Source organism: Wolffia australiana, chromosome 9 (assembly GCF_029677425.1).
Source record: "Wolffia australiana isolate 7733 chromosome 9, ASM2967742v1".
NCBI lineage: Eukaryota > Viridiplantae > Streptophyta > Magnoliopsida > Alismatales > Araceae > Wolffia > Wolffia australiana.
In genome coordinates, this window is record NC_135843.1 from 16661435 (window position 1) to 16730504 (window position 69070).

The 69070-nt window shown below is 40.2% G+C and overlaps 1 protein-coding gene, 1 non-coding gene and 2 pseudogenes across 3 annotated transcripts; all 4 read right to left on the reverse strand.

Moving 5' to 3' along the window:
- Nucleotides 1–7720: 7720 nt before the first annotated feature.
- LOC144707563 (homeobox-leucine zipper protein ROC2-like) lies at nt 7721–16666 on the reverse strand. 2 transcript variants are annotated; one of them, XM_078580739.1, is made up of 13 exons: nt 16420–16666; nt 15689–15768; nt 15430–15626; nt 14753–14870; nt 14253–14441; nt 12873–13277; nt 12299–12400; nt 11304–11504; nt 11065–11239; nt 10179–10450; nt 9485–9580; nt 8844–9214; nt 7721–8373 (listed from the first exon to the last, which is right to left on the reverse strand). In XM_078580739.1, the coding sequence occupies exons 2-12, from the start codon at nt 15755–15757 to the stop codon at nt 8864–8866; spliced, it is 2175 nt and encodes a 724-aa protein (XP_078436865.1). In that variant the 5' UTR covers nt 15758–15768; nt 16420–16666; the 3' UTR covers nt 7721–8373; nt 8844–8863. The 2 variants fall into 2 exon arrangements, with proteins under 2 accessions (XP_078436865.1, XP_078436866.1); XM_078580740.1 differs by having other exon boundaries at nt 15430–15605; nt 16420–16665.
- An 18908-nt stretch (nt 16667–35574) lies between these two features.
- Nucleotides 35575–37280, reverse strand: LOC144707834 (uncharacterized; annotated as a pseudogene).
- Nucleotides 37281–51984: 14704 nt separating this feature from the next.
- Nucleotides 51985–52071, reverse strand: TRNAS-UGA (transfer RNA serine (anticodon UGA)). The gene has a single exon. It is a non-coding gene; the product is annotated as a tRNA-Ser (tRNA).
- An 11551-nt stretch (nt 52072–63622) lies between these two features.
- On the reverse strand, nt 63623–66549 carry LOC144707424 (NADH dehydrogenase [ubiquinone] iron-sulfur protein 2-like; annotated as a pseudogene).
- Nucleotides 66550–69070: the final 2521 nt, after the last annotated feature.

Consider the following 69070-nt stretch of genomic DNA (forward strand, 5'->3'; position numbering starts at 1 on the left):
ATCGCTGGCCAGGGTAGTGAGGATATTGGAAAAAGGCGTTCTCCAATGATCCCCATTACGCATCAGTACTAATCAAATGATGGATTAGGGTTTGATGATAAACCATGTTCTAAGTCATTCGAGAGTCTCGCGCGGATGCTGGATTATACATAAACGGTAACCGATGACAGTAAAGGTTCCATGAGAGAGTTCGAGACTACTCGGTATCTTCTAGAGCACGAGGTGTAGCTTGGCACCCCACGGGCTGGAAACTTAACCTGTCGAATGGGTTAAATTGATCCTTATTTAATTAATCTATATGTTGATATAGTTAATTTATAAGGTTGGTCAATAAATGTTATTGGGCCATTAAAGTTATAAACTAGAATGATACATGGGCCTAGAGGGTCACACGCACAAGGTCATAAGGGCATTGGTGGATATATTTTTCTTTGGAGGGTTTTTGAGAAAAACCTTAAGTGAAATATAAAGAGGGAAAGGGGTCCCATTTTAAGCACCAATGCAAGCCTCATTTGAGCCCCCCCCCCCCCCCTCTACTCTCTTCTACACTCATCCAAGGAAGAGTATCTTCATGGTGAGGAGATCTTCTAGATTCTCAAGAAGAAGTGAAGAAGACGTGGAGATCCAAGCACTGAGTGATCACGTGGACACTTCTAGAGGCCGGACGCGTGAACGGCTTCAGAACGATCTCGGAGCGGCAAAGTCAAGGGTGGAACGAGTTCCCCAAAAGGTACTGCAAATGTTTTGTTTTATAGATCGATTGAGAATCGATCGACCACGCTTCGGCATCCATCGAACGTATTTTTCCATAGATGAACCAAATCACAGAACCCAACACTTGATTGGGTCCATCACACATGATCATCATATCATCCAATCATTTTACATTTTTAAAATAATATTAACAATAAATACATTCTTTGAATAAACATAAAAAACATGCCTAAAACTTGAGGAATAAATATTTAAATAAATTATAATTATTTATGGATTTTTCAGTCCAAAATAATTTTCTTTTGAATTATTGCACTCAAAAATACATAAAAGTATATTTCATATCTTCAAATAATTTTAAGATCGATTTTTTGTGTCAATAAAATTCTTTATACTTTTCTCCAAGTTTTGAAATTCAATATGATTTGATTCATAATTAATTATTTTATTTATAATTTTTATAACTAAATAAATTAATTGTGTAAGTATTTAACACTTTGTGCATGTGGTTGGGCATCCGACTCAATTGATTGTTGGGCCGCTACGGACTGGCCCTACGTGATCATGTGCCACCCCACTCATCATTGACCTTTACTTTGTGACTTCACCTGGGATAGGGATCACAAAGAACTCCTTGAGTTGGGAGACTGGCACCTGTGCTCCTGGCACATACGCTGGCGATGACTGCCACTAGAGCTATAAACTTCCCCTAGTTAGCATCCAAGCCCATTCATTAATCTAGTAATAATTTGAATGCCTCAAAACATTTCTTGGCCAGCCATGTTGATTAACTATATTAACATACAAATTAATTCATCAACTATCAGTTTAGCCAAATTTCTATGTTATTTTTCTATGTCTTAGGGTGTCAAGCTGCACCGGCAATATACACAGTAGTATTAGAAAGCCCTCATGGAATCCTTACAGTCCTCAGTTATGATATATGAAAAACCCTTCGTAGTCCCAAATGACTTTGGGAATTCTTAGTTGTCAAACTCTAATCCATCTTTTAGTTACTACATATATGCTTAAATGGAATCATTTTAGAACACCTTATGTAATGTTCTCATCAATAATCCAAATATTAAAGTTCAATAAAATGTAAATATCATCATATTTTTGGATTCTTAGCTTGTCAGATGATATTTATGTGCAGGGCGTAGGGTGTAAACCGGTCAATCCATAGAAACTGGGAAACGTAAAATCTGGAATTCGCTTTATGATCTTGATAGGAATTGGCCCAAAGAGGTTATGAAAGGGTGTGATATGATATAGGGAAGTTCATTGACTGAATCAAAAGAAGAAAAATCTGAAAATTGGGCCTGAAGATATCTAGGACTGAAAACACATGAATCTCAACTATGTAATTGCTCTTTTCAGTCTCCTACATCCATCACCACCACATTTGGGGGTTTGTGCATGGAATTTGCTTGAAACGTTGCACTCTGATTTGTGAAAAAAACATTGCATTATTTGGTCTAATCCATGCAAATCCTTGATTACTTGTATCTCCAGTGAATTAAAAAGAAATGCAAAAAGTTTATGGCATTTAAAAGAATATTCTTGATCCACATCTATGACATCACAATGTGTGCCAGTCTTCATCAGCCACTGGATAGCATTTAATTCAAAAATGTATAAAATATTTATTTTACACAACCATGTCCTTGGATTTTTCATTACCTTTATTCCATAAAAAAAGAAGTCGTCATTTCCATTAGGCCACCAAGGACACTGTAATTTTTAAATTTAAAGAAAGCCATGTTATCTCAATGTCTCTCTGCCATGTCTCCTTAAGAGGCATAAAAAATAAACAGCTCAAATATTATTATTTTGACCTCTCAAATCACAAGATCAAAAATGATGTGTCATTCAATCATTGAATGTCCTCATCATTTTCTTCAAGGCTACCATTACATATGGTGTAATGACTAGTAATTACATCTTTCACCATAAATAAATACTATGTGATAAAAAATTCATTTAAAATATATATTATTTAAAAATTAACTTTCTTTATCAATATTGTGTCAAAAACTTTAGAAAAAATGGAAAATCTTGAAAATTTACTAACAGCCTTTTTAATGTAGAATAGATTTTTTTAATATAAAAATTTCTAAAACATAAATAATTATGGAAATTTCATAAAATCAAGTAAAAGGGTATTTTAACCAATTTAAAATATGGTAACTTCAATATTAAATAATTTTGATGCAGAAATTTAAGTAAAATGCTTAAAGTATGTTTGGTATTTTACATGATATCATGCCCTTAAAATTAAATCAGTGCAAGTCCCTTAGCCATCTACCATCTATTCTCTTGAGGTGATCCTTTCATCCATGAGATATTACTATGTTTGGCTGAAGAGCTATTAAGGCTCTTTTAGGATGATGGTGCATACAAGATCCTTTCATCCTGGAGAATAATATAAATTGTTTGGTCAAATATCCTATGTTTCAAGACCAAGTCAAATATCCTATGTTCAAATATCCTATGTTTACAGAACCATCATCCTGGTGTTCTGTAAATGTTCGGTCAAAGGTACCAAGAAAATAGAGAAGTTTACTCCGCAAACATTTAACCATTCTTAAATGTAGCAAAAAGATCAAACTCGTTTCTATTATTGCAAATTTGATAAAAATAGAGCTTTTCTGAGAGCCACTTAAAAATAAACCTTTTGTTTTTCATTGTTCATAGCTATTTGGATTCCTTTTAAGTAGAATACATTAGTTACATGTCATATGTAACAAGAGGCTTCGGGATTATTGAATGGGCAGAAAAGATGACAATGTCTATAATTAGTGGTTCAAATGGATATGATGGATGATGAGAGGTTCCATTATCCATACAAACAACTGCACCACATCCATCCTAGATGATTTTAGTTACCTTTTAAGCTTCCAATAACTGACAAGAATGAAATATCATCAGATCATGGAGATGCTCCTAAAGTGTCGGTGGCCACTTCTATGGATCTCCTTTCGTAGAGTTTCAGAGTACCATCGAAGAAACATTTGGTGCACAGCCTCACCCTTTGGCCATCGGTCAAGACAATGTGGAACCCTGTTAGAAAACCGATGAGGAAGATGCACCCACAGGCATTCACATCCACATCATTTCAAGCACTCTAAAGCTCAGTGCCCGAACACTAAAGATGTCTTAGCTGAGATGAAGCAAATTCCTTATGCTAGTGTTGTCGGCTCTTTTATGTGTGTTATAGTCTGTACGAGGCAAGACATTGCTCATTCAGTTGGAGCTTGTGAGCAGATTATGAGCAACCCTAGGAAAGAGCATTGGAATGCAGTGAAATAGATTCTCTGATATTTAAAGGGCTTAGTGAGCACGGGGGTTCTCTTTGAGAAGAATTCTCTATCAGCAATGGGTTTTGTTGACTATGATTTTGCAGGTACATGATATGTGTTTACAGTCGCTGGAGGACCTGTGAGCTGGAAGTCAACATTGCAATCTACTGTCTCGTTATCTACAATCGAAGTGGACTATATGGCAGCTAGTGAAGCAGCAAAGGAGGCCTTGTGTTAGAAGGGATTGATGAAGGAGCTAGGGATCCTCAAAGGGGAGGTTCCCTTATTATGTGACGGTTAAAGTGTCATATGCTTGGTGAAGAATCAGGTGTACCATGTGTGTTCAAAACACATTGACGTGTGGTATCACATGATTCGGGAGTTGCTGAATTCGGGAGAGATTTCTCTTCGAAAGATGCACGCAGAGGAGAATGCCACAGACATGTTGACAACGGTGATCACGATGGAGAAATTTCACCAGTGTTTGTGCATACTTCACATTGGAGATACCTCGATGAAAGTGGAGCACCTAGAAGATGATGGTGTGACGTGCATGGGCTGGGGAGTTCGTCAAGGTGGAGATTGTGGAAAATGTCAAACCCATCCTTATGATTCAGGATCTTGGGGGCTGATTTGGTACATCCTACAAAGTAGGATGACTTATTGATAAATGTAATTTTTTCAATATTTAAGCATATATGATGATGAGTTTTTTATGTATTACTATTCAATATATGTTTCTTTTGACTAACCCCACTTGATTCTATGAATCAAGTGGATTAGGTCTCATCTTTGTTTAAATAAGTACAGGTACTTAGTTGGAGATAATGTACATGGATCAAGGAATTCGCCAAGACCAAGTCAAAAAGACCAGTTATGGATCAAGGGGGGCGCCTGGACCAAGTCAAAGATAAGCTATGGATCAGGAGGGGCGCCTGGACAAAGTCAAAAGGGCAGTTATGCATACAAATGAATCAAGTCAAATGGCTATCATAAGTCAAGCTGGACCATTCAAATGATCCAAGCAGTTTAAAGAGAAGAGATCCTATAAATACTCTCTCAAAAACAATGTTTAAGATTGTCTAGAATTTTTATGGAAAGAGTGGAGTTTTGTTTGTTCTGAAAGTTCTGTAGACCTTCTATTGTTGATGAACAATTGAGTTGAGTGAAGAAGCAACGCTGAGAAGACTCGAAGGAGGAGGATCATTTCCTAGCCGATCAAGGGTGTGACACAAGGTAAATGTGATTTCTTAGAGTTCACTAAATTGCTTAATTCATTCTTTTTAAGACAGATTTATTGGGGTTGGAGATTATTCCAACATATCCAATTAAATCTGTTCAAGAATTCTGTTTCAATATAGTTTGTGATAAGCAAATCTAAAACTTTGTCGAAATTTTGACAAAGTATTAGAATCTGTATTGTAGTGCTTAAGCAGCACACATCGACGCCGCCACGCGCGCAGCTCCGGATGCCGCTACGCAGACAGTGAAGTGCCGAGCGCCCCTCACGCGCAGCGCCAGGCGCCGCTCACGCGCAGCGCCACGCGCCGCTCACGCGCAGCGCCACGCGCCGCTCACGCGCAGCACTAAGCGCCGCTCACAAGCAGCGTCGGGCGCCGCTGCGCACCGCGCACGGCCGCTGCTCACACGCAGCGCCAGGCACCTCTCACGCACAGCACTAAGCGCCGCTCACAAGCAGCGCCGGGCGCCGCTGCGCACATCGCACGGCCGCGCACTGCGACACGCGCAGCGCCGGGCGCCGCTACGCGTGGAGCGCACAGCCGCGCGCCGCTACACATAGCGCACGGCGCGCGCCTTAGATAGAACTGGACTTGGACTAAGTCCAGATCTATTTGAGATAATAATTCAACTTTTGAATTATTAAATATTTTCAAGATAATTAGATCTTTGTTCTTACTTTAAAAATTGAAATCTTAAATCTATTAAATCTTAAAATAACTATTGATTGAATTGAAATAAAAATTAAGCTGAAATACCTGCTCCTTGTGGTTCGATCCTTACTTACCCTAGGTTAGTGAGGTAATTTTATTTGTTGAATAATCTCAAACCCTCACACGTTGATAAGATAAGCAAAGTCTAAAATCATTATTAAATACACCAAAATTTGGGATTATCGCTTATCACATCCTTGAGAATAGGATCGTGCCAAATTTCTAGGATCGTGTCTAGTTTTAGGAGGCATTTAGGCCATGGGTTGTGCCTATCAAAGGTTTCCATTTATCTTGTTTTTATTCATCCCATGATTTATTCTCTTTTCTCCCTTTGAGTTAAGTTGAGTTTCTTGAAAGGTCATTTGAACTAGAAGTCTCTCCTTCCCTCGCTCTTTCTCCTGGAGTTGGTGCTCTCTTGATGTTGACGACGCGAGGACGTGAGGAGGCTAACAACTATGCCTCAGTATTTCTCCTTATATCATCTTGGGATCATCCTCGACATCTTCTGCAGTTCTTCACGTCCAAGCATGCTTCCGCAGTTCCTAAATGTGGCCACTTTACCTTGGTCAATAATTCCTAGATTTACAAACCTATATTCAAATATTCAAAATCTCTTTCTCATTTTTTTTAATCCTAAAATATTTTTCTACTGAAATGAATTTACGTATGATGTAAAAATCGAGATATATTAGAAAGATACTGATTCAAAAAAGAGTGAGCATATCAGACGTTTAAATCACATTTCATCCATTACGAGTAGGGATCGCATGTCTCGATACCAATATCGAATTACGGTATCGGGATGGATGCTTTACTGCTACAGTACCGATATCTGATATCGTTATCTGTCTCAATGTGTCATCCGCCTCTGTCTCTCAAGGAGGATGAAGATATCAAATATCAGATGTGGATATCGGATTTCAATATCCAACTTAGAAAGGTTGTTTAAAAATATAATTTAACCATCATTGTGCAGCAGTTAGAAATGAACATGGGTAAGAGGGTAATTGGAGAGCTTTTTTATTTATTAAGTGGCTCATTTAATATATACAGCTGAATCTTTTTTTTTCTTCCGCGTGAGATAACAGGATTCAGATTTTAACATCAAACTCCGAATCCTTTTATCCCATATGGAAGAAAATAAAAATCTTGCCGCTGAATATATTAAAAATATTAAATGAGGTAGTATACATTAAATCATTTTATAATATTTTAATAAATAGGCACTGTATTTTAAGCCCATTATATATGTAATACATTTAATATATTAAAACTTCGTCCAATAAATACAGCTGAAGATTTCTATTTTCTTCCATATGGGATAATAGGATTCTGAGTTTACATTTAACTTCAAATCCTGTTATCCCATGTGGAAGAAAAAAGAAGTCTTGCCCTGTATATATTAACCGGGGTTGAAAATATATCAAAAGCATACAGCACTGACGTACATAAATCATTGAATGTGATTATAAAAAAATTTTTCTGTCAATATTGGATATCGATTACCGGATTACCAGTTCCTATATCCGGATATCAAAAATCCGATAGCCGGCATCCGATACACGCTTTTTCCTTGCCCCTCAGATATCCATCTTCAATATCCATCTAAACCTAAAGACAGATATCGACCAACAGCCGATATCAGACACTGGACACCGTCCCAGTTTTTTTCCTGATATCAAATATCGGTTGTCCGACACAAGATATTGGACGGATATCGGTTGGATAATCCCTCATGAGAAATTACAATCATTCATCACAACAGGGAACCTTTACATACCATGATGCATTCAGATGCTGAGCCAGTAAAAAACTGGGGAAATCACAAGTCCTGCCGTAGAACAAACTGGGGAAAACAGTTAACCATTAAACTGGGGAAAACAATGACAAACTAAACTAACTTCACCTCAAATTCATTTCCACTTCTGGTAGACATGCTATCAGACTCTTGGAAGAAAATAAGATTAAAAGAGAGAGAGAGAGAGGGAGGGAGAGATAGAGAGAGAGAAAGACAGAGAGAGGGAGGGAGAGATAGAGAGAGAGAAAGACAGAGAGAGGGAGGGAGAGATAGAGAGAGAGAAAGACAGAGAGAGGGAGGGAGAGATAGAGAGAGAGGAAGACAGAGAGAGGGAGGGAGAGATAGAGAGAGAGAAAGACAGAGAGAGGGAGGGAGAGATAGAGAGAGAGAAAGACAGAGAGAGGGAGGGAGAGATAGAGAGAGAGAAAGACAGAGAGAGAGAGAGAGAGACTGAGAGAGACAGTCACAGAGACTATCTAGGCTGCGACAGAACCTAATTCAGAGGATAAGTCCATGCGTTAGAAGTCAATGCCCGAACCGACCTCCACCGGTGTTGATTGTAGTCAGGAGAGGAGTTGGTGCGTTCTTGACTTCCTTAGCATCAGGCCTGGAGGCAACACACTAAATAAGAAACGAATAATGGTATCAAATTTGTTATAAAAAAAGAATTTGATTCATGTGTATGGGATATCCTAAGGAAAGAGGAAACGAGCAACCCAACGAATCTCTTATTTAATTCACCTACCTTTCGATCTTTCTCTTATTTTATTTCTCTTTTCTTCCATTCTTCATGAGAGAGATTGAAAGAAAGAAATTATAATATAATCTAGATAAACGGACTCTACATCACATTCTCCTGCCTTGCGATCGTTCTCTCATTCTCTTTCTGCCTTGAGCGGGAGCGAATGAGAGAGAGGATAAAGGATACTATTATCTACTCAATAAAGAGGTAGACTACCTCCGACTGCGATCTCTCTATCCTTTCTTCAAATATTCATCATATGGAGTAAGAGAGCGAGAGAGAGAAAGATGAAGGATATAATATAATATATTTTGAGAGAGAGAGAGAGAGCGTACCTCGTCGACTGCTGATGGATCTACTGAGCGAGGTCGCCCAGAAGATTGCCCTTAATTCTCTCGATCGTGCAAGCGATAAGGCTGTCGACCGTTGCAACAGAGCCGAGTGAGAGCTTCGCGTTAGGCTGCGAGTCCACAAGTATCTGGAACGCCACCGTCAACAGAGACCCACCGCCATTCTCCTCGTTCTGCGGACCTTCTGGCAGAATAGCGAAACCCGACGGAAGAAGTGCCACGTAGTCTGGATCTCCACCGTTCAGCACATCGTTCATGGCAACAAGGTCTACCGGAGCGTAGATGACGTAAGACCCACTCGCGTCGGTGCAACTCTCCTGAAGAATCAACATATTGCTCTGGTTCGAATTCGCACTCTGCAAGACGGATGAGGAATTGGTTAGTCCTGATTGAAACCCCCGATCGAGAACCCAACTGTAAAAATAGCAAGTGTAATCAATCACTTGTAAGATGTACTGCATCGAAAGGTGTGAAAGGGTCCGTAGCAAGTTTCATCCTTTTCTCCAGTAATCCAGAATTTCTCTAATTCTACTGCTCGCTTCTCTACGGATTTTGCATGTCTTGGATAGAATAAATCGTAAAGAGAGGTGAGGAGGTCTTGATGTAGAAGATAATATTCAACTTACATTAACTCGCAGAAGAGAAACACAGTTGCCTTCATCGCGCCCATTGGCGTTGTGGGCCATTTCTTGTACTTCCCCACCGTTAGAGAGAATGTCCCACTGCGCTTGGAGAAGGCAAAGAATGAGCCAAGAAGAAATTATTTTCCACGAGCCCAAGAATTGATAAAAACTTTTGTATACTTAAGAAAGAAAATAAATAGACAAACACAATCCGAAAAGGGCAGAATAGATTTCATATGGGATGATCCAAAAACCGATGATTTAATGAACGGACATCAATTGACTACACTAAATGAAAATTTTCCGACAATATCAACGCCACATGACATTGGAAGCAGGGAATATAAAATCTTTCCCTAACAATCCTTAGACCCGAGAAGCAGAATCTATAAGACTCCTTGGGTTAGAATATAAACGGTATTACTCAGGTCTACGGCATTAAAGAGAAGCAAAGTATCTTTATTTCTAGAATAAAGAGGTGTCTGGTCCTTGAATGCGACCTTACGTAATAAGAAATAGCAAAGCTTTTATTGAATTTCAGCCGAAAATAGAAACTTTTATGTCCCCAAACTTTCTAAAAAACCTGTTCAGGGACAATTTCCAGGTAACTTTGGGTTTTGAGACATTAAGAATTAATTTAATATCCTGGAAAGAGAAAAAACCATGAGCAAGAACCAAAATGTAAGTGAACAAATACCTCACTGCGGGTGTTCTCGTCTCGGAGAAAATCGAACACTTTCTTCGGGGGAACAGGAAGCCAGAGAGAAGTGGCAGCACTTAGAACGATTCCGAGGGGCCTGCCCGGGTCATCCACACTCTTCCTAGTCATAACTCTGACGTCCTCCCCGCATGTCCCCGAGAGCGTTGTCCATTGATGAGCAATGGACGCCCCAACACCTGAGCAGAAGCTTACGACCATTCTCTCCGCCAGCTTCATCATGCTCCTCCTCCCTCGCTGTGTCGTTATGACTGCATGATTCAGGAAGCCACTTATAAAAAAGAACCGAAATAATAATATAATGGGAGTGGCTCGAAAAGACATTCTGAATGAATCGGATAAAGGAAGTTTGTTTTCTATAAAGGAGTTCAGATTGAGCCGATTGAACCCGGTCTAGATTTAATACTATTCTGCCGAACTAGCTAACTGTTTCTGCCCAGTTGAGCTCCTCTATAGTTCCTTAAATAGAATGTTACTAATGAAACCTGAACTTTGTTTCTTTAACCAGAGTTAAAGTGGTTAAAAAAAAAAGAAGAAAACCAATCGTGCACACAATTTGTTGATTCATAAAAATAGAGACCTTCATTAGGGATTCTAGACACTAAAGAAGAACACGGGAAACGAAATGGTTTCCTAAAATCATGAACAATCGGGGGTAAGTATATATCACACACCCGATTCATAATACAATCTTCGATAAAAGTTAGTTAGAATAAACATTTTATGAAAAATTATTTGATAAAATGATGGCAGCTTCACAGCAAGGCTTTAATTTATGCAGTTTAAGATTCACGGAAGCTTCGGCAATTTTTTCATTTTTTGTTTACTTTTCTATTATCTCTTTCTCTCAAGGATCCAGGCTTACCACCGACTCCTCCGGTCGGAAAGCTATTGGTTATGACGCTAGCCAATCTTTGGCATTGTCTTTCCAGAGTATGCAACCAGCGCTTGGCGCCAAACGCAAGCCCAGAGCTCACAAGCGACTTGTATATCCTATGAACTGATCTGTCGTCTGCCTCAACGTGCTCAACCCAAGTCACCTGCCGAAATGAAAATGATTATAATGTAATGAGGAAATATGTACCTATTCCCGATAGGTTTTACCTTAGAATAGCCGTTCGGCATTTCCTCTATCAAACATCCTGATGGCCTTCTACGGCACCGCGAAGGAGAACCTGGCTGTAGGCAATCCACGGCGACGTCCACCACAGCCCATGTTCCATCTACAAGGTGTTTACAGTATCTGACGAATTGGCTGTCTCTTGTAGGTACAAGAGGAGTGGGCACTTGAAACTCGGCCGACATCTGCCAGAAGAGAGTTTTTATCACACAAACTAGAAAAGTATGCCCAAGTTCGAATATTTAGAGTGGTTGGGTAAGTAGATCCAGTCGTCATCACATGTCTCATGGTTTGAATATCACGTTAAGTACCACTTTGGCGGAAAGTACATTGACGACAGGGGAAATGCATGAAACTATGTAGACAGAATACGCACTTTGCCATATTATCCCGGTAAAGACTAAAAGTATAGAAGAATATCAAGCGAAAGAGATCAACGAGATTATAAAGATTTATCTTGGTTGTTAACATATTTAATAGAGTGGTGAAATGAAAATTGAATCGAAATTTTTAAGCTAACTGTTCAATTGAGAATCAAGGTACAATCAATGTTCAAGGCAAGTAGAGTCTGATGGAGTATGCGGTGGGCAAGAAATGGAAGTGAGAGCTTGCATATACAATGCCATCATTGCACTATTGTGACGATGGCAAACATTTATTTCATCTTATATTGTACCTGAATAATTATAGGTTGGGTTATGGTGTTTTGATAATTATTCTGAATTACTGTAATCTCAATAATTTACATGAATTACCGCTTATGATGCCTTTGATAACCCAATAAGGTGACGATGACCTCTCTTGATAACTCAACGTTTCGAGGAATCATGCATGCACAAAGTTTAGCACCAGAGAATAAAAAGACAAACAACACAGGAGGGCGTGCGTTTTAATGCGATATCATAGTTCCGTTAAATAATTTAGACGCAAGATCAGCTTCCTTCTGTTAGGATAGGAAAGTATATGTACACCCGCATACCACTTGCAAGGCGCCGTTGAAGCCCCCAGCTACACCTGTTGACAATACTTCAAGTGTCGTAGCCCTCGATACTATGCTTGAGAAGATCATTGACCATTTATTCTGTTTCAGATAAACATAAGAGATAAAGCATTATTTACATAGAAAAAAAGAAAATCACAATCTGCGGCGGATGAGGATGATTAGAGAGTATAAAAGAACGAGATGAAAACGTAAGAAACACACAAATAACAGAGAGAGAGAGCGAAAAGGGTGGAAAACGAATGAAATGGACAGCTAAATCTATAAATAAAGAAAGACGCAGAAGACAGATAAATGATTAAGAAATAGAGAGAGGGAGGATAAGGGAACAGTGCAGGAGATGTATACGGAAAGGAGGAAGATCGAGTTTGATAGAAGCCAAAAATAAAAGAGAACGATATATTAAGAGAAAGGAGGACACGACAGAGGTATACGTTAAAAAAGGAAAGGCAATGAAAGAAGCATAAAGGAGACAAGAAAGTCAGAAAAACAAGGTAAGAAAAATAGAGAGAAAGATGCATAATAACGAGACAATGAGTGTTCAGTTTCTTACCACGTCCATTAACATCTCGACGAGATTCCCAGAACTCATCATGACAATGCCACTCTCGCGCGAAGCTTCTGTTTTCAAGCCCATCGTAGCAGACGTTACGGCCCTAGAGAATCCTCCAAGGTATTCTTCTTCGTTTATCGACTCCGTGCGCCCATTGGGCGCAGAAATCCACAAAGGTTGTCCTGCTCTTGCCACCCTCATAAGCTCTTCCATTGCACTAACAGCAAGCTGAATCACCATGGGCTTGTCCAAGTTCATCACCCCAGAAGAGATCGCAGCAGGCTGTCTAAGGATATCAACAGGTCCATACAAGTCTAAGGACTCAGCCGTGAGCTGAGGCAGGAATGAACTTGAACCTGGTGGCTTGCCAATATACTTTGCTGCTACGGAGGATATCCTGTCTATCTGTTGAGAGAAACAAAAAATACGAGAAGAGTAAAGACATGTCAGAAGTGCAACATGACGAAGAAAAGCACAAATACGAGAAAGGAACCATCCAAGGACGGCAAACGATTATTTCAAAAAAAGTACGGCAAACGATAATCAACAGCCGCGAAGAAGAAAAAATTGATTTAAACACGTGTATGAAGAGCATCGCGAGGAAAATAGACGACTAAAAGAGAGAGGAAAACCATCCCGTACGGCAAACAAAAACCAACGGCCAAGAAGAGGAAAAACTCGTTTTAAACATGTGTATATGAGCATCATGACGAGGAAAACATACGATAAAAACGAGAGAAAGAAACCATGCAAGGACGGTAAACAAAAAAAACAGCGGAGAAAAGGAAAATATCGATTTAAACACGTGTATGACAAGAATCAATATGAGGATAAACAACTAAAAGAGAGAGAAAGAAAACATGCAAGGACGGCAAAAAAAATCGACAGCCGAGATGAGGAAATAAATTACTTCCAAAAAGAGAAATATGAATAGAGATCATTACCATAAAGCAATCTAAAGGCGTAAATTATTTGAAATGTTAAAGAGTATACCAAAAGACTGAAAATCGTTTGAAACGCGTGGATAATGAGAAGTAAGCAGAGAAACACACAACATTTTACAAAAAAAAAAGAAACCATGCAAGGAACGCAAAAAAAATCATCAGCCGATTAGAGGAAAAAATCGATTTGAACACGTTTTAAGGGGCATCATGACGAGGAGAAACACATTAAAAGAGAGAAAGAAACCATGCAAGGACGGCAAAAAAAAAATTCAATAGCCGAGAAGAAGCAGTAGCTTTTTAGAAGAGAAATGTAAAGGATAACCCTTCCATTAAGCAAAGTGAAGTCGTAGATAGTTAATTGAAAATGGTATAAGGTGTAACTTGATAGATTCGCTTATATCTTCTTAACCGTGAGATTTTCTTAAAAGGGACTAACCTCTTCCCTAAGACGGGAGTTCTCGATCCTTAGTTGCTGCTCGTCATAGGACATTTCACCAGGGGCCGTCTGTCCACCGCAATTTGGACAGGACGTGTTGCCCAATGCCTCCCTGAATCTCATGTTCTCTGCACGTAGCTTGTCGTTTTCATTCCGCAGTTGCTGGTTCTCGTGACGCTCGTGTTGTGTCTGCAATGATACACAACAAACTTTACTGGACTTGATAAATAGCATGAAAAATTATGTCTTATTCTTTCACATCTTTTGTTTGAGTGAGCTACTTCAAATCACAACAAACGACTTCAAGTTCACGTTAGACAAACATCAAAATCAGACTTATATACTCTTAAAAATTTTAAGGATTGTACACGAGAGTACTTTCAAATTCAAGTATAGAAAGTTTCCAGATTTCATCAATGATTTTGAAAACAGATATAGTCATCAGCTTACATGCATTGATTAAACTTAACATTACTCCTCGACATTATTTAGATTTCAACCTTCATCTGGGTACGCTTGTTTTGGAACCAGAACTTGATCTGTAGAGGCTCCAAGCCCAACTCCCGGCTGAGTTCCTTCCTTTGCTTGTCATCTGGATGGGGGCATTCTTTGAAAAAACTGCGTAACAAGAGCCATAGAGTAACACTCAGGTAAAGTAAAAACTAATAACTTAAGGGTTGTATAAATTAAGATTTTCCATATCAATGTATGAGCTATCTTTCTACAAAAAAAAAAAAAAAATCAACATATGTGCGCTGAGAAACCGAGCAGAACTTAAACTACCAAATAGCATTCAAGGAATTCAACTTGGCAGCAACGATCCGACGCAAGAGGCTTGGATCAAGCCTGCTTACTTGATTCAATAGAGAAACAATATAGAAGCTTCCGTCGTTGATCATAACCGTTTACAACAAGATAGAAGCAATATGGCTAACGGAAGATGAAGAGAGACAGAACATTCAGCTACAAGAATATTATAGCTCATTCATCCACGCCAGTTCATGGAGTGGTGATAAATTCCTCACGACTCCAGTACAGCAATATAATAGCTCACTCATCCACGCAAGTTCATGAAGGAGTTGTGACAGATTCCTTACGTCTCCACTACTCCGGAATAAAAATTTTATAGCACATTCATCCACGCCAGTTAATGAAGGAGTAGTGATAGATTCCTTACGACTCCATTACTTGAATCTGATGCGCGGTGTGGCGGTGGTATCTTTTCTTCTTCGGGTGCCGACCGACTTCTTCCTCGTCGCCCGAGTTGCACTCCGCGTTATCACTTCCAGACTTGCACTCCCCATCGTTCTCATTTGCAGTAATCAAGGAAGGAAGATCCATTTCTTGATGAAACTGACGAGAAAGCTCTATCAACTAAGACAAAAAACATGATACAAGATCTTTAGAAAGTTAACGGCAAAGAAAGTATTCTGTACTTGACTATGGTTGAGGGTAGAGCTCCGGCTGCCCTGAGCCCTCGCACGAACTAAGACTCCGGTGGGCATCTCGAAGTTTTCTGCAAGACGGGGAAGAAGAAGAAATGAAGGGTCGGCTTTTCTTCAGTTCATGGCTTATTTAGCAGCAAAAAGACGTTAACAGGGAAAGACGGGAGTCACTGGAGAGCCCAGGTCCTGTGGGATTGGTGTAGGCACCGCTTGGAAAACTCATACCAGGCTGTCACTACGAGTCTTCACAGTCCACTTTTAGTCTCTCTCTCTCTCCTCTCTCTCCCTCTCTCTCTATCTATTTTCTCTCTCCTCTCTCTCTCTTTTCTTTTACTTCTCTCTTTCTCCTCTTCCTCAACTCTCTCTTTCTCTCTCTTCTCCTCTCTCTCTTTCATCTCAAGAAGAATTGAGGAAAGAAGAGAGAGACAAATAGAAAGAGATAAAGATCAAGAGATCTAGGCGAAGGTGATTGCATTATTCCGCAAATGATATTGCCTCAAATATCTCTCTGTTCTCTTGCTCTCTCTTCATCTGCATCTCCCACCCTTTCCAACCCGCTCTTCGTCGTATTTTCCTCGGATCACAGATCAGAAAGAATTCCCATACATAGTGCAAAAATGTCGAGAGAGAAGATACGACGATCGCTTTTCCCTCCACTGGAAAAAAATCAGGTATGGATCTAGAGGTGCAGACTGCGAAGAAGAGAGAAGAAGACATCACACCTTTAGATCAACCTGGCGATCAACGACGAGGAAACCTTGTTTTCCTCTGTCGGTGAAAGCGGTGCTTCAAAGATGCGGGCCTTCGAGCAGATACGGAGAGAGGGAGAGTGAGAGAGATGAGCGGGGAGAGAATTGCAATGGCGGAATGAGATGAGAGGGGATGGGGGCGGAGTGACAAAGGGGGAAGGGAAGCGGGGAGAGGAACAGGTGGAGAAGAGACTGCCAGCCCGGAGTAATTGCTCAACGTACAGAGGAGGTGCAACTGCATTTATTGCCATAGAGCTGTTATCACTTACTCCGCCCAGGCGATAGAGTGAGAGAAAGCTATATAGAGATATAGGTTGCGATAAAGATTGGCAAGAGATAGAGATAGACATAGACATAGACATAGACATTGTTTTAAAGAGGGGCATAGAGTTTGATAGCGATAGATATGGAAGTAGAGATAGAGACACGCAGTGAAATAGAGAGAGGGGTAGAAAGAGAGATAGAGGCAGACACTGAGACAGAGAGGGGAATAGAAATAGAGATAAGCATAAAGAGTGATAGATATAGAGATAGAAAGAGAGATTCAAATAAAGATAAATATAGAGATAGTGATAGCTATAGAGATAGAGAGAGGGTTTGAAAAAATAGAGATAAAAGTGAGATATTGATAGATATAGAGATAGAGGGACAGAAATAAAGATAAACATTGAGATTAGGATATAGAAGTAGAGATTAGGATAGAGCCAGATATAGATATAGAGATAATGATAGATTTAGAGTTGAAATATATAGGCAGAGATTAGGATAGATACAGATAATGATAGATATAGAGTTAGAGATAGTGTTAGAGATAGAAACAGAGATAAAGATAGAGAGAAGGATAGTGATAGATATAGAGTTAGAGATAATGTCAGAGATAGAAATACAGATAGACGTAGAGATAGAGATAGAAGTAGAGATAGAGATAGAGATAGAGATAGAGTTAGCTGTAGAGATAGAGATACAGAGTGGTAGAGATAGAGATAGAGTTAGATGTAGAGATACAGATACATATACAGATAGAGATAGAAATAGAGATAGAGATGGAGATGGAGATGGAGATGGAGATGGAGATGGAGATGGAGATGGAGATGGAGATGGAGATGGAGATAGAGATAGAGATAGAGATGGAGATGGAGATAGAGATAGAGATGGAGATGGAGATGGAGATGGAGATGGAGATGGAGATGGAGATGGAGATGGAGATGGAGATGGAGATGGAGATGGAGATGGAGATGGAGATGGAGATGGAGATGGAGATGGAGATGGAGATGGAGATGGAGATGGAGATGGAGATGGAGATGGAGATAGAGATTGAGATAGAGAAGAGAAAAGAGAGGAAATTTTGTTTTAGAGGAGAGTGAAGGAGACAGTTTAAGAGAGAGTGGAGAGATATGGAGAGTAAAAGAGAAACGGATTGATACTAGGATAGATGACGATACTGCGCGTGACGGGTAGAGGGGTAAATTGGGCGGAGAGATAGTAGAAAGAGAGCAAGCGAACCCGATAGATAGCAAAATAGGCAAGTAGACACCTATGTTGATATGTAACTTCATGGTACCGATTGTTGCCTACCACGTACTCTGTAAATAACTTTTCTTTGCCTTTCATATGTTGGATTATAAATCTTTTATAAGCTACAAAATGTGTCTCATTTGATAAACTAGTCTCGTATACCCCAAAATAGCAGTAAATAGAGTCAACGTTCGCATCAATTTGCAGAGGAAACGGTCAGATGGCTTTTTCACATGCTTTACTGTTTGATGTGACTCTGAGATTTTATGGAGCGCCGGCATGTGCAAAAAAATAGAGAAAGGTGAAAAAACACAACGTAGAAAGTAAGACAAAGATACAAGGGACGAGAGAAATGAAGGTACAGAGGGAGGGAGGAAGATAGAGAAAGGGCAAGGGAGGGAAGAGAGAGAGAGGTGAGAGAGGGAAAGAATGAGAGAGAGAGAGCGAGAGAGGAAAAGAGATGGAGAGAATGAGAGTGAGAGGGAGAGGAAAAGACATGGAGCGAATGAGAGAGGGGGAGAGAGTGTGAGGAAAAGAGGTGGAGAGAATGAGAGAGAGAGGGAAAAAGATGGAGAGAATGAGAGTGAGAGGAAAAGAGATGGTGCGAATGAGAAAGAGAGGGAGAGAGGGAAAGAGAAGGAGAGAATCAAAGAGATAGGGACAGGAAAAGAGATGGTGCGAATGAGAAAGAGAGGGAGAGAGGGAAAGAGATGGAGAGAATGAAAGAGAGAGGGAGAGAGGTAAAGAAGTGGAGAGAATGAGAGTGAGAGGGAGAGGAAAAGAGATGGAGCGAATGAGAGAGAGGGAGAGAGGGAAAGAAGTGGAGAGAATGAGAGAGAGAGAGCGAGAGAGGAAAAGAGATGGGAAAAAAGAGAGACAGAGAGAAAGAGAAGGAGAGAGAGAGAGAGAGAGAGGGAGAGCGAGAGAGAGAGAGAGAGCAAGAGATGGAGAGAGGGCGAGAGAGAGAGAGCGAGGGTGAGGGAGAGACAGGGGAGGCCAGAAACAGAAGAAAAAGAAGCGATAAATCTATACGCGTGGGAATGGTTTATAATTAAAGACAGAAAAAGAGTACTCGAGGGGAGTTTCCAGCGCAGAGTGACTTGTCCACATTAAATCCCCTGAGAAAACACTGGCCTTGCATGTGCCCGCTTCTATCAACTTGATTAGAATTTTCGAGCCTGCCAAAAAGGGTCAACTATTCCGATTCTGGATTGCCCTCCGAAGTTCGGCGAATTACTGTCTCATGCATCTCAGCCAAGTTGATGGCGCATCCCCATTCATCCTTCGCCACTGAGCAGGACAGCCTTGACTCCAGTTCCAGGAGGTGAATGATGAATGGCCATTCCATAAAGTTCAAGTTATCAATTGGACCTGATTACATCGGGAATTATTTTCTCCAACTCTACACCAATGTTCAAGTCTACGCCAATGTCTCAAAGAAATTATTTTCATCAACTCTACTAGCTGATCTTAGCTATGGCCAGTTGGACCATTAGGATATCTCATGAGGGTATCTAGAGAGCTGTCATATTGTCTGTTCATGAGGTTAGGATGGCTGAGACAAGTCCTGGATGAAGCTGAAGGCATGAAGAGGCCACAATTTTCTGCTTAATAATAAATCCACTATAAGCTTATGGTTTTGGAAATTTTATACGCTTACTGTATCACACCGTCAAGTGTCATAACTCATAAGATGATAATTTCAGTTTTAATGGAACGTATAGTTTCTGTAATCCGGTAAAGCTACAATGAATTCACGTTATTGTTCTCTTCTCACGGGAAAAATACTAATAATGCATGAGAAATGTTACAACAAAAATTGCCCTTAACTCATGCTTGCCTTCTATGATGATATATTTGGAACGGTCACAAAGACACCAGACTCGTTTCCAGTCGGCCAGAAATGCAACATGTATAGAGGTTAAAAACAGAGAAGTTGGATAATCTACAGTCCCTGAGTCTCTGCCGTAATGAATAAGAGAATAACACACTTCAGTAAAGTGAGATACCTCATTTGTTTCAGTTATTTTACATGTTTATCATGATGTCGCCTCTCTTTTGCAAATAAGAAAGATACCCGGCGCAAGGCGATGACAAAGTTCACCTTTCCCAAAATTCAGAAGTTCAGTATGACTCTCAGTATCTGCTGATGAGCAAGACTCCAGCTGTCTTAGTTTTTAATACGGTATGTAGACTTTGAGATGGATAAGCCTTTTAGAGGACGACCTTGTCACTCCCTTAAATCAACTTCCGGGCGTTAGAGGACAGAGCCAGCATCTGCCTACCTGCCTACCGTGTTTGAAGCGCAACTGCAAACTCATTAAATTAGGGTCTGGTTTGTCTTTTCCGTCGGCCTGCTGAGCTGACGTCTGTTTATGCAGTGTTTTCGATGTTCGAGATGAGACTGCGGATGTTGCACTCATTGAAGAGGAGATTCACGCACAGATGAGGATAGGTATTGATAAATTTCAATTGTCCGAGAAATATTCTCAAATAAGATAGCATTCTTAAACATAGACACATCGCCGTAAATAATATACAACAAAATTAAGTCTCGTTGGGAGGAATTTTGTTAGGAATGAATGCAGTAAAGTCTTCAATCTACAAAGGTTGGACTTGGATCAATAAAAATATGGCTTCGGCAGAAGAGCTTGGGTCTAAGACTGTTAAAAACTTACTTCAATTCTTCAGTTCATAAATAGAGCACTCAATCATAAACAAATATGACTCGAGGATAAAATTTATCTTTTAAGAGTGATACGAATTAATTCAAGCCTATACAAAGGTTACAATATTGAAAATTCGAGAAAAGTCTTCGTGATGGTCAGTAAAAGACGCATTATAAGAACACATGGATGTATATGTCTCCAGCTTCTCATGTACATAACAATAACGTACATTTTGATATTAATTGTTGAAGAATTCTGATCGGGTATCCAAGGTCAACTGGTCAGCTGAAATTCAAGGGTACGAGTATGACAATCAAACTGAATGGAATGGATACTGAGCATTTTTCTGTCCAACAAAATTTAACAGATTTGTAATGGTGACTTAGAATTGTGAAATTCAAAAAACTCAATAATTCAAAGGTAGACTTAAGGTCAATGCTTAATTAAATTGTACCGTGAATGTGGACCCATTAATATTCAGGTTCAGAAAAATAAAATTATTATAACGTCATTCTTGAGTGAGGTTACACAACTAATAGAGAATGACATAAAAATTTTATTACTATATAAATATGAATTGATATATAGATCAATATTTGTTAATATGAAACTATCAACATGATATTGGTATTTAATTTAGGTTCACAAATACATACTAGTAAAGTTATTTGATTATCGATTTAAGCCCTCAACTGGTTACTCAATTTTATGAAATTTAATTCCTCTGTTATTCGCGACAACATGAAGTGTTCAATACATTGGTAGATAAAGTTTTATATCAATATAATTATAGTCACCTATGCCTGAGACTTATGGATATAGATGCTGACAATTTAAATGAATCTAAGGTATTAAAATGTTTTTCATATATTCATCAGTGAATTATAATTTTTTAATGATTGACTGATTTGAAAATACACAAAGAAAAAATGTTGGCTTAGCAGAGATTATTGCAGAAGTATGGTTGATGATGGTTGATGATGGTTGAGCATAGAGACAACCATTTTGCTGACAAAAATATGTTCATAAAAGTTAGAACGTTTAGAATAAGAGTACAAATTATGAAATAAATGCTTTAAAGAGGCTGTGGAGGTCATATGAAAAAATCCTAGAATCTAATTATTATATGAATAAAAAATTGGATATCCATGGTATCTAGCATCCCTAAGTAAATATTGGATATCATTTGTGATCTAGGATGGCACACAGCCATTACATTAATTGATATATTTGGAGAGGAAACAGTAAAATTATGCTGAGTCTCGCCCTTGTCTGTTTTCAAATTTGCATTGTCTACATGTCCAAACAAGTATAAATATCATATCAAAATTTTCCCAAACGGGCCCAAAATAGTTCCCAAATAAATTCAAAAGTGAATAAAGCATTGTTTGGCTACAGTTGGATCCCAGATCTTTTCAAAGTAAAGTTAATCTAGACAAGGGGAAATATGATGATCTTTGTTTTATAATATAAGTGAAATTAACTAGCTTTGATCAAAATTTGATATGACAGGTTTGAAATATCAGAGAGTGATCTAAAAATTGGTGCATGATTTGAAATCATGCACCAATTTTTACATGACACCTTGGCATCCTGTTTCAGACAAGACTGACATCGGATCTGATTACTTCGTTCATACCTTCGAATAGTATTTTAGCCGTTGGATTGACCAGTTGACCAGTTGTAGTTCTACTTTTTATCAATTATATCACTTCCAATAATAGAACATAGTGAATTTGACATGCATATTTTACCAATATTGTCCAAGGAAAATTGATTAAAAGATGGTGTCCTTAGGATGGCAAAGCTCTGGGATACACTAGAGGTTTGGGAATAGCTTCAGAATCTGAATGAAGACAGAAAATACCTTTAGAGATGAAATTGTATAGATATCAGCTTACTAGATGGCAAGAATCACATGGAATGTTCAAAGAGATAGAAAGAGAGAGAAGGGCGCCCATAGAGAGAGAGAAGGAGAGAGAGAGAGAGATGAGAGTTAGATACCAGCATAAATAAGCCAAATAATATCATTTTCCTTGTATAGAAAACCTTGGCAGTTCCATCCTAGTATTCTTCTCATCCACCTTTGTCTAATGAGCTGTTTTCAGTGTCAATGAAAATATCTCTCCCCAAAATACAGCTTTAGTTATGTATGTTGCGATTTATTCATCTGGCCATCTTTTGGGACATCACATGGATCAGACCTGCTTTGGGGGATAAATATCCCGCAGATAACCAAAAAAACATTTATGGCTGGGTATGTGATGGGCACCAAGCTAGATTTATAGTTGGCAGTGTGGCTTTGGGGCGAGGAGGTTGTACCTAATTTTCTAGACTCAATCGGCGAAGCCTCCTAGGTGTTCTCAATTGGCAAAGCCTCCAAGGTGTTCTCAATCGACAAAGCCTCCAAGGACTGAGCTGAGGAGTTCTCAATCGACGAAGCCTACAAGTACCGAGCTTAGGATTTCTCAATCGACGATGCCTCAACTGATCTTAGGAGTTCTCAATCAACAAAGCCTCACACCCAAAACTTGCTAGCTCATTTTTTATTTTATTTGATTTTATATTTAAAATTTTATTTTAAATTATCTAATTTTCTAATTTTTGTTATTTTTTGTTATTTTTATGTTTTATTTTATTAACTGTAATTTTACGTTTATAAATCGTCTATGTTTCAAACCCTTGTACATAGGCTTGTTTTCTTCTCATAAACCTGTTCCTTACACTCTATGATATGTGGGGGTATATCTTTGATTTGTGAGCTTTTAGGTTCTCATTACTTTTCTAAGGTTATGAAAGAACTGACGAAGTCAAAGAGCCCGACAAGTGAAGTGGCCCGGCCCTTTTGCGACTAAAACAGCCAGTACGCTTTCTTTTACGCTTTATTTATGGCTTCCTTAGACCCAAACAACGGGCAGGGCTTTTTAAATTGCAATGTCGCTAGGTTCTGAGGCACGACGCGCTACTTTAGGCGTGATTTTACAAGCGATTTATTTTTTCATCTATAATTCATTGATATTTTCATCAAACATGATAAATAAATAGAAAAAATACAAAAAATTAGCATTGCTACAATATTGATAAATATACGTATGCTGCTCTATAGGTTAACAGGAATTCAAATCGACTAGTTCAGAAATCAGAAAACATACTATAAAATTATATTTTCATTAACCAATTAATATATTTTTAAGTCTAGAAAATTCATATTTTTTGTTGACAAAACGAGAATACCACTCCCGTAGAGAATCCATTTGGATCTACCAAATGATAAGAATGCCTCTGAGATTCAATCATAAACCCTCCAATTGGTATCAATGGTGATGAGGAGATGGAATATTTTTAATTACATCAACTAACCAAATTCAAGGCCTGATATCTGATAATTCAAATGGCTCAGCAAGCTGAAATTTGGAGGAAGTCTCTGTCCTTTCAACGTCTTTCCATCCATGCCCTCAGATCTATAAATTGAGGCACTCATTTATATAAAAATATTCTCCAAATTACATTCTATATTTGTAAGCTGATCAAAATAGTATTGAGTTTAGAGATCCATCGTGTTCATTGTGGTGTATTGGGTGATTAAGTAGGGGAACAGATAAGTGGATGAGTTTACCTGTAGCCACAAATTGATGTGGTTTTGGCAGAATGTAAGGACCTAAGGTAATTCTTCTGACCTTATAGTGTTCCATCTTTGTAATCATTATTAGAGTAGGATAAGAGTGAAAATGGGTGTTAATTTGTCGTTAATATTAGTTTCACTTCAATCAAATAAAACTTTTGAATTAGTAATCTTACTCAGAAATGTATAGTTGAGAGCAAGGTCATCTGCACAGGGATTTGCTCTTAGAGTCAGGGAGAAGGGATTTTAAAATGATACTACTAATGAGTTTATATGATTATTAATATTTGAATACTAGAAAGGAAAATGTGGATAAATTTTCGGAAGATGATTAAGTAGAATATTAAAAGGTATTTAAGGAGTGAAATAAGCAAGAAGTGATTAAGATCAAGGTTGTAACTAGAGAAGATAACAAACACCACTAGGTGTTTGTAGAAATGATTAATAATCATTTCCCTATAAATACTTATATATTTTTTATAAAGAGAATTCTCCCTAGAGATTTTATCCTGAGATGAGATTATGTGTCGAGATAGTATAAGTAGATTAGAGATTTTAGATGATTTCTGTATAGTTTTTATGAGTCAATTTATGTAGAAAATTTAAAGTCAACTTTCGGAAAAGACTATGAACATGAAGTCTTTGATGAATTGCCTGAATGAAAGAATGAAATTGTATAGTGTTTATAATGAACAAGGATGATGTTTTATGTTTATATATCTAGGGATTAAGTAGAATAAGACACATAGTTCTTAGATTATATTAATGATTTTTATTTGGATTAGAAATAATAAGAAAAATTGTTTAGAATTTGTTTTAAAATGGGCACGTATAAACTGTTCGTGTAAATGCTCACAAGAAAGATTTTGTATTGAAATCAAAAAATGTCGGTTTGTCGGATTGTGTATGAAGATCCTGAATGGATATAAAACTCCTATAAAATTTCAACTATCAATATCTGAAATGTGTTGACTTAACAAGATTTCTCATCCGTTCGAGGTCACTGATGACTTCTGACCCTTCTTGATTTCTCTCCTCTTCTACCACTCTCTCATTGTCTCTCTTCAGGTCATAGGCCTGTCACACCTCTATAGTGCAGGGAGGCGGACGGGACAATTTGTCATCCCAGGATGAAAAAAATGTCCCGTTCAAGGGTTTGGACAAAATTTGGGACAAGAATTCGTCCCGTGAGATGAAAAAACCGTCCGTCATGAGGTCTCGGACGATAGATGGACAAATCTAGATGAAAAACCGCCGGATTTACATCTGACGGTTGAGATGTAGCCACGTGGCCTTGCTATAACAATTTGCATCAAAGTCCCTGTATTTTTACGCACGTGCAAACTGACGCTGCTCAGAAATAATTGTACATATGTCCTTTGCATTCTCTCTCCTCCGTACTTCCCTAAAAAACTTAGAAAAATCTATATTAATATATTAAAAATATAAAAAAGATTGTTTTTTGTTTGGGATGAGGGACAGGATGGTTTTTTCCCTGGACGGGATGAAAATTTGTCCTGGGAGGACTGGACGGGACGGTTTTTGTACCGTTGGATAAAAAATTTGTCACGTCCTTCGTCCCTGCACTGAATTCGAATGTCGGACAGAATGAAATTCGTCACATCCCGTCCATCGTCCACATCAGGGATGATCCAGAATTATACACACCTGTTGATCAAGAATGAAAAGAGAACGAGGATCTCCTCCCTTTTATTATGAGATTTGGGGCGAGCTACAGTATGTTTTATAGGTCAGGAATGGTCCAAATACCTTCCTGACCGATATGGGACAAATCCTCATCCTCTCCGGTGGCAATTTGGCGGAGAACCATCTTCTCATCACCGAAATGAAGTTTCTGGCGATGGAGATGAAAGTGAGAGGAAGAAGGAGACTGAATTTCTTCTCGATCATCCGATTAACCTGTTAGAAGGTTCAACAGCTACGATTAAATCTTAGCCATGGACCCTCTTTACTTTTGGTGGACCCGGCACAGTCAGCTTGCCACATCAGCTCCACTTTCCACTTGTACTCATGTGATTCATCCACGTCAACGCCCGTCGCTGAGTTGTTGCCTATAAATAAAAGAAAACAGTAAAAGAAATAAGAATCGATCTTGACTGTTCAATCTTCTAAAAGAAGATGAACGGTCAAGATTATCACATTAGACTTAAGAAAAAACCATCCCGACTCGGGTTTGGACCTGGTCGTGCGAAGCCCATGTAATTATTTAATATCTGATTTTGTGTACACAGCAGCCCGCGGGCTCATTTTTTCCTAGTATGATCCATGTCATTCTGTCATCTCATCTCGCCTTATCATTTATTTTTTAAAAATAAACAAGTTACATTAAACTTATATAAAAATGATAAAATTATTTGTTATACTTAAAAATAATTTATCAGAAAATTTTTGGATTGTTGAAATAATTGGTAACTGTCTTGAATTTTGGGATTTTTAAGAGATAAAATTATAGAATAAATAAAATGCTTTTTTTGTTCAAATCACTCAGACTCGAGATCTCTAGGTGGCGGTTTCTGGTCCCACGTATAATAAGGGTGACAGTTGTAAAGCTATGGATCTGGACTATCAATCTGGAATGAAACTGGGAAAAATGAGCTGATATCTTTGAAAATTTTGGAAGAGCGCATGAACCACTAGAGATATAGTCGATACAGATTAGTTGGGGCTTCTCGTTCAGATTTCCTTCTCCAGAATTCAGACCAATTGGACATTGACTCCTGATGAATCAAGAAAAAAAGAAATTTTTTTATTCTCGACAACCCATTTCCTTTTTCTACAGCAAAAATCCATTGGTAGACATTTTCCTAATATAGTTATTTTGTGTCTTTTAAAAAAGACTCAATATTACTAACATTCTAATAGATATATAATGAACATTTATCGTGTAGCTTACCTCACTTCATTTTGGTTGAGATCTTAAAATAGAATTTAAGATATGTTTATCAATATAGGAACATTGTAGATTCAATTGATTATCCCAATAATTCAAACGTCTTTACAAATTCAAATTTTTAGCCAAATTAATAGTTTTCCAAAATTATAACCCCATTGTTTTCTATTTCAAATTATTCCTTTATAACAATTTGATAGAATAATATTTTAAATTTGTAGTTACCCAAATCATATAACATACATCAAATAGTAATAAGTAAGAGGATTCAAGTAGTAACTCTATCGAGAATAAAATCAAGGTGCACTTTATTGAAATTTCAACATGACGGAACTATTTTTATTTGTTTCTCTAGTCCATATCAAAATAATAAAGTCCATACCTTATGTATGATTCTACTCTATAATACAATGTATCCCTCGTTCAGCGCAGCAAATTTTATCAAATAGAAAATTAAATGTGTATTTTAATTCGAGTTTCTTTGAATAGCCTCATTGAGGCATTGCATAGAACACATGCCTCATTCAAATTTCAGTCAATTTTTACTAAATTATATTGAAATCATATTATAAAAATACCAAAAATAAAATTTAAGTATATTAATTTATCTAAACCTCATTTATTTAACTAATTTACTCCCTTTAATCTTCTATGAATACATAGAATTAAGTCTCAATCCCCATTATTATCCTTTTAAATTTTTAATTATCTTTTCTCATTATCTCTCTAGATCTTAATATCCTTGAATATATAAGCTACCCTTAAGAGATTGCGAGGGCCGTAGGATTCCATCTGGTGGTCCCATCAACCGTTTGGCCTGAGGAGGATGACATATATGGGTAGAGATTGATGGCTCTGCCCCTAGTTGTTAGATTTCCTTAAGAAATGGCCAATGGCTGTGATTATATTGCAGCTGTTGACTTCTCTCAAGCGGTGATCCCATGCCTAGTTAGTACATCCTCTTCAGTTACCCCTCCTAATCATAACACGGGAGAGATGAAGAAGAAAAGATAGGTTAGATGTAAAATTAGACTGTCTAATCTTCATTAGGAGACTCTTGGCTCCTAATGAATTTTTCTTAAGGAAAGTACACCTATAACACTTCATACACTTCATACCTTACACTTCATACACTTCATACACTTCACACCTTACACTTCACACACTTCACAAACTTCATACACTTCACACTTCACTTCACACTTCACACCTTACACTTCACACACTTCACACCTATTATAATAATACAGTATTGAAAATACACTTCACACCTTACACTTCACACACTTCACACCTTACACCTCACACCTCACACCTTACACTTCACACTTCACACTTCACTTTACTTCACACAATTCACTTCACACTTCACTTAACTTCACTTTACACACTTCACTTCACTTCACACACTTCACTTCACTTCACTTCACACTTCACTTCACTTCACTTCACACTTCACACCTCACACCTTACACCTTACACCTCACACCTCACACCTATAACTCAAACACACCTATTATAATAATACAGTATTGAAAAAAGACACATATTAACTCTTATTTCCTTTTTGGTGGAGTTTGTGACTCCCGTCGAGGGAGATACTATCTCTTGAAATCCAATCATACTTTTAACCTAAACCTTCTTTTGAAGCGAATTTCTTTAGTTCAAGAGTGATTAAGGAAGTGCTGTAAGGCTAGCAGACTGCAGTATGATGAGTTTATCCCTCTCTATAGTCATGTTCTTGTCACGAGCTGGACTCGAACCAGCATTTAGCTTTTCAACCCACCGATCGTGACTTTTGTTAACCCGCTTCGCCTAAATCTTCAACTAAAAAACTAATTAGAGTAGACTACATCCGGGGTGGCATGACCATAGGGATCTCCTTCTATCTTTTATTTTAGTAATGCACGCTGTAATTGTTACTTCTGTTTTCTATAAGTTTATTAAATTGATTCCACTTCACAGCATTATAATGTTCATCAGAATCAATCACTTGGTTACCGCACACAGAATCAACATAGTTCTTGTAACACTTAATAAAGTGTGATACTACCATATTCCATTTCTTTTTATTTTTAGCTGGTGAAATGGTATTAAAGAAATCTTCAAGATAATCAGATGTTAATGGGATAGACTCATTACTTATTTTGTTTCCTTTTTCTGGAAGAATGAGATTTTGATTAATAAAATGATTAATTATTTTAAGTGGATGACCCATATTAATAAAGACCTTGATATATATATCAGGTATTACTTTTACATAAGGTGGAGTTGTGATAAAATTATCGTGTACTGTGTAGATTTCAAGTTGTTGATTCAATAATGATTGTACTACTTTCATGGCTATGTATGCATCCTTTTGATGAATGAAGTTTGCGAATGTTGCTGATAGTGTTTTTCGCTTATCCCGTTTCGTGGTTGGTATACTTAAAGTAGCTTTTCGTCTCCTTTTTGTACTCCGTTCATAAACATTTATACATTCTTTTTTGAAAGCCATATAATCCTGTTTTGTAGTGAAAAAAGGTATACTATAGAAAATAGCTCTATCCTTTGCAGAACAAAACCAACTAACGATGTTGATCAATTTCATTAAATTTACTATGTCTGGATATTTATGATTCCAGAATTCATCGCTAAGTTTAGCGAGGTTATATGTATCTTTTCTACTTAGTAATTGTCCATATGTACTCCTAATATCTTTTTCTATACTAATCAATGTCTTTCCATAGATCAATGGCATAAAAATAAGCTTAATGAGCTTTCTATCTAACTTATATTCAATGATATCCAACTTTACCTTATCATTTATTCGATGATTAATAAATTCTTTTAAATCCTGGAGCAAGTAGGTATATACGTCTTGTATTTTACCATCAGGGTGAGGAATAAGATTCGTTCTCATAGCCATTTCTTCGTTAAGTAATAAGTAACTCATGATTTGATAGGCACTAGCAGAGGCATCTTGCGTTATTGGTATTTTATTATATTCTTGAACTACATCGTAACATAGGACTTTGGATATGAACTGAAATGGATCGCTAGCATCCTTAGCGAAGCTTATTAAACTCTCATCAGAAGCATAGATTAAACTCTGTATTTTCTTATACCATTGAAGAGCATCATCATAAAGATAGAATTTCTTATACTTAAAGGCAGCTGAAGAGGTTACTATGTCCTTTACCGAGTCTTTGCACCCTTCTACTTCTTGAATATTGTTGGCAAAGACTATTAAAGCTCTAGATAGATCACGTTCATGAAAATGCAAGATACCTGATCGGTAAATTCTACCACGGAAGTCCATAAATGCAGGCAGATAAAAGACAAAATCCTCATATGCGGAAGCTAACGTGATTATAAAATCTTCATACCTAGCTTTTTGTACCTTAATAGATAATTCTTTTAAAAGAGCATCAAGGCGATTAGTTACCTTTATAGCCTTATTCTGATAAAAAGATATCCTCAAAAGATCGAAGACTTCTTTAAGATTCACGCGGGCTAGTATTCTAGGCATAAGAATACCTATTTTTTCTAAAGTAGAACGATTCTTCTTAATGAACTCCAATACCTTTTTATTTATCTTAAATCCTTGGTTCTGAAGCCCATTCAATATGGAGCACATTTCCTTATACTTAGAATCATCTAATTCTATATTGAAATTATTTAGGTTATGAGATGATAGAAGATTGTAATGTATATTTAAGGAAGGACAGCTTAAATAACCACCTTTCAGGTCTGATAACACAAAAGGCTTCTTTATTTCTTCATTAAGAAATTTAAATACAATGTAATCATCATCATCAGATGGATGTTGCCAATCTACGGGCTTGCAAACCATTGGAAGATTGAGTTTCAACGGGAGAATACTTAAATCAAAGTTGCATACAACGAATAAATGTTTTTCTATATAAGCCTGTCCATTCTTTTTAACTACAGATTTATTATCATCTGCGGAAATGGATTCAAGAAATATCAATTTTCTTTCAATCATAAACTCAAGCAATCTTCTACCTATTTCAAATTCTTTACCTTTTTTATGACTGATATCACCTTCGCTACTACTATCAACTCGACTATTTTTAATTTTATTCTTATTAATTATATTAGCCTGTGTCATAACAATTCTATCTATTAGTCCCAAAAATGTAGATACCCTCACAACCGAGTTCTCTTGAATACTGTGAAAGGACACACTTAAGGCATATATAAGAATAGCTTCTATCGTATATTCACCAAATTGAACAATAGTGCTATCATAAAGTTCTTTAGTAATGTATTTTTTCAAATAGTATTTAGCGCTAATAAGATTCTTTCCTATCAATCGTTTGATTAAATTAGGAGTTTCAGTAAATATAGTATTTTCATCGAATTTTCTAGTTATATCTTCAATCTGCATTTGTAATTTTCTTAAATCCGACTCATTCCATTTATCATTTATTCCCTTATTCTTGTACTCATTCAATTTCCTATAAACTTGTGTATTAAATATTTCTTTTTCTACAAAATCTGGTAACTTTTCCACCATATCCTTATACAATTGATCCCAAAATTCATTGATGATATTATCACTACTTATATTAGAATACGCCCTTATAAAATTATTTCTATTTTGATTTAATGTCATGCACTTTCTCTGCAATTTCAAGTCAATCAACTCCTTTCTCAGTCCTCTTCCAATGAATGAATATCCTTTACAACACACCGTTCTAAAAATATTATTAATGTTTTCACTCTGACAGTTAAAAACTCCGCATTTCTTAATCGCTCGAAGCAAGCGATAGCCTCCTCTTATTTCAATCGCTCGGAGGTTGATGCGATTCATTGTAAAAAATGATATGTTCATGGTTTTGTTTTTTAATATTTTTTTTACCTCGGCATGTCGGGGTATGAGGATTTTTCCCCTAAAGAGAGCCAAGAGTTATAGGTGTATTTTTTAGGTGTATTTTAAAAATACACTTCATACACTTCATACCTTACACTTCATACACTTCATACACTTCACACCTTACACTTCACACACTTCACACACTTCATACACTTCACACTTCACTTCACACTTCACACCTTACACTTCACACACTTCACACCTATTATAATAATACAGTATTGAAAATACACTTCAAAAGGATGCATACAGAAATTTCCTTCGACCTTCGTTTGAGTCCGACGGCCGGCCTTCCTTCATGAGACCCCGCCCACTAAACCTACGAAAAGCCCTGCCCTGGCACTTTCTAACTAGGAGAGTCAGCAACTTCTATTAGCGCCGGCGAGTCGAATTGATCGTGTCATGTGCAACGTCCTTCAATGATGGTTCATTAATTTCAATTGATTTAGACTCCTTTTCTTTTTTAATAACGTTGTGCTTCGGATAACCTTCGGAACTTTTCAACTCACTCTCGTATTACTTCATACCTGGGCGGGTCTTTATCTCTTGTTCTGTTCCCGCCAAGCACGTTCAGAAAGAAAGCGTGTTCGTTTCATCGTAACCTTGTCTCCGTAGGGAACAGTACGCTCTTTTCCCCTATTGTATTGAATCAATACAAAAAGAGGTCCGTGCTACGGTCTCCTATTGTTTGATCCAACCAGGGACGAGCCCCGACTTCCATAGGTCCTTTATGTAAACATAACCTAATGATAATTTATTATTTACTTCGTTTGTGACTTCTTTATTGACTTACTTCTTAGCATCTGAAGATGAATTGACTTCGTAACATGAATCTGAATCTGACTTCGTAACATGAAGATGAATTTCTTGCTCCTAAGCGCCTAAAGTCTTTCGCTCCCGCTCCTCGCGCCTTGCTTTTCGCGGAGCGGGCCAATTTTTCTTGCTCCGCCTCCGCCGCGCCTTCTGAGGGTCTTTTGCTTTTGCCGATCTATAGAGATACTACGAGTCTTCCGTCCCAGATTCCTCGCCGCCATCTGGTTCACCGGTACTACCAAATCATGTTTACGTTACTGTTACGGATATCCAAGTATTCTCTCGGTTCGGTCGTGCTTCTGGTTTCCATTCCCATCATCATATTGATGGAAACTCCTCGTGCTCTGCCATAAGAACTTGGAGTCCGTATCATGGTGAAGGCGCGGGAGCGGTGAATATTAAGATGAAGACGCGATGGAGCGTGTGATTCTTGCTCAAAAAACTGACCGAACGCGTTCGAGTTATTGGCTCGACCGACCCGGCAGCATTCATGAGTCGATCGTTCAACTGTTCCTCAGAAACACTGTCGAGAAGTGCCATGCAGCCCCCCGTCCTTTCTTTTCTTCGAAACCTTACTTCTGATTTACTTACAGAAATCAATCGCTACGCGCCTCAGGCGCGAAGTTTACGAGCGGGAGCGGAGCGGGCGCGAAGGCGCGAGTGAGCGGGAGCGGTTATGAAAAAAAAATGGAAAAAAAAAGGGGACTTCTGCAACGGGCTATGCCACATATTACTTATGAGGGAAGTCGCATCCGTCCCATCGCAAGCACCTACAATGTCATGATCACTTCTTTTATAACCTTTTTTGGTAGTTCAACGAACGGTCGCCCCTCCAACAATAAAAGGTAGAAATATGGAAACTTCTCTGCCATTTGGATCGGAGAATTTATGGAGGAAATCGGGTTTTAAATTTCCAGAAACCGCACGATTATATAGCCAAAGGGAATACGCCGCGCCTAAAATCATCCCAAGCGCTGCTAATGTGGCTACTAAGCTATTTCTTTGGAAAGCTCCTACTAAGATGGGAAATTCCCCGATAAAGCTGCTAGTACCAGGTGAACTCATATTGGCCAAAGTGGAAGAGAAGAAAATGGTAGAGAAATTCGGCATGGTGCTCACTGAACCTCCATAATATCTAGCAAGTCGAGTCTTATGTCGGTCATATAGAACACCAACACATAGAAAAAGGGCTGAAGGAACCGGTCCATGACTTGACATCGGTAGAATGCTACCTCCAATTCCATGTATGTTCGATAGAGCCAAATATCCCCCCCCCACTGATCGGAGTACGCCGATTACCCCCCGAACCGTACAAGATAGTTACCGCCTATCATACGGCTTTCTAACTCCATTTCTTTTTCTAGTCGTTTCGCTCTGTCGGATCGATGGTAGTATCAGAGTTCTTTTACTTCGTAACGCTCCGTCGCATCTGAATCTTAATATATTCACGCTCCTCGCGCCTGCTTCCATTTTGATTCTCCGTCGAACCTTCGGAAGGTCATACTAAAGTCTCACATCGTAGACCTCCACCCCAACTCTATCTTCCTTATCAGTGAACCGGAACATAGTGCATAGGTACTCTTCGATGCAGCGGGGACGAGACGACGTGACATACTACGATCACGTATAGAACCCTTCGCTCGACAATATAATATGGAACCTCTTTCAGGTAGAACCTTGTTGGGGTCCTATCGGGATAAGTAGGCCCAAGCTTTCCCTCCCCGCCTCAGACATAAAGGCAGTAGTTCCCTAATTACCATTACCTCTGTGACGCGGCCGTTTTATTACGTTCCACCGCTGTTACGCCAGAAATCCAAGGTAAGGTTCCACAAACCGTTCTGCGGCGTGGTGGCAGGACCGCTAGGGGATTGGCTCGGGGTGTAAGTAGGGAACTTGGGGTCATGCAAATACATAGGCCCCTTCCCTTCTGCCGAGTAGTTTAGAAGTTCCGTTCAACGGTCCCTCGGAGCGAACGAAGGGTTAGGCAGGTAGTACGGGCCCTCTGACTTCCAGCTATGTGTTGTGCGGCTCCGAAGCTTAATGAAGGAAGCTCTTCGAGCTTTCTCCGCCAGGCGCGACGGAGCGAAGAAGCGACGGAGCAAGAGTTCTGCAAGAAAAGACTTCGTAACCTCTTTTCTTCTTCATCTTCATTTCTTCGCCGCGTCGAACGTTTCTTTTATTCATGCTTTGTTTCGTAACTGATTAGCATCATTCGTTGGTTCTGAAATAAAACCTTAAGTTCCGAAGGCGCTTGCGCGAACAGCCCCCTTGCAACTATGATAGAGAGCCTTCTTTATCCGCTCCCGCTCGTAAACGCTCCGTCGCGCTTTGGAACTGTTCATTTAGCATCATGATTAGTTTTCTGTTAAAACATAAAAACCTTTATTATTTAAGTAGTCGGTCGGGGTAAGGTTGTCTTTAGATAACGACAGCTCCGCTTCTCTCGCTTGCTTACGCGAAGGCTTAGAGTCCTTTTCGCTAGGTCCAAATTTCGTCAATCAAAACGAAAGATCTGATCGTTCTTCAAGAACGCATATTGAGCGCAGCTGATATATGGCTACTAGCTATGCCATAAAAAGAAAAAAAAAACTTGACTTCGTAAAGTCATGATAGAATAGATATGGATAGACAGACATTCCATTGATTCACGAAATGGCTCGTCGATCCAAACATTCTTTTCATCGTAACCGCTACGCGCCTGCCCCCCACCCCGAAACTGACCCACGGCACAGCGCCCATTCGTTTCGCGCGCGGGAAGGTGATGCTAATCAGTTCAAGAGACCGCTGCGGAGTGGAGCAGCCGTTATCTAAAGACAACCTTACCTTAGCTGGATCTCGCTGGTGCCACCTAAACGGTAGATAGGCGGCGGATGTGTGACGTTTGGAGTTGTCGTTTGTGCACCTGTCCCAATATAAGAATGAGTGATCCGTTCCCCTGCAGATTAGGGCCTTACCACTCGGTCCCCGATGGCCAGCGGGGGATTCGGTCTAGCAGCTCACGTTCGTTTGCGCTGCGCGTTCCCGCTGGACTGGACACATGTTAGCTGTAGGAAGTACGGTTACGAAAGTGACTTCGGTTCGCCGGCTCAACTCCTCGCTTTACGTTAGCGGACCTACAGATCGGGCCGGGGCTCCGCGCTCTTTCTTTCTGTGTGGGATGGGGGAATGCGTCGAGGCGGCGAACAACAACAACACAACTCCTTCATTAGCATCACCTCTATGAAACAGTGCATTGGACCGATGGATAAGAGAACTGAGATGGCTTGGGCGCTCTACGTACGATGTAGACTCCATCAGATGCATATCGATTTTTTTATTATGGATCCAGATAGAAAGATCAAGAAATACTGAACAAAAGCTCTTTCGATCTATCAAAACAAACCATCTATCAATCGATTTAAAACTCTCGCTTTTCGTTAATTTCCGCCGCGCCATAATAAGAAAGAAGCTGGCGAAACAGCTGGATGAGCTAATATCTCAAGCGCCCAACAATTCTTATTCACGGGAAAGTCAAAGATTCGATTCGGATTTCGTAGAGAGCTGCTGCTGCCTGCGCGTAGGGCCGCCCCCCACTCCCGTCCCGGTTTGGGGGTTATGTTTTTGGAACAGACGGCTTGCCTCGAATCGACGCTTTTGTTGCGACATGCTATGTTTTCTCCCCCATTGCTAGTAGGTTGATGGGTCGCACGTTCTTCAGTTCCTTCAGAACCTTTTTGTCCATAACTCAAAATAGGTGACCTAACGGCCGCCGCCCGACTAGACATACCAATAGTCACCAGATTCATATGGGCTACTGGGGAGTAGGCAATGATCTTCTTAAGATCGATCTGTCTTGAAGTGGTCGAGGGAGTATATATTATAGCAATCGCGCTTGGAGTATAAATGAAAGGAGTGGAACGAAGTGTCGCTTCGGGAAACATGGGGATTGAAAATCTTAAAAACCCGTGGGTTCCCAATTTTAAAGGAATTCCTGCCAAGATGACGGATCCAGCCGTAGGTGCCTCTACATGGGCTTCGGGTAACCAAATATGAACTGGTACCATAGGCACTTTGACGGCGAAAGAGGCGAAAGAAGCAATCCATAGAAAGATTTGGCGCCGCTCACTAAATTCTGTGGTTAATAAGATTTGTGAATCGGTGGTTCCTGTTTGGAGAAGAATCAACGGAATAGCTAATAGCATAAAAACGGATCCAAGTGAAGTATATAGGAAAAACTGATATGCTGCCTTGATCTTTCTTTGTCTCGAACCCCATACCCCTATAATAATGGTAGAGTAAGGGGTGGCCCCAAAGCAGAATTGACCTGACCGGTGGTAGTTTTTATAAGCTCCAGTGGGTAGCCACTCCCTTCTCAGGGAACCGTATGTGACACTTCCGCATCATACGGCTCCGTACCGAGTTGTAGTCGTCGGCCCTTGTCATTAGACCACTATCTATGCATGTATTTATCCTAAAGTAAAGTCGAACCTTCGTTTCATTTATCGCTCCTGCTCATAAATTCCTCGCGCCTTGCTTGACTCTCGAATCTTTTGCTTCTCGGGTGGTGGCGAACAATGCTGCTTGCGTTGCGGGAGATGCCCGCCTGTAGGGCCCGGCCTGCTTTCCGCCCGAAAGAACCGCTCACTAGCTAGTCGGACTAGTAGTAGGGGGCCCGACCGTAACCCTATCTTTCAAACTTCTTCCAAATCAAGAAAAATGGGCAAGTTGGTTCTGAAAGAAAGATTGAGTGCGGCTTGTAGATAAAGCAAGCACATGTCACGCACAGTCGGGTTGCTCACCGGATCTCTCTTTTTATATATAGTATAGATAGACTAGATAGAGAGATCTGTGAAAGTCGCAAGCGCCTTATGTTAGCCCCCCGACCGCACTTTACGCTACTACTACGGGTGAGCGGAATTGGTTTGATCTTTCCGGTTGTACGCAGCACTTGTACGGAGATGCATGCATAATGCTAACGCACCTTTTCTTATCTTAAGTTATTACATTCTTCTTCTGATTAAAAAAAAGAATTCTTCTGAAATTAAAAGAAGAACCTGCCCGCATTTCCGGGGGCCACCCACCTGCTGCCAACAGTCTGTCTTCGGAATTATACTGAACAGCTCCCCTCCGTTTGTTTTAGCAACTTATCCTATGGTCTCCTCGCCAAAATCGGCGACGACGGAGGAACCAACCTGCCTGCTGTGGCGGGGCGGCTTTTTTGTTTCACAATAAGACCTGGACGATTATCCCTACCATCGGTAGCTTACGAGTTTACGTCCATCCCTGGTCGGAGTTTATCCTAAAGTCGAACCTTGTAGCCGTTACCCGAATTCGCGCAAGTGTGTCCACACCCCCCTGACTTGACGAGGAATCCATTCTCGCGAACAAAACACCCCCTACACACACCTAGGAGCACCCCTTCCTGCATATCCATACAAGATCCGAGTAGGCGGGTCGAGGTCCTACGAGGTACCCACTACTCAGAGTACCCTCCCACCAAAAAAGATGTGTGGTTCGGTGGTTCGACCAGAAATGCTATGCTTACACACAAGACTACCCCTCTTCCCGAAAGCTTCGCGGGGACTACTTGACTTTACGACGACGGAGGACCGCCCGTAGGGGGTTTACTGCACAAGGCCCCTGCAGAGGAAACGAAGTTATCCCAGCGAATAGAAGATGCTCAGCTCCGCACAACATAGGGATTGGCACGCTTTCGGGAAGAACATAGAATAGTAGAGGATCCAGCATGCAGGACACGGCGATCATTAGAAATTCACGAATTAGAGATGCTGTAATATACTCTTTCCCATAACTTCTCATACTAGACCAACCCACTGAAATGCAAATAGGGATCAGAAATGTGGTCAATATCACGAAGAATAATGAAATACCGTCTATACCCAAAAACAAATGGATGTTTTCATAAGGAAGCCATCGAAGGCTTTCCACAAATTGAGATTTGGCCGTAGAAGGATCGAATTGTATCCGAGGAACAGGGGGATACAAAAAAGTAATAAGAGAGGCGCAAAGACCAATCAATCGTATCGGTCGTATTCTTGAATTTGGAATGAAAAGAGGAGTAATGCTTCCTAGCACGGGACACGGAATAGGACCACTTAGATCGGAATAGCATTCACAGAAATGTTCTAACATAGAGTAGAATCGAAGATTGAAGAGATTAGTTGACAACAGTCAAAAGATGGGCGCCGAATTCCTATACAATAGGGGTCTATCAGTGCAAGTCAGCTGAACACCGTGATTGATGAGTGGGTAGGTGGGTTAGGTGCACCTCTCGCCCAGTGGGAAGTCATGAGGCTAGTCCCCCCCTGAATGAATAAGTAGTGGGGCCCCCTTCCCGCCGCTCGCTCGTCTTCATCTTCACGCTCGTCTTCATCTTCATCTTCACGCTCCCGCTCACTCGCGCCTTGATTTTTATTCTAAATATTAGATTAGTTTATCCGGAGAATCTTTCTAAAGAATCTATCTAACCTTCGTAACATGAATCTTCATCTTCATCGCTCCCGCTTCATACACTTCATACCTTACACTTCATACACTTCATACACTTCACACCTATAACTCTTGGCTCTCTTTAGGGGAAAAATCCTCATACCCCGACATGCCGAGGTAAAAAAAATACTAAAAAACAAAACCATGAACATATCATTTTTTACAATGAATCGCATCAACCTCCGAGCGATTGAAATAAGAGGAGGCTATCGCTTGCTTCGAGCGATTAAGAAATGCGGAGTTTTTAACTGTCAGAGTGAAAACATTAATAATATTTTTAGAACGGTGTGTTGTAAAGGATATTCATTCCTTGGAAGAGGACTAAGAAAGGAGTTGATTGACTTGAAATTGCAGAGAAAGTGCATGACATTAAATCAAAATAGAAATAATTTTATAAGGGCGTATTCGTCTATTCATAATTATGGTTACTGGGAACGATTAGTAAATTCTATTGGGACTTCAAGAGGGAAGATTAGCTATCCTGGTAAGATATATGCTTATATGCACTTCATAGAACCCTACCCTAGAATTAATGATTTTGAAGTGCTTACATATGGATTTCTACTCTTGCTAGAGCAGTATGCTTATAAAGTTAAGTCGAAGTACGTAAAATTTACTATGGGTTATATCATGAAATTACCTAATATTAATGAGATCGTATGTACTTTAGGGAAGGCTATTCCATTGTATGATACTTTAAGTAATAATAAAATACCCAAACAAATGATCTATTTTAATGTTGAACAACTTGTGAGGTTATACGGTGAAAAATATCAGGATGCTGTGATCAAAGGTATCTTCATATATATATATATTATGAAGTTGATAAAAAAACCGATTCTATTAATTCAGACTTTTTTCCTATTATTACTTTATATGATAATATGATTTCAGATATTATCAAAGTTATGTATTCTGATATTAGAAATGCTAATCTACCTGATGTTAAATCACTTAACTATAAAAAGTGTCGTATATCATCTAAGATAAATGCACTTAAAGCCAAATATAAACAGAAATGTAGGCCTTTCATTGTTGCCGATATAGAGACTGTAATGTTAAATGAAATTCATGTCCCTTATGCAGTTGGTTACTTAGTGGTGAATCTTGATGATGATCTAACTTCCATCCCTTACTATTCGATTAATACATTCTTTAGTGAGGATCACATATTTTTCTATCCCAAGTTTGAAGAAAGGAGTGAGAAAATATTATCTGATTTTATCTATAATTTGGAAGAATATGTAAAATCAAATAAGAAATTTCGCACTGTTTATTTTCACAATTTTTCAAGATTTGATGGTATTTTTATTATGAAGTATTATACAGATCGTGGTGATAAGTATAAAATAAAAACCTTGATGAGGAATCATAGATTGTACGAGTTGAAAATTTATGTTGGCAATAAATTATTAATCCGTTTTAGAGATTCTTACACATTGCTTCCTAGCAGTCTTGAATCATTGTCTAAAACTTTATGCCCTGAATAAGGCTCCAAAGGTTCTATCCCACATACTTCTTTGACTGTCGAGAATATTAAGGATCATAAAGAAGCTATAATTAACTATCTTCGTCAGGATATTCTTGTCTTAAGAGGTGTGATGAAAAAAGCTCAAGATATTTATTGGTCTAATTATGAGATTGATGTCGAAGATGTGATGACAGTCTCAGCCCTTGCCCTTAAAATCTTTCGTAAGAGATATTTTGATGATAAAATATTTCATATCAATATACCTACTAAAAACCAATACACCTTTATTAGGCGAGGCTATTATGGAGGGCATGTCGATGTATATAAGCCATATGGTGAAAATCTTTACTACTACGATGTGAACTCTCTCTATCCTTATATTATGAAATCCTATCCGATGCCTTCAGGATCCCTGTCTGGCATAATAATTTGGAAGATACTGATTTGGAGAACTTATTTGGATTTATTGAAGCCTATGTTGTATGTCCAAGTACTATAGAACATCCATTCTTGCCATATAAGGACAAGTTTGGCACTTTAATCTTTCCTACAGGTAGATTCATTGGAGTCTTTTATAGCGAAGAGTTGAAGTTCGCACGTAATTTAGGTTACTTAGATAATTCCTCTTAGGGGCTATTTGTTTGAGAAAAAACCTAGTCCTTTCGAAGTTTTCATCTCAGACCTATATAAAAGCAGACTTGAAGCTAAGAAAAAAGGTGATGTTCCAATGACATATTTTTATAAAATACTAATGAACTCACTCTATGGTAGATTTGGTATGAATCCTGAAAGTACTGTCACGGAAATCTGCAATCAAAAACAATACGAGGAATTGATAATGAAAGACACATTTCAATCTGCAGAGAAACTTACCGATCATTACTATATTGTGAATTCCATTACCAATTGTTACTCTCTAAACGACGATGACTGGAAAGCTCCTAAGATGTCGGCTGTTCACTTGGCAGCTGCTATCACGGCTTATGCTCGTATTCATATGTATCCACACATTGCTAGATCAGACTGTTATTATACTGATACTGACTCCATAGTTCTAGGAAGTCCTCTTTCTGACGATTTAGTATCTTCTACCGAATTGGGTAAGTTTAAACTAGAAAACCATATAAAGAAAGGTATCTTCTTAGCACCTAAAAGCTACATGTTGGAAATAGAAGATGAGGGAACTATTCTTAAACACAAGGGGCCTGCTAAAGATTTAATCACTGCGGATTGGTTTAAAAAGCAATATGAAGATCCATCTATAACAAAGCAAATGTCCACTGAAGCCCATTTCCGAATAGATTGGAAAAAACTACAGATTGGAAAGAAGAATATGAACATAAGACTAGGACTACCAAAGAGTTCGAAAAGAGAGAATGTCTATGATGCAAATGAGGACTGGGTAGGCACACGCCCTATAAATGTCGTTGACCTAAGAACTCAAGATGCTAATACTATTCTTAAATATGAGCTATTTACTAAGAATAAGAAGAAGCCCTGATAAATCTACCCTTTAACTTAATCCGACAAATGAACAACCCCGCTCAAACTGAACTGAAGATCGACAAGGTGGGACTAGCCCCCTTTCATCACTCCGACTTACTTATCTTTGGTGGAGTTATAGGTGTATTTGATTTATAGGTGTATTTGATTTTTTTTATAGGTGTATGTGTTATGTGTTATGTGTTATGTCTTATGTATACTATTATATGTGTCTTTTTCAATACTGTATTATTATAATAGGTGTGAAGTGTGTGAAGTGTAAGGTGTGAAGTGTATTTTCAATACTGTATTATTATAATAGGTGTGAAGTGTGTGAAGTGTAAGGTGTGAAGTGTGAAGTGAAGTGTGAAGTGTATGAAGTGTGTGAAGTGTGTGAAGTGTAAGGTGTGAAGTGTATGAAGTGTATGAAGTGTAAGGTATGAAGTGTATGAAGTGTATTTTTAAAATACACCTAAAAAATACACCTATAACTCTTGGCTCTCTTTAGGGGAAAAATCCTCATACCCCGACATGCCGAGGTAAAAAAAATATTAAAAAACAAAACCATGAACATATCATTTTTTACAATGAATCGCATCAACCTCCGAGCGATTGAAATAAGAGGAGGCTATCGCTGTTTGAGCGATTAAGAAATGCGGAGTTTTTAACTGTCAGAGTGAAAACATTAATAATATTTTTAGAACGGTGTGTTGTAAAGGATATTCATTCATTGGAAGAGGACTGAGAAAGGAGTTGATTGACTTGAAATTGCAGAGAAAGTGCATGACATTAAATCAAAATAGAAAGAATTTTATAAGGGCGTATTCTAATATAAGTAGTGATAATATCATCAATGAATTTTGGGATCAATTGTATAAGGATATGGTGGAAAAGTTACCAGATTTTGTAGAAAAAGAAATATTTAATACACAAGTTTATAGGAAATTGAATGAGTACAAGAATAAGGGAATAAATGATAAATGGAATGAGTCGGATTTAAGAAAATTACAAATGCAGATTGAAGATATAACTAGAAAATTCGATGAAAATACTATATTTACTGAAACTCCTAATTTAATCAAACGATTGATAGGAAAGAATCTTATTAGCGCTAAATACTATTTGAAAAAATACATTACTAAAGAACTTTATGATAGCACTATTGTTCAATTTGGTGAATATACGATAGAAGCTATTCTTATATATGCCTTAAGTGTGTCCTTTCACAGTATTCAAGAGAACTCGGTTGTGAGGGTATCTACATTTTTGGGACTAATAGATAGAATTGTTATGACACAGGCTAATATAATTAATAAGAATAAAATTAAAAATAGTCGAGTTGATAGTAGTAGCGAAGGTGATATCAGTCATAAAAAAGGTAAAGAATTTGAAATAGGTAGAAGATTGCTTGAGTTTATGATTGAAAGAAAATTGATATTTCTTGAATCCATTTCCGCAGATGATAATAAATCTGTAGTTAAAAAGAATGGACAGGCTTATATAGAAAAACATTTATTCGTTGTATGCAACTTTGATTTAAGTATTCTCCCGTTGAAACTCAATCTTCCAATGGTTTGCAAGCCCGTAGATTGGCAACATCCATCTGATGATGATGATTACATTGTATTTAAATTTCTTAATGAAGAAATAAAGAAGCCTTTTGTGTTATCAGACCTGAAAGGTGGTTATTTAAGCTGTCCTTCCTTAAATATACATTACAATCTTCTATCATCTCATAACCTAAATAATTTCAATATAGAATTAGATGATTCTAAGTATAAGGAAATGTGCTCCATATTGAATGGGCTTCAGAACCAAGGATTTAAGATAAATAAAAGGTATTGGAGTTCATTAAGAAGAATCGTTCTACTTTAGAAAAATAGGTATTCTTATGCCTAGAATACTAGCCGCGTGAATCTTAAAGAAGTCTTCGATCTTTTGAGGATATCTTTTATCAGAATAAGGCTATAAAGGTAACTAATCGCCTTGATGCTCTTTTAAAAGAATTATCTATTAAGGTACAAAAGCTAGGTATGAAGATTTTATAATCACGTTAGCTTCGTGATATGAGGATTTTGTCTTTTATCTGCCTGCATTTATGGACTTCGTGGTAGAATTTACCGATCAGGTATCTTGCATTTTCATGAACGTGATCTATCTAGAGCTTTAATGGTCTTTGCGAACAATATTCAAGAAGTAGAAGGGTGCAAAGACTCTGTGAAGGACATGGTAACCTCGTCAGCTGCCTTTAAGTATAAGAAATTCTATCTTTATGATGATGCTCTTCAATGGTATAAGAAAATACAGAGTTTAATCTATGCTTCTGATGAGAGTTTAATAAGCTTCGCTAAGGATGCTAGCGATCCATTTCAGTTCATATCCAAAGTCCTATGTTACGATGTAGTTCAAGAATATAATAAAATACCAATAACGCAAGATGCCTCTGCTAGTGCCTATCAAATCATGAGTTACTTATTACTTAACGAAGAAATGGCTATGAGAACGAATCTTATTCCTCACCCTGATGGTAAAATACAAGACGTATATACCTACTTGCTCCAGGATTTAAAAGAATTTATTAATCATCGAATAAATGATAAGGTAAAGTTGGATATCATTGAATATAAGTTAGATAGAAAGCTCATTAAGCTTATTTTTATGCCATTGATCTATGGAAAGACATTGATTAGTATAGAAAAGATATTAGGAGTACATATGGACAATTACTAAGTAGAAAAGATACATATAACCTCGCTAAACTTAGCGATGAATTCTGGAATCATAAATATCCAGACATAGTAAATTTAATGAAATTGATCAACATCGTTAGTTGGTTTTGTTCTGCAAAGGATAGAGCTATTTTCTATAGTATACCTTTTTTCACTACAAAACAGGATTATATGGCTTTCAAAAAAGAATGTATAAATGTTTATGAACGGAGTACAAAAAGGAGACGAAAAGCTACTTTAAGTATACCAACCACGAAACGGGATAAGCGAAAAACACTATCAGCAACATTCGCAAACTTCATTCATCAAAAGGATGCATACATAGCCATGAAAGTAGTACAATCATTATTGAATCAACAACTTGAAATCTACACAGTACACGATAATTTTATCACAACTCCACCTTATGTAAAAGTAATACCTGATATATATATCAAGGTCTTTATTAATATGGGTCATCCACTTAAAATAATTAATCATTTTATTAATCAAAATCTCATTCTTCCAGAAAAAGGAAACAAAATAAGTAATGAGTCTATCCCATTAACATCTGATTATCTTGAAGATTTCTTTAATACCATTTCACCAGCTAAAAATAAAAAGAAATGGAATATGGTAGTATCACACTTTATTAAGTGTTACAAGAACTATGTTGATTCTGTGTGCGGTAACCAAGTGATTGATTCTGATGAACATTATAATGCTGTGAAGTGGAATCAATTTAAGAAACTTATAGAAAACAGAAGTAACAATTACAGCGTGCATTACTAAAATAAAAGATAGAAGGAGATCCCTATGGTCATGCCACCCCAGATGTAGTCTACTCTAATTAGTTTTTAGTTGAAGATTTAGCCGAAGCGGGTTAACAAAAGTCACGATCGGTGGGTTGAAAAGCTAAATGCTGGTTCGAGTCCAGCTCGTGACAAGAACATGACTATAGAGAGGGATAAACTCATCATACTGCAGTCTGCTAGCCTTACAGCACTTCCTTAATCACTCTTGAACTAAAGAAATTCGCTTCAAAAGAAGGTTTAGGTTAAAAGTATGATTGGATTTCAAGAGATAGTATCTCCCTCGACGGAGTCACAACTCCACCAAAAAGCAAATAAGAGTTAATATGTGTCTTTTTTCAATACTGTATTATTATAATAGGTGTGTTTGAGTTATAGGTGTGAGGTGTGAGGTGTAAGGTGTAAGGTGTGAGGTGTGAAGTGTGAAGTGAAGTGAAGTGAAGTGTGAAGTGAAGTGAAGTGAAGTGTGTGAAGTGAAGTGTGTAAAGTGAAGTTAAGTGAAGTGTGAAGTGAATTGTGTGAAGTAAAGTGAAGTGTGAAGTGTGAAGTGTAAGGTGTGAGGTGTGAGGTGTAAGGTGTGAAGTGTGTGAAGTGTAAGGTGTGAAGTGTATTTTCAATACTGTATTATTATAATAGGTGTGAAGTGTGTGAAGTGTAAGGTGTGAAGTGTGAAGTGAAGTGTGAAGTGTATGAAGTTTGTGAAGTGTGTGAAGTGTAAGGTGTGAAGTGTATGAAGTGTAAGGTATGAAGTGTATGAAGTGTATTTTTTAAAAATACACTTTAAGGAGGGCGAACTCTGCTCCCGCTTAGATAGAACAGGAGCTACTTTAGGCGCTGAAGCGGGGAATCTTCAGATTCAGACTGGAGCGCAGGTTTTTTTATCTTCAAGATAAAAAAAAAGTGGAGGGAGGCTTTGATTATACAAGACAGACCTTGACTGCCGCAAAATAAAGTGTTATACGCCAAGCCCTATAGAGAGCACCTTGGTCGTCTATAGGAAGGAAGAGAGGTTCTGAAAGAAGGTCTTCACCGGCCCATTGTTATTTAGCGTGGGGCGCCTGCATTACAAGAGCAGGTAACGAAGTGGGACCAACACTTATTTTTATCGCCAGCCACTTCATTCAATCAATCATATGTTCTATTCGCATTCATTACTTTTTTATTTCGGGATGCTTCTTTTAACCGGTTGCTTGGTGCCAAGCAACCCATTGGCAAAGAATAATAAGCAAAAGCAACTAAGCTTTAGATTTGCTTTAGCTACCGCTTTTTTTCAACACAGAGCCGAGGCCAGGCCGGAAGTCTCTTGCACGCAAGGAGATGCTGCTTAGGATGTCATGGTTTCGGGCGCCATGATCCTTCTCTGTGGAACAATCGAGGGCACTGACTTACTTCATCATCGCCAGTGAGCTCTTAACGCCAATAGCGCCGCTTGTATGCAAGGCGCGAGTTTGAGCGTGAATATGAGGATGAAGACGCGAGTGAGCGAGCGGAGGCAAGGAGATGCATTTTTAGTACTGGTTGGTGGTACTGGACAAGCTCCAGGGGAATAATCTCTTTCTTAACAGAACCTTTCTTTTCCATGAGGACTAGGAACAGGCAAATAAAAATTTCACCGAATTCGACCTCAACATCCTGCTGCTCATGGTGTTTCACGATCAGTATTGGAAATGAACGGAGAAGTGGTGGAACGTGCGGAACCACATATTGGATTACTCCAGTGCGCACGGCCGCTGACGCCGAGTAGGCTCCTATGCCGCTAGCTATGCCCAGCTCGGTCCCCGGTGGAGGTTCCGTAGCGCGTCATGAGCACCGGGCAAGAAAGAGGCGGGCGGTTGAGCAACTCAAGTGAACCGAACTTACTTTTTGGGATAGAAGGGAGAAGGTTGTGAAGGTGGCCTCGTTATCCACACATCCGGTCGGCAGGGGTGATTATATCACCACCTGGGTTTTCACGAGCGTTGGCGGGTCCTGGAGTGCCCGTCAAGGGCGCTAGCGCATACCCCGGGGTGATCATCACCACTTGCACCTCACATCTCGGCACAGTGGAACGTGTAACCCGCCTGCTGTCCAAGTCAACCACTCAATTTCCTGTCATCCATAGCGCCTAACAGAGCGTGGCAGCAAGGGACAACCCACCCATACGACAGCCAGCGGGGAGGATGGCACTACTGGCAAAGACCGTCTGGCGAAAATGCCGTAGGCGCGAAGCGTGGTAGGCCTGCGCCGGGGGAGCAACGCATAGGTTCCGAAGGAAAGGGAGCCCGGACGGTGGAAGAGCCAGGGGAGGCCGGGTCATTTGACGGAAATGGAAGGTTCAGCATGAACGGCTCATTCATTCTTGAAGAGGTTCCGAAGAGTTATAAGTGAAGAGTGAAGAGTGATATTCCGTGTTGGGTCAATCAATAGATATATGCTTCCAAAAATTTATTTGTTGTGCCATTGCTTCAAAGAAAGAGTTCTCCTTCTCCCAAGCTGTTCCGTTCTTTTGCTCTTAAAATCGCCCTGGCACTATTGAAGTCTTAGATCTCTCCAGTTGATCTTTAACCAGCAATTTGCACGTCAACAAATCAAAGAAGGGCAGTATGAAATGCTCATTATCAACTTCGAATTCTATCTCTAGAAAGGATAAACAACATGTGATATGGATGCCCGGGCGTTTACATTCAATATGTATTCTTTCAGAACCTTCTTTCAGAACATTCGGTGATGAAATAAATAATAAATGCTATTATTTTTTTTATAGCAAACCCGCAAGAAGAACTCTACCAACCTCGAAAGAAAAAATCCAAGTCTAAAGGATGAAAGAAAAATAAAAGAAAAAGAAGAAAGAAAACAAGCTAACCAATAAGTCTAGAACAGAATCCATAGGTTCTGCAAGAAGTCACGAAGGGGTCAGGAGCGGGTTCTGAAATCACTTGACTTCGTAACCTGTAAGAACGTAAGCAAGGGATAAGGTGATAGTTATTCTCTCTTATATCTGGTCAATGCCATTCTGTCTAGTAATTCTTTATCGACTACTTTAGTAACTCTTCCCCTCCCTCTAATCTAACCCTACCTCGCTCCCCAGGCCTTCCATCCAGTTTGCCTCCTTTCTCTTGCTTGATTGATGGAATAGTTCAATGCCCGAGCTCCTGTTTTTCTTGCGTTCTTCACCGGCGCTCGTCGGATGGATGTATCACTCATCCCGCTCCTAAGGTTAGGAGTCTTCTGTGTGTTATAATCATTACGGGAATGAATCGCATATCTTGGTTGAGAATGGCTCAGGAATTCATTGATAGTTACTTTGCCAGGTTCTAGGGGGTTTCCTATTTTTTGTCGATCGAGTCTCTCTCCCTCATTCTACTCGTCCAGCCTTCTTCACGAACTTGTACAATCGATGCACAGAGATAGCCAACTCTATTATCGAAGAAATAAGGAAACGGGCGACGATTTGGCACCAGATATTCGGAGGTGTGGAAAGAGCAGCTGTGAGAAGCGGAAAAACCATCAAAAACGACGATTGTTCGTGAAGGTTTCCACAGAAAGATCCCTTGGTTCTGGCAAACGGATCACAATTACAGGTACCTGGGAGCATATCGATGGAATGAACGAAATACGAACAGTTAACATAATATGGTCATAGATCTTAGGTTGTAACTTGATCATGAGCGAATTTGTTGATGTTGCACCCACGAAGTATGGAAAGTGCCAAACATTGGGAACTACCCGGGGAGGAGTTAGGAACAGGAACAAAGAGAAGCGAGAACCACTTAAATGGAGGAATCGATTGTATTTCGTTCTTTGTTCCCCATAGCAACTGGGGATCGAAAAGCACCAAATTTGATGACTTATTAAGGGAAAGACGAAGAGCATGCTATAGAAGACGTTGCAACATATGTCGGGGAGGCCTCCGTTGATTGTGTACGAAAAAAATACGAGTCCAAAGGCAGGGTAAGAAAGGGTTTAGCTAATGGAGAAATTGACTCTTCCGGAAACCAGTAACGCGTAAACCATGTTAAACCAAAACCGATCAATATCCGAACGGAACGGATTCGAACTTCTCCTAGAATAGTTTCCGGTGCGAAATTCAATTCTATGAGTAATTAAAAGGTTATAAAAGAAGTGGATTCGGGAACGTGGAATGTCAGTCAGAGGTTACGAAGTAATGTAACTCCTGTACGAGAACGAAAAAGTCCTTCGTCCTACACTCGCTGACTTCACGTCGACCTATAAGTAGTAGTGAACTCTGCTTCCTTCACTGAGACAAAAGAGTGAAGTAAAGGCGCGACGGAGCGTGAAGATGAAGATGAAGACGAGCGTGAAGATTCAGACGAGCGTTCAGATTAAGATGAAGACGAGCGAGCGGCGCCTTTAGGCGCTTAGTTAGAGCGCGTTCTGAGCGATGAAGATGAAGATGAAGATTCATCAACGATTCATGTTCTGCAAGGCGCTTAGGAGCATAAGGGCGCAGCGTGAATGCAAGAAACGTTCTGCAAGGTTATGTTATTTTGAACATAAGAAGTCACAGAATGAAGATCAATACCGAATGTTCAACATCTGAAAGAATGGCAATGAGAGGGGCGGGACTCATTTGCTTGTGACTGAAGGACGTAGGGCTCCTATTGAACCGAACAGCCCCTCCCTTCAAGTGAACAGCGCAAGCCTACTGATTGATAGCTTATCTTATAGGCATAGCGAATGGTCCGTTAGTGGATCTTATATTATAGTCGCGAGCCGAGCGTACCACCTTTTATTTTAGTCATGTTGTAGTCGGTCCTAAAAGGTCCTTCCACTTTAAGAATGTAAACCAGCAAAATTAGAATGAAGCTGCTTCTTCAACTTGACACGCGTAGAATGGGAAGGGCAGGGCTGACTCTCTGTCTGGCTTGGTCTCGCTCCCTTCCCGCACGCCTGGAAGATTTATAATCTCAAGAACCTTTCCGTGGGTCGATTTAAAAAAGGAGTCTATTTCTTACGGTAACCATGAAAGAATCTCTTTCGGGTAAGATTAAAAGAAGATGCTTCCTTGGCCGTGTGGAACATGGATGAGCATTATGTCATTCCTACAAGTGATCCGACTGGAAGAAGTGCTATATGAGGACTTCGAGATCAAATATAGAATGTTTCTTTCCATTCCTCATGAGCCACTTATTTCTCCGAAACAAGAGATCAAAGTTATTTTCCTCCTTTTCCCAATAAGTCAACGGCCTTACACCATTGGGATACTTGAATAAACTTGAGTACATATAGGAGACACCAGTGCTAAAACCTTTATCGAGATATCTTCCAAACTGTTAGGTCGTTGTTCGGATGTTGTTCCCCCGGTGTGAAACCAGTTGGTTCCGCAGTTTGAGAATTCTGCTAATCCCAAGTACTCCATCTCCATCATTGCATATGGCAATATAAAAAGTAAAGAGGAGAAGGCATGACCAGAAGAATTGTGTGAAATAAGTAAATTTATCCAGTTGAGGCATTATTGATTCATCAAGAAAGATTCCCTCCAGACAGGGAACCAAGTTCACCTGTACGAGTAGTGAAGAACTATAGAGAGCTGTGGTTGGTTGTTGATCAACGGAAAGCATGAATAAAATTAAAGAAACTTATCTCGGTTAAACAATAAATTAAGGAGTGTGGTGGATGTGTGTGTCACTGGGTCTACCAAAACAAAAGATATTGTTCCATCCTAAAATGCAAACGCAAGTGAATGCTGAACAAAAGGAACCTCTCATTCCCAGAGATCGTCTCTGTGCTTTTGCTTAGAAAAAAAAATGTGCCTGACCTTCTTTATCCGTGACTCTGCTCCCGCTCACTCGCGCCTTCGCTCCGTCACTTCTGCTCCCTCGCGCCTCTATTCAATCAAATATTTTTCTTGTAAATTATATGCTTTAACAAATCAGGAGTGGAGTGGTTCAGCATCTTCACTCTTTTTGTAAGAGCCAACCGGAACAGTCGATTCTTAAAGTTGGGTTACTCCCATGCCCTTAATAAACTGAAACAACTCACTCCAAACCCAACAAAGCACCCCCCCCCCGCGTCTAAAGCTCCTAGAGAAAGCACCTAGACACCAGAGAGTCTTGAAAGCACCTGCACAAGGCTATCGTCTACCCATTCCATCCATCATATCAATCGAGTCGATCCGATTCGTTCTTATCTATAGATAACGCAAGAGAGAACTTATGACCTCGCGGATGGAGAGGGATTCGAACCCCCGGTATTCCTATCAATACTTCGGTTTTCAAGACCGACTCTTTCAACCACTCAGACATCCATCCCTTCGCGCTTCGCCCGTCCTATCTATCTGCGCGCCGCAGATAGGGCAACTCTATGTGATTCGCTACGCTTGCTTACGCCCCACCCCGCTTATGTTAAAACATAACCTGCCCTTCGGTAGTATTTAATCGTAACGCTCGCTTGTTTCTATATGATAATATGCACCGTCCGTCGGCGCTCCCTGCAATAACAAGAGAGTGAAGAACGAACGATCCTCCAAGATGGAATCCGACTCAAGCGAGTGAGTGAAAGGTTCTGATTTCTCAGAATGAAATAAACGCTAATTCTCTTTCTCTCAAAGAAAAAAGATATATCTAAGGTTCTGTTAAGAAATCAATAGTTTAGTTCGGATTTTTCTAGTAAAAAAAGGGGGGGGGGACTCTTTATTTCATAGCCTGATCAAAGCATATCCAATGTTAATTGGTTCTGAAATAACTTATGTCTTTACTTCTGGAGGAACATTTATTCCCTTCTCCTCTTCGCTCCCGCTCATAAAGTCATGTTGCTCGTAAATTCGCGCCTTATTTTTTGGTGAAGAGGCACTTAGAGATTCATCATTCCATTACACAAGAACGCGATAAAGAACTAATACCCGTTTTTGTGTTTCGATTGAAATACCCATAAATGGTATTTTACGTAGAAATAGTATTCTTTTATTTCGACGATCCCCTGGAAGAAACAGTTCCAGAATTACTAAGGCGCGAGGAGCGTTCAGATTAAGATGAAGACGATGGAGCGTCGATTCAATCTTAAAGAGGTTCTTTATTTCTTGACTTTGACTTTCTTTAGAACGTTTATTCGCCCCTTCGCTCCGTCGCTTACTCATAAATCGCTCCTAAGCGCCTAAGGCGGAAGCGGTGAATATATGAGGATGAAGACGAGCGTGAAGATTAAGATGAAGACGCGACGAGCGGGATTTTAATCAGAAGTCAAGTGTTAGAAGGTTCTGAGGCGCGCCGGAGCGGCGAAGGCGCGAGGAGCGGGTTACGAAGTGAAGATGAATGTTACGAAGTCAATGAAGATTCAGATTCAGAAGAAGAAGGTGATGCTAATCAACGTTATCCAGCGGATAAACGATGAAAGGTTCTGTAAAGAACGATTTTTTTTTCATTCCCGAGTAATCTTACCAGGTTATCTGAAGGATAATGGTCCGGAACAATAGTATTATAGGAGTGGATACATTACTCACTTTAAATACAAGAAGCCGAGTAGGTGAAGTGGAGAGAAAAAAAGTATTGAACTCCTCTTTCTGGGGATATCCATTTTCCTGGAGAGACAGATAAGATATCCAGGCACATCGGCATCTTGATACCACCGGGAACGGGAAAAATTCATTCTAAGGTTCTGAGGTTATCCAACGTTACGAAGTCAAAGAAGAAGTCAAATAAATAAAATAAAAATTTCTCTATGTCATTATTTTTTCCACAGGATCTTTTGCAGGAAGGGGATAACGTCCAACTTAGAGTTGTCAATTATATCCGAAGGTTCTGAAAAAATTTTATCACAAAAGTATGAAATTAGTTCGGACTTGCTTAGTATTGAATTGGCACCAAGAACAAAATAGTTCTATAGAAGGTGTATTCATGCTTATTTTGTTGAAATAAAGACAAATGATCTAATTTGCTCATAAGAATTGAGTTAGCTAAGTCCCTTTGTATACCGGATAAATAAATAGTACGGCGGATTCAGGTTATTCTTTTAAGAAGAAGAAGTGTTTTTCAAAACTCTTGCTCCTAAGCTTTTGCTCGCTCACTCGCATCTTCATCTTAATCTTCCCGCTTCGCCGGATAACGCTTACCGTAACGTTGGATAACCTCAGTGATTAGCATCACCTGTGATTTAATTGATGCAGTAGGTGATACTAATCGGATCGTTGGGACCACTGATTTAGTAGTATCCGCTTGTGCAATCTTTTAAGAAAAAAGAGGTGGTATGTTAACGAATTGGTTCACTACGGAAATGAGACTTAAAAATAAAGTTCAGGCGCGAAGTTTACGAGCGGGAGCGGGAACAAAGGATAGGAAAACTCAACAGTCTCCCAGCAGCAATGTTGAAGAGACAATTATCCACCCTGCAAACATATATATATATCTGGGTGGAATCAAAGACAGGGGCGAAGCGATATTGTAATTATTGTTGATCAGCAAGAAGAATATACGGCTCTTCGAGAATGTGTCATTTTGGGGATTCTGACGATTTGTTTAATCGATACAACAAATCTCACAGATATTTCGATTCCAACTAACGACGATGCTATCGCTTCAATCCGATTGATTCTTAACAAATTAGTATCTGCTGCGGTCGTTCTAGCTATATAAGAAATAATTTATTATTAATAGGGAAACTCCATAGATTTTTTTTATGAGACTATTCTTCATTAAAAAAAAAAAGTACTCGAACTTGGGATATTATGTCATTACTTAGTATCCTAACCACTAATGATTAAAATGGGTCAGTTGAGAAAGAGATGGTTACGAAGTAAATAATTCTTTATTTTAAGTTAGATTTCTGTCAGAGGTTACGAAATAAATAACCCCAAGAAGTAGAATACAGTTAGATACTTAAATCTGCATTCTCGCTACGCGCCTAAACGCTCGCTCACTCGCGTCTTCATCTTAATCTTCACGCTCGTCTTCATCTGAACGCTCGTCTGAATCTTAATATATTCACTGCTTCCGCACCTTAATTATCCGCTCACTTTTTTTTATCATCTTTGGACTTCAGTTGAAAGGATGGCTTTATCTCTAGGAGTTCGAGCCTCATCCTTAGCTCTATGTAATGGGTTGGGCTGGGCGGTCTGGCCTGGGCCATAGTTTTGGCTGTGGGATCCCTATTCACTACCGATGCCCCCGTTCTTTTTATGACAGAAGAGGTTCAGCATCAACTTAAAAGAGTTCCCTCGTGGATTCGGGACTTGTCGTGTTCTGTTTCGGAAATAGAAGACACAGGCACATCTGTTAATCAACCTGCTCCAGGACCGTGCCTCCAAGTAACGAAGTTAAGCCATCTAATCCTCTCGCACCCCATTCTTATAAACCCGATGAAGGTTCAGCATGAACTCGACATTATGTAAACATAACCGAATGATTATGTTATTTACTTCGTAACCTACACCCATAGACTATCTGATAGCTGGTATGCAAGCGGAAGATCTCTTCGAAGTTCCGCTCAGAACGCTCACTCGCGCTTTGACCTAACGGTCAATTGGCTGGAACTGGGAGCTCAGACACTTCAAAATCCCCGTCGGGAGAATACGATATGGCGATGCTATATCTCTGGAAAGACTACAAAAATAAGTCCATACTTTTGTCGTTACAAGCAAAAATGCTCCATCATAGAGAGTTTACCGATGAGAACTAAGCTAAGCTTAATAGGACTTTTGGTCGATATGGTTTACGAAGTAAAAGGTTACGAAGTAAATGAATTATTGAAGGCGCGAGGGAGCAGAAGAGTTTACGAGCGGGAGCGGAGTCACGGATAAAGAAGATGAAGATGAATGTTACGAAGTCAATAAAGATGAAGATGAATCAGGCGCGGAGCGAAGAAGTTATCTTCAAGATAAGTTCTGCAAGAAATGAAAAGTTCTGATTTCTCAGAATTTGTTTCTTTCAGTTCTTTTAAGGGTGAGGAACCGTAAGTAACTCAGTGCTTAGTTCTGAAAGAAATGAAAGCAGAATTCTTCTGATTAAAATCAGAACCTCCCTCCTACATGTTCAATCTTTTTAGCGGTTTCCCAGAGATCTTTATCATTAACGCAACCTTCATTTTGCTCATTCATGGAGTTGTATTTATTACCTCTAAGAAAGATGATTATCCACCGTTAGTCAGTAATGTGGGTTGGCTTGGATTACTTAGTGTTGCGCGCCTAGGAGGGCAGCGCTTTGGGATACGGAAGAGCTTTTATCGCCCAGCTCCCTAACCTAATGCGGCCGGACCGCGGGGAACCGTAGCATGGGGGACGTCCTAATCCTTTTGCTGCCGCAAGGCTGGCTAATCGTACGCAGCAGGAGCAAGGGAACTCCCCTGGTTCTGGAAGGCACATGAGTCCGAACGCTATGTTGAATGTGTGACTCATACTACACAACGAGGTACCTGTGCAGGTGAGGCGCCGGTCGGTCCTAGAACGGCGGCTGCGGCGCGAGGCGCGATTTTAAGAGCGGACGTGCTGCAACCTAGGGATCACCAGGCAGCTCTTTCGCTCCATAGGGATATCGGGGGGGCATAGCACCATTCTTCTTGGAGGAGGGTTGGATTGCCCGGGTGACAGATCCTGCCATAATGTACTCCTACCTGTTGCACCCGCAACCGAAGTGAAGTCGAGCATAGATACGACGATCTTCATGCGATGCGTGAAGGTTATGAAATAACGAAGGAAAAGGGCGGTAGATGATAATGATAAAGAGCTAGCGCCTGGACGGGCGGGCGGAATGGATAAGCGAAGGTGCCATGGTACCTACTAAAACAACTAAACTCGAGGCGCGAAGCGTGAATATATGAGGATGAAGACGAGCGCTCAGATGAAGACGAGCGAGCGGGACCTTTCTCGAGCACAGAATAGGCAATTGAGAGATAGAGCTAGTGGGGAATCAATGCTCCGGACCGAAGATTCCTCCGACACCTGGCTTTCTCCGACGCATATTAGCTTAGCTGCGCTCAATAGGTTCTGAAAGAATTGTTTCTGATTAAAATAAGAACTGTTCTGATAAATCAGAACCTGCGACACTCCCACTCCTACGCCTGCTGAGCAAGATGCATTGCGATTTCCTCTTCTGTGGAGGCGCTCTGCCTCACACCCGAACGGGAAGAGAAATACTTTCTTTGTTCGGGGGTTTCGTAAAGAAAGCCAAGCCCCAAGACAAGGCGCGACGGAGCGAGCGACTCCAGGCGCTTAGGAGCAGAAGCGAGTGAGCGGGAGCAGAAGACGAGCAAAAGGCGCGAGTGAGTGGGCGCGTTAGCAAAAGCGAGTTTACGAGCGGCGCGAGGAGCAGAAGCGAGCGAAGATGAATCAACGATGAAAGGTTACGAAGTAAATAATGGCTGGATCCGAGCTGGGATAGTGGTGCCCATTCCTAACCAGTACCGAAAAGGTTCGCTTATGCTGGAGGGAGCATCCCCACTTAGTGATCGGTCCGCTAGTTCACGCAAATCTGAAGAAGTTATCACGGACGAGCCACATGCAGGGAAACTTGCACGTGTGGTTCTGGCCGTTTAGAACCTTCGGTATCTAATAACCTTGCTTCTGCTGCCGCTGGCGCACCTCTCCTAACTATTGCCCATTTATTCTGGAATAATTTTTTTAGGAGGGACCATTCTACATATTTCTGCCAAATCCTTCCATTATTAAGTACGGCTGGTACCATTTCGATGTGTTTCGATTCTTTCGAACAAGAGAGGTTTGATGCTTCTGAATTCATTGTATTAATTCCACTTCCTACTCGTAGTATGCTCTTTATGATCCCGGGTCATGATTCAATTGCCATGTATTTAGCTATTGAGCTTCAAAGTTTATGTTTTTATGTGATCGCTGCATCAAAAGAAAGTCTGAATTTTCCACGAAGCTGGCTCAAAATATTTGATCTTAGGTGCATTTCTCTGGAATATTATTGTTCGGCACGACCGACAACTACCAATAAATAATGAGAATGATTTACTTCTTCTTCTTCATCTTCATTGACTTCAGAACATGAATCTGAATCTTGACTCGCTCCCGCTCACTGCGCTTCATTTACCGCTCCTAAAGTCGTGCCTCTACTCGCGCCTTCATTGACCTCTTAGCAGATTCATCTTAATTTCTTGCTCCGTCGCTTCTGCTCATAAATCGCTCCATCAGTCGCGTCTTCATCTTAATCTTCCCTTCCGCGCCTTCGAACCTCTATGTAGTTGTCTATCTAGGGTGATCGATCTACTTTACTTCGTAACCTGGGGCTGTGTTTGATCTCCTACGTGCGAAAGATATGGAAACGAGGTCCTTATTTATGTTAAAAAAAGAACCTTGGTCTAATTCCACGACGGAGAGTCGACGTGGCGCAAAGTGAAGATTGGGGAGTAGAGCGAAATCCCGCCTGGGATATTCGAAGGTGTAACCTAGGCAACGAAAGAGGGCCCAAACTTCAACTAGAGGAGCGACCAGTTGGTTCACCAAACCCCGACCCAGTGTCACACGTTCTCCAGATCCGAAGGGATCTAGTGCCCAACTACCGACTCCTACCGGAATTGCGTTATTGGAGCCGAGCCAGGAATGACCGTTAATGGACACCTACCACTGACTGTTAGAGAGGCCCTCTTTAATACATTAAGAAAAGATGTTCACAGGGGCCAGAAAGACTCGGTCATAGGAACTTAGACCACCTACGTGCTGGTAAACGAAAACCACCTCGACCAGATCTACCGAACAAAGCAGGCCGTCCCGTCGAAAGAATTAACACGCCAAAGGCCACTCCCCTGGGAGATCCGCTTACTGATCACGGAAACATCCGACTTTACTCAAGTCTATGATCTCCATCTATTCATCTTTTGAATGGCTTTGTCCTAAGGTGTTGGTTACGAAGTCACTTAACTTCGTAACGTGACCTCAGAACCTATTCTTGTGCTCAAAACTCAGAGTAGTGCTAGCTCTAACTAGAAGTATGAGTCGATTGTAGGTTTTTTCCTTCCTCCTATCCCGCTCGCTCGTCTTCATCTGAACGCTCGTCTGAATCTGAACGCTCGTCTTCATCTTCATCTTCACGCTCCGTCGCGCCTGAATCTTAATATATGAACCGCTTCCTCGCCTTTATAAAGCTAAGTAATAAGTGTATCTCAGTGAACGGTATGTACCGCTGCTTTTCAATATTACCATCTTATATTAGGCCGCCTTTTATTGGCAAAACCATGACTTTATATTATATCATAGATAATATGCTTTGATCTTTCAAACAAAAATCTTAACTTTTGTTCAGCATCGAAAAAAAAAGTGTCATTTTGTAACGTTTCTTTCAGAACAGAACGTGCATTCTATTCTATATTACAGGCCGCTCTGTCATTGTCTGATTTTTTGGTTTGATGAATACACTCGATCTTATGTATCTACTGATAGTCTTTTTGCCTTTGCTCGGTAGTTCCGTAGCAGGTTTTTTCGGACGTTTTCTAGGATCAGAAGGAACCGCTATAATTACCACCACGTGCGTTTCATTTTCTTGATCTTATCTTTGATTGCTTTTTATGAAGTCGCACCGGGAGCTAGTGCTTGCTATCTAAGAATTGCTCCATGGATCTCATCGGAAATGTTTGATGCTTCTTGGGGCTTCTTTGGCGACCGTGAAGTCACCGGATGAATTGCCGAGTATATAGATCAGATCCGGACGCTGCACCGCGGCGATACGGACTCGACCCGCTCCTACCCACCCGGGGGCACCTTAGCATGTCGGGAATCGAGGGGGGACTTACTTGACGTCACTACTCGCCGGTTGCTCCTAAAGTAGCGCCTGCCTTTCGCTCGATACACAGTTGAGGTTCTGCAATAAAAACGAACGCTACAGGTGTGGGAGCGATCCTGGTCAGGGAAGGCTAAGACGGCGCCTTGCATATGGGTAGCAAGAGGGCGCTTATGCCTCCGTCGGCCCTTATGGGGAAGGGCCCAGCCCAATAGGGACAGCACACCCCACTTTAAGCGCACCTCTGTATCGACTGAATGACTCTATCTAAGGGTGACGTCGGTGGAACCGGTGAACAGATTTCCTAGCAGCGAGGAATCTGGGACAGAGGGCTCAGAGTACCCTTCCTTCGAACCTTTTCTTCGCTTGTAGTTAATCACCTAAGGGGGCAGGCTTCCATACCCATACCAAAACTGTCAGGCAGACGGTGGACTCTTTTTTTAAGGAAGGGAAGAAGGGGCCTAAGCACGGCATCTGCCGTACACTTGAGTGAGATTCTTGCAGAACCTTCGGAACCTGTTTTTCTGGACATACGGTTCCCGCGGAAGATCAAGTTGGTGAGCCGTGTGATGGGAAACCTTCCCGCACGGTTCAGAGAGCACTGAAGACGAATGAGAGGTTAACCATGCAAGGGGAGCTCGCTCGATTCGCAGATTGGTCCGACTCGTAATTCACTTCTGACCCCGTGTTCGATAGCCCGACCGTAGTGATGTTAATTGTGGTTACATCCATAAGTAGCTTGGTCCATCTTTATTCCATTTCATATATGTCCGAGGATCCGCATAGCCCTCGATTTATGTGTTATTTATCCATTCCTACTTTTTTTATGCCAATGTTGGTGACTGGAGATAACTCTCTTCAATTATTCCTGGGATGGGAGGGAGTAGGTCTTGCTTCATATTTGTTAATTCATTTCTGGTTCACACGACTTCAGGCAGATAAAGCAGCTACAAAAGCTATGCCTGTCAATCGAGTAGGTGATTTTGGATTAGCTCCTGGGATTTCGGTCTTTACTCTCTTTCAAACAGTAGACTCTTCAACCATTTTTGCTTGTGCTAGTGCCCCCAGAAATTCTTGGATTTCTCGCAATATGAGATTGAATGCCATAACTCTTATTTGTATTTTACTTCTTATTGGTGCTGTTGGGAAATCTGCACAGATAGGATCGCATACTCGGTCACCCGATGCAATGGAGGGTCCCACTCCAGTATCTGCTTTGATTCATGCAGCTACTATGGTAACAGCTGGCGTCTTCATGATAGCAAGGTGCTCCCTTTATTTGAATACCCACCTACGGCTTTGATTGTTATAACTTTTGCAGGAGCTATGACGTCATTCCTTGCGGCAACTACAGGAATATTACAGAACGATCCAAAGAGGGTCATAGCTTATTCAACTTGCAGTCAATTAGGCTATATGATCTTTGCTTGCGGCATCTCTAACTATTCGGTTAGCGTCTTTCACTTAATGAATCACGCGTTTTTCAAAGCATTACTATTCCTGAGTGCAGGTTCGGTGATTCATGCCATGTCGGATGAGCAAGATATGCGGAAGATGGGGGGGCTTGCCTCCTCGTTCCCTTTTACCTATGCCATGATGCTCATGGGCAGCTTATCTCTAATTGGATCTCCCTTTCTAACTGGATTTTATTCCAAAGATGTGATCTTAGAGCTCGCACACTAAGTATACCATAGTGGGAACTTTGCTTTCTGGTTGGGAAGTGTCTCTGTTCTTTTCACTTCTTATTACTCTTTTCGTTTACTTTTCTAACATTTCTAGTACCAACTAACTCATTGGGCGAGACATCTTACGATGTCATGATGCGCCCATTCCTATGGCCATTCCTTCAATACTTCTGGCTCTTGGGAGTCTCTTTGTAGGATACTTGGCCAAAGTGTGACCCGTTAGCCCATAAGTCAGTACTGTGATGGCGGCTGTTGCTCACCCGATACGATCGTGCGAGGTCACAATTAACCCAACACGATCATCCGGGTGAACAAGAATTGGGGATCGGATGCGGCGAAATTCTCGCCAATGGCTGAGATGTTCAGTCGACTCCCTCCCTTTGTGGGGTCCGGACCCTTACGAATGAGCAGAAAAGGAGGAGGAAAGAGGCCCTGGTGAACCGTCATAATAAGTGAACAAGTGTAAGCTTCGCTGCCCGACAGTATTCCGTGATTGACCACACCGAGGACAGGCCCTGAAGCGAAGGACGGAACGAGCGGAATCAATGTGTTCCAATTTCTGGCCTTGCACCGACCATCCAATGGACCATGGACTAAACGGCCACTGCCTTCAAGGACTATGTCCAGGGGACCGCCGCCCCCCCCCCCCCAGGGACCTCTCGCGCCTATGGGCCGCCATAACTATCCAAGAACACACCCGAAACTGGAAGGAGCAACACACCCCCCCGGCGGACCGCCGAGCGACAAGTCCTCGACACAGGAGCGGGATTCTCTAAAAAGCCAAGGTTGTCTTCAGATAAGGGCCCACTTGGAGACTTGGGATCTCAGCTGGTTCTGCAAGAAGTTCAGCATGAACGGCCGGCCTTAGAAAGAGAATCAACTAGTTTTGTTCTGATCTGAGTAGGCTCAACATAGGGAATACCCTAACCCTGGGAACCAGGGCTTGGCCATCCCATCCCGGTCGACATTCCAGCAAAGTTTGTCCGTCGACAGCTGAATGTTTCGACCTGGTTCGATTCATGGTCGCATCTGCAAGCGTTTTCCCGGGTGCAAATAATGCCCCCCCCTAATCCAGGCATTAATCTATATCACTTCAGAATAAAGGTTACGAAGTCAAGTAAAAAAAGAAATCAAAGAACAAACAAGATGGCTGCGCCTCTAACTAACAGGTTCAGCATGAAATCCTAACACTTCGCTCCTGCTCCGCCAGCTCCCTCGCTCCTGCTCATAAAATCGCACGTCGCGCCCGCTCACTCGCGCCTCAGGTTCAGCATGAACTGCAAGAACTCGATCATCCTGTCAGTCATGGTAACGGATTGAGTCTCTCTCTTTCGGTAGCAGGTTTGACTGTTTGTGATCGAACAAAACAAAAACAAGATATATCGTAGTAAAGTAGAGCTAGACTGCATAATGGGCTTGTAGGATAAAGAGTTTAAGGTTACGAAGTCAAAAAAAAAGACGGAGATGCAAGCTTTTTTTCTGTCTCTGTGGATGTAATAGTGTGGCACGCACTTTCTAAACTCTAATTTTACCTAACCTTATGTTGTCATTTTAAAAGCTTTAGAAGAAGCCCAGAAAGTCAAAACCGAGAGTAAAGGTTATTGCCGGAAGTGTACTTCACAAACAAGGGGCTGTTGAGTAAGGGAGGGGTTGGTATACTAATAGAAGTCTTTTTCATGGCAGGCGCGATTTTAAGAGCGGGAGCGAGTAATGAAAGATCCATGTCCCCACCCTAGCTAGAAGAAAAAAGGGTATGCCTACGCGTAGAAGACCTAAAAAGCCTAAGCCTAATTCGCTATGAAAAGTAGTTACCAAGGAAGGAAGAGGAATCACCGGGTTGTTCGGTGGTTGGGAAGCTAAGCTCCTTAGAAAGGATTGACCGCTCTTCCCCCTTTTTTGCTTTTCCTGCTCCCTAAAAAAAGAGCGATTCTTTCAAGGAAGGATCAATACGATCATATTGGCTCTATAACAGAAAAGGTCTTTCTTTCATTATTTGCAATACCAGCAGACAGCGATCTTCTTACTGATTTACCAACGTTTAACGAATCAGATGGTACGACCAGAAGACGCATTCTAACGCTCTACAGAGCCCGAAATAAACTCTGTTCGGGATCAGATCAGATTCAGAATCGGAGAATAGGAACAAGAGGAACTACTCTTTACTTAAAGAAAGAGCTTTATAAATAAAGAGAGTTGCTTACTAATCCCCACTAGTCTTATTTACTTAACTCTCAGTCACTGATTCAAGAACGAATACCGAGACAGTTCATGCTGAACCTAAGGTTATGTTTACATAATGGCGATCGCTAAAGAATCAGTAATTGACAGCAAGAACTAAGAATCAATAAAAGGTTCAGCATGAACAATGTGCTTGTGGGGGCTTCTTCATGCTGAACCTTGTTATACCGAAGGCGCGAGTGAGCGTTTAGGAGCAAGAGCATGTTGTTCGGTAAAGATGGGTGTTTTGGCTCGCAATAAAACTAGGATCCTGATCGAGCAAGACGCAGTCCTATCTATCTACCTCTCCAGACACAATATCTTGAGTACCTATGATGGTGACTACATCTGCTGGCATGTGATGTTTGGACATAGAATCGAGTCCTTGTGAATGGGCAGAGCCAGGTGCTCTTATTTTACGACAGTAGGGGACGATTGCTTCCATTACTGACCAGAAAGACACCAAATTCTCCTTTAGGTGCTTCAACTACGGTATAGGTAGAAGGAGCTGGTACGGAAAACCTTCTGTATAAGGTTCAAATGGTGAATTGAGGTAGAGTAGACCGATGATCCTGTAGTCATTTGGCCGGCTATTGAAAGAAAAAGCTTGCATCTGCTCCCCCTAAACTATAACCGGTCCCATCTCTCTCCAGACCTAACGTGGTAGTTTCCCATCATAGGGCTTTCTATCTATAGATTGAGCCATTACCAAAGATCCCATTCATTCAGAAGTCAGTTGACTGCTTCTATAGATAAGGCGGAGCGTCGTTGGTTCAGCATTATAGCACATAGGGCTTGGCGCTACTACAGCGCCGCTACCTCGCTATGAGAATGACGCTTTGCTAATGCTTGGTTGTCGAACCTTCGTTCTTCAAGAATGTTCGCTTTCTCAGCGAAAGTGCTTTCAGAACCTTAAAAGAGATTCTTGGTTTTCTTGCTCCGCTTCCTTCGTCAAGCCAACTTTCTTTTGGGGATTGGGAGGCGAACGAGCGGTTACTGAAGTGAAGATGAATGTTACGAAGTCAATGAGGGGCGAGTGAGCGGGAGCGTTACGAAGTCAATTCAGATGAATCTGAAGAAGAAAAGCGGACATTTTTTTACAGCATCGAAGATATATAGATATATACACGGTACGCGGTTATCCCGGACAGCGTTCCGGAAAAGTGGCCTACTTGAAAGAAAGGGCGGGCACTCTCGCTGGTGGGAACTTTTTTTTTAATAACCACGAGAATTGCAAGCAAGTGAATGGGGCCGGGGTGTGGCGAACGGAACGGTTCATTCAAATGCTGTTCTTGAAGAACCTGGCAATTGCTTCGCACCTGACTGTGATCTCGCAAGTTCTTTCAGAACCTTAAACGCTCCCGCTCACTCGCGTCTTCATCTTAATCTGAAAGCAGCCAACTCCGGCGTGTCAGCTTAGTTATCCTCATCAAGCCACAACCTTGATGTCTAGCTTCCCTTGTAGACGGTTCCTTTTCCCCCAGATCAATGAAGAAGGGATGCTAATCAACGAAAAACCGGAAGCGAAGCGCTATGCCGGGGCGGGGGGACGGGAAAAGGAACTGCTCCGAAGAAAGATATTGGGGTTCCCAATGCTTCTCCATGCCCAACGAAACAACCTCGGGATGCTTTACTCCTAACCCCACGACGGTTCCGAGACGGAGCTTAACCTGAGTCTCGGTTAAGAACGGCGATGATCTACGTTTCACACGGCGCACGATTCCATGGATAGTTTCATTCGACCTCGTGATGGAGGACATAGCTTACGATCATCGGCTTTGATCATGCCACTAGGCATTTTATTAGGACATTGCACAATGATCCGAACACTTTGTCGCATCTCTTCGATACGGATACAGTAACGACCATAGCGATCTCCTCTGGTACCTACAGGTACGTCAGGATCCGATTGGTCATGAACATCGTAAGGTGCTGCGCTTCGCGAATCCCAGCATACCCCAGGTTGGGATGGGTAGGCCCACCACTTAACTTTCACTTAGGCCTGGGCCAAGTCAATGGGGACCTGTCGGCTCCTTCCTCCCCAAAAACTGTACGTGGGAGTTTCCTTCATACGGCTCGAATCATTCTTAGATGCCCCGAGAGGCATCCTTTCCTTTTAAATTCCCGTTGGTTCACGCACGCAAACGCGAGCACCGGCCGAGCAGGTTCACTTCTTCGTAACGTGATTTACTTCTTTCTTTTATCGCCCATCGCGTCTTCATCTTCACCGCTTCGCGCTTTTGCTCGCCTTCTGCTCCGCTCGTCTGAATCTTAATATTCCCCGCTTCCGCGCCTTGCACTTCTTAAAAACAAGTAAGAACCTGCTCGTCTTCTGCTCCTAAACGCTCCGTCGCGTCTTCATCTTCACGCTCCATCAGTCGCGTCTTCATCTTAGTATTCACCGCTTCGCGCTTTTATTTATTTAACATACATATTGTTTGTGATGGTTGACGGCTTTCTTTCTCTGAGGTACGGAAGTCGCGAGTCCGTGCCTTCCGTACCACCACAGGTTTGGGCAGATCCGCTCCTAAACAAAATTCATTCTGAACCTGGTTCCAAGATGATGCTAATCCTTTTTCCAAACTTCTTCTTTCTTTACTTTGACTTTATGTAAACATAACGTTCTGCAATAATTTCCTTTTGCTCCGCCGCTCGTCTTCATCTTAATCTTCACGCCGTCTTCATCTTAATCTGAACGCTCCTCGCGCCTCATATATGAACCGCTTCCGCGCTTTCTTTGGTTTTGACGAAGGCAGGCGGTGAAGATGAAGATTCAGACGCGACGGAGCGATTTAGGAGCGAGGAGCGGTTATGAAATAAATTAAGTAGGCGCGAGGAGCAAAGCGACTTTAGGAGCCGACCTATGAGGCGAGCTGATCTGCTTTGATCCAGGAGAAAGCCCAGTCAGCTTCGTGCAGGTCACGTGATCTACAGCTCGGCCTTCGCTTGGAGGCTTCCTCTACCACATATCTATGTGCCCGCAGCACTTCCATATGGAGAAAGATGGGCTTACCATGTTCCATCAATAGCACCTAATCTATGCCGATTTTGGCGGACCGTGCTCCACCCCGGTGAACTCATGCGGTTCCGACGTGCCCAGAGGCCAGAGGCGAATCCGTTCACGGTCCGTAGGACCAACACTATTCGAAGGAACCCGTCCCGCCATGAATAGTCATGTTTGACTGGGCTTACACACATTCGCTCACTTACGCTGTCCCCCCTCAGCTTACCCTAGCCCCGAAGTCTCCAAGGCTTCACACAAAATCTTTACTGACAACATATGCATGCTTGAGTAGGGTCAGGCAGAACCGTTGTTGCCTGATGGGAACTTCCCCCATATTGCTATCAATATCTTCATGTCGCACGACCTCTTAACATTACACCACTGAATCCCCAATCAAGATTATATCATTGCTTATAAATAGGCTCATTATGTCTCTAGTTCAGGCCTGGTAGGCTTGAAGCCTTTCTTATATTTTTGTTCCTTAGGGTTGCACCCATTGGGCTGAAATCCATCTATTTGTGTTTATCATCCCAGCCTACCTGCAGCTACAAGAAGCAAGCATGTTCAGCCCATATCAGAGGTGATAAGCTCAAAAATGTGTGTATATATGTCGTTATTTAGGGGTTTTTCGAACTTAATCACTAAATTTTTTATATCCCTTAATGCTTGAGTAAGGGGTCGAACCCTAGGGAGGCAATAGGAAACATTAAATTTTCTTTCTAAATTAGAGTTTTGAATTTTAAACCTAAATGAAATGATGTTTTAATTTCTTATTTAAATGCTAATACTTGTAAATTTTAACTAACATTCTATCCTTTTGAACTTAAGTGATTTTAATGATTCTCTGTTATTAAATAACAGAGATATAAAATCACTTAAGTTTATCTTTATATTTGATTTAAAATCTTTAGTCGTTTTGAATTATATTTTTAAGTTTTTTTTAGTGAATTTGAAATCTATATATAAAAGTGATTTAATTCTAAGTGTTTTGTATTTGGTTTGATTTATTTCACGATTTTTATCAGAAGACGTTTTACTATTTTTAAAGAATAAAAGAAACTAATTTTTATGCGATTTTTAGAGCCTTTTTTATTGCTTTTTTATTTTATCCTAATTAATTCAAAATTTTAAAGATGTCCTAAAAGAGCAAATCGTGAAGATGATTCATGATTTGCTAATTTCAGAACTACGAAATCGTGAATTCGATTCACAATTATATGTGATTTAAGCAACAGGTATGACTCCAATTAGGACGTCACACACCGATGGCCGGAGCGACCCGTCTGATGCGTCGATGTGGCGCTAGGTGCGGAGCGCAACGTTCTTGTGCCCTGCGCCACTTACCCACTTGTGAGCGCCAAAACTGGCCCAATAAGGACCAGTTTAATTAAAAATATATTTTTTTAATTGAAAAATGAATGGAATAATTTGTAAAAATTGTTATTAATGCAAAAAATGTTTTATTACCTTCTAAAATACGTTTTATTATAACTTTAATTTTATTTATAGAAATAGGTCTATTCATAGCATTTAAATTCTCATAATCATCATTGTAAAGCCATATAGGATGTATGTATTGACCTAATTATTTATCAAACGTATTTTTTAACTTGAGATTTAAAGAATTTATTATTTTAATCTAAAATGATGATAACATGCGCTAAAAATCCATGTTTTATGCATTAAAAGCCCAAAAATATGATGAAATTAACACTTATTTTAGCTCTTATTTGCATGTTATCAAGAGGAATAAAAAAGAGTTATTATATAAGTTCTAAAACTATTATTATATCAATCATCAATCGAATATTCTTCCTACACATGCACTCTCTTCGGTTATTGGGCCTATTATGGGGTCAATTGTTTTTTGCTTTTGCTCGCTACACCTGGGCCACTATCAGTCCTTGTGCTGCATTTTTTTATCACAACAGCTACATGTGCCCCAACACTACTGACCTGCGGTAGGCTTGAGCGCTGATATACTACCTTACTTGGCTTCTAGACGCTGTTGGACATTCCATTTTTTTTCTTCATTCTGTATTTTTTAGTTTAATTATCCCTATGATGTAAACCAATGCACTCAAGAGAATATTTAAGCCCAAAAACCAATTACACCTTTTGGAATCACAATTGGGCTTGTAGATTATGTAAAATTTATAATAGAAGTGTAAGATTAGTAGGAGGAATGAATTGATCTATCAAATATAACTTCACATTAAAATTAGAAGTATGGACATAATGATGCCTCAATTAACCCTTAAAGTATGATCGCATGCATAAAATTAGATCGGTTATGTGAATGTATAGTCTTTCACCAGCTTGAAACTCCTACGACAGCTTAGCATATGGTCAACTTTCAAACCCTAATCGGTCATCCGAATTAGTGCTGATTCAGAAATAAAAAGAAAACTCATCTCCAATATTCCACTACCTTGACAAAGGACTTCATCCCATTGGCTTCATTAAATTATTTCCTCTTATACTAAGGATAGAGAATCCCATCTTGACCACTCAATCATCTTTGTGAACTTCTTGTTTCACCCAACCTAAGAATGTTTTGAGTTGTATGATTAGGAACTCGTAGGTCATGATCAAAGTACAATCGTTTGTCGAAAAGATGTCTTTGTTGTCTCGGGTCGAAAGACAATTTACACAACCAAGAGATAAATCAATCTGATTTAAA

Coding starts and splice junctions, on each gene's coding strand:
- LOC144707563 (XM_078580739.1), bottom strand. CDS start 15,757: ATGCCCACCGGAGTCTTAGTTCGTGCGAGGGCTCAGGGCAGCCGGAGC. Junction 14,442..14,752: donor ACAAGCGTACCCAGATGAAG/GTTGAAATCTAA, acceptor GTATCATTGCAG/ACACAACACGAGCGTCACGA. Junction 12,401..12,872: donor TCGAGATGTTAATGGACGTG/GTAAGAAACTGA, acceptor TATCTGAAACAG/AATAAATGGTCAATGATCTT.